The sequence below is a fragment of the Impatiens glandulifera genome, chromosome 7 (genome assembly GCF_907164915.1).
Source record: "Impatiens glandulifera chromosome 7, dImpGla2.1, whole genome shotgun sequence".
In the NCBI taxonomy this organism is placed as follows: domain Eukaryota; kingdom Viridiplantae; phylum Streptophyta; class Magnoliopsida; order Ericales; family Balsaminaceae; genus Impatiens; species Impatiens glandulifera.
The window spans coordinates 23216093-23288181 of NC_061868.1; the positions used below are offsets into that span (position 1 = coordinate 23216093).

A 72089-nucleotide genomic window follows, 5' to 3' on the forward strand; every position below is an offset into this window, starting at 1 on the left:
CGAGCAAAGATGAAAGTTTGAAAATTTAAACCGCCCACAGTTTTACCTCTCACAACTTTGCCGCCCACTGAATTCCCGCTTTACCGCCGAAAGTTACGGTAGTAACTTTTTGGAGGGAAAGTTGGCGCCAAAACATCAAATTGACGGTTCATCTTCAAAACCGCTTGGAACCGCCATCTATATAAGTTCAAATCAGCCCATTCGACACATGTGCTTTCTCTCTCTAAAAATTTCCAGAACTTCAAAGGCTCTCCTCTCTCCGATCATCATCGTTCTTCATCTTCTATCTTCAAAACTGTCATGGATCTAGACAAAGCTCCATTTCAATGGATGTTACAAGTAGATTTCGCAGATATTGATGAGCATGCTGACGATAAGAACAAGGTTGTTCTTCAACTTCTACGGGATTCTGGATTGGAAAAGTTCCTTTCTGGTCCGTTCATAATCCATCCGGCGGCGGTGACGGAATTCTTGGCGACGGCGACGTTGTCGAAGAGGAAGATCTCGGCGACTGTTAACGGGAGGGCCGTTCTCATCACCGAAGAGATTTTTGCGGAAGCCCTTGGTCTGCCCAACATAGGTTCGGACCTAAAGATTGACTTAACTGAGGCAGAATCAAATGCTGCCCGGTTGGTGGTATCTTTCTCAGGTCAGGATCTTGTGATCCACAACAGCCGGAGGATCAAGCTCAAACCGGAATATAGATGGTTGGTGACCGCCATAGCCAAATCGATTCAAGGAAGGGGAGGTAATTTCGACAACCTCACAAAATTTAAACTTAGAATGTTGTTGGCTATTGTCCGAGGTGACAAGGTGGACTGGGGGTACGTCATATACGAAGAGTTCTGCCAAATGGTGATAAAGAAAGATGGCCGGGTGCAGGCCTATGCTATGCAAATCGTAAAAATTCTTTAGTTCCTCAAAGTGGAACTAGGTGAAGGCATGCCGCTTTCGATCTCCAATATTATTGACTTAGAGTCAATGATCGAAAAACCGGAGAAGGCGATCAAACCTAAATCCTCAAAGACTAAATCATCCAAGGGAGCTAGTTCATCCGTTCCGGTTGAAGAAGAAACCAGAAAGAAGAAACCGTCAAGAAAGGCGGTTGAAGCAGAAGTTCCACCAGAACCGAAAAGGAGGAAGAAGGTAGTTGCGAAGAAGAGTTCAAAGAAACCGGCGGACTCCGAGAAAACGCTTTCCTCGGACAATCCACCGGAAAGAACCGCAGATGTTTTTCAGCCCATCCCACTCAACACTGTCATTCCCGTTCCCATTCCATCCCATTCTCCAAAGCAAACCGAATCTTCGGGGAGCAAGGAGAACAAGTCAGTTTCCAAGGAGGAAGCAGAGGTAAATGTTCACTCTGCAACCTCCAAATCACCTAGTAAACAAGCTGAAGAGGTTATAGCCACTGTGGGCTTAAATACCTCGGAAGCAATTCAGAATGTGGTCCAAGAGATCACAAGAGAAACCGAAGAGGACGATGTTTCAAGTCGTCGAAAGCCAGCTGATCAGGTTGAAATACCTGATCAGAATGAAGCACAACCGGTCGATGAGACGGCTAACACAACAGAAATTGAACCTCCGGTTCAGGAGGGAAATATTGAAGAACAGGAACCTTCCGGTTCCGCAGGAGGGAAGATGGTCTCAGAAAACCAACCAGCATCAACACCTGAAGGTTCTACTCAGGTAAACAAAGGCAAAGGCATTCTCATTGAAGAAACAACGGAAACCGGAACAGGCACGCTGCAAACCAATCCTCAACATGAAGCCATAACCGGGGACGAGATTCCATACACCATAGAGCAAGAAAATGAGATCTTCGAGGAGCTCATTCAAGACATGAACAAAGGTGCACGTGATGCGCTAGCGCCATACATCTTATGGATGAAGCTCAGATGCGAAACCAAGTTATCCGACATGGTTCCAGGTTTAAGTGGCAATAAACAGTGGGACAAGCTCATCGAACTGGAAGAAAGGGCACTTAACCTAGCTAACACCAACCTAATCCAACCGGCGTTCAACAAAGCTCCGGTAATCCTTGAAAATGCTCGGTTACAGGCTGTTGAAAATGCTTTTCAAGACACCCAAGGAAAGACGCTAAACCCGATCGAAATGAGGATGGCCGAACGATTTCTTGGGGTACGAGAACAGCTGGTGCGAAATCTTGATCGTCTTGACATGCAATGGTGGAAAAGTTGCCAACGTCAATTCAACAATGCAGAGTTATATCAAAGTAAGCCATTCTTTATAAGTGGTGAGACATCCGGAACCTCTAAAAACTTGGAACAAGAAGCCTCTCAACCGGTCAAAGCTCTAGACATAGATCAAATCAAGCAAGCGATGGCTGAAACAGTGGACTCATGAATTGGAAACTTTAAGGCCGTAACCGACGAAAGAATTGCAGTGGCTGAAGATAAACTGTCAAACTCTCTACAAACCATGATGGACACGACCATGCAGACAACAGTAAAAGCCATGATTGCCGAGTCCGTCAAAGTCGCAACCGCTCCATTACTGGACATGCTGCAGGTAATGGCTATTCAAATCGGGGAAATGTCCAAGGTTCAAGACACCACAACTCTGACGCAAATCGAAAAGGATGCTGAAACCGCAAAGAAACTGCAAGAGGAAGAGATAGAAAGGGAACGGTTACAGAAGGAAATTGAAGATAAAGACTATGCGCTTGCCCAACAATGCAACGAGGAAGAGCAGGCCAACGTCCAGGAACCCTCACTGGCTCAACCGTCCCACTCCATGAATACAAGGAACAAGAATAAGCGAAGTGCAGTTAAGAATGTGATGAAGAGGGCAGAACAGAAAACAGCCTTACTAGTCGTGATAAATGCACAACCGCTTGATGAAGAAGAAGAAGAATAAGATCCGGAGGAACTCAATCAACGAAAGAGAAGGACAACCGGAGAATCTACAGCAACTCCAAGCTTCAGACCTCCAAACGCTCCACCGCCTCCACCACCAAAGCCAGTTTGTGCCAACTTCAATCTCAAGAATAAGGGCACCGGTCATTCAAGTGTATGGGCCGGTGTGCTGATCGATGCCGAAAGACGTGCTAGAGAACACAGAGCAAGGCAAGAAGAAGAAAGAAGACGGTTGGAGAAGGAGCTGGAAAAGGAGCAACACAAGGGGGGATCATCCAAGCCCTAAACCTCTTTCTTTATTTACTTTGAACAATTATGTTTTATTACGTTTCAGAACTTGGTTACTTAGTTCTTTCTAATAGGTTCTAACATATTTTTCTCAAAACGATCAAACTCATTTTTTTTAACCGGCCATACATTACATATTTTGAATATTTATTCTAAATAATCAAAAAGGGAGAAATTGATAGAAAAATTAAGTAGATTAATTTTTCTAAACTGGCTACTAAGAAAACTTTTAAACCGGCCATATATTACATGTTTTGAATATTTATAATCAAAAAGGGAGAAATTGATAGAAAAATTAAGTAGATTAATTTTGGAACCGGCCATACATTACAATTTTTGAATATTTATTCTAAATAATCAAAAAGGGAGAAATTGATAGAAAAATTAAGTAGATTAATTTTGGAACCGGCCATATATTACAATTTTTGAATATTTATTCTAAATAATCAAAAAGGGAGAAATTGATAGAAAAATTAAGAAGATTAATTTTGGAACCGGCCAGACAAACTAAACAGAGGTTAATCTTCATGTGCAGGTACTTCTAAAACCGGTTGCTACTACTTCAAAGAAACCAGTCTCAAGTGATCAAGTTAAAGATCAGAGGAACCGGTTCTACTCTCTCAAGCGACCGGTTAACGAAGAAGAAAGATTATACTCTCCAACCGGATGATACAGCATAAGGCACAAAAATCGGATGGTTCAGAACAAAAGTCAGAAGATTCAAATTCAAGAGTGACGTACCATGACGGAAGAAACGTGTCTTGAAAGAATAAAAGAAGATCAGATCCGATCAGAAGCATGCAAGGAAAGCAATGATGCTTTGTTGATCCGATGCTGACAACCGGAAGCGGATGTTCAACACGTGTCTCAATCTGAAAACCGGCTATGTCATCCTATGCTCAGAGTCACCTGCATGAATGCCAGGTGTTGAGGAAGTTGAAGCGTGCAAGCAACCTTTCTGCAAACAGGCGTGATAATGATCGACCAATCCGCAAGAGAGAGAAGAAAGTAACCGATGGCTACTTTCAGCTATAAAAGGAAGTCGAAACGTCTTCATTCAATGCAGTTCGGCAGTTGTAGTTGTGAGCATCATAAATTCTGAAAGTCATAAAGCATTAAATTATAGAGAGATAAAGTCCTATATTCTAAAACCGGTGTGCTTAAAACCGGAAGCTTTCTGTGTGTGTTTGTGTTGAGTTGTTGTATTACATCAAAGTGTGAGTTTTGTGTAACCGGTGAGTAGCGAAGTTGGGCTTGACCAGAAGTGTTGTTGTAACTCTAAAGAGTTAGTGGAGATCCTTCTCATAACCTGAGAAGAAGGGGTGACGTAGGAGGGTTTGCTCCGAACATCCATAAACAAATCTCCTGTCTCGTGTTCTTTCCTTTGCTTTCATTTCTTGCTTACTTAACCTTAACCTCAAAAACAATCATACTCCTAAAACCGGTCACTCACATCCATCAAACCGACTCCTTCCAAAAACATCATCTAAAGTCGCATTCGTTGCTTCAACCTGAAACAGACATTTCCGCCCTTGAACCCGGTTCAAGAGTCTGTGACAGTTTGTGCAGTGCTGAGAAAGGTTATAGTCTCTAACCGGACTATCATCAAAAGAGTTGTGTGTGTTGTAAGAGGCCACCCTTCCTAGAAACCGGAAACACTCCGGTCCTCCAAGGGCGTCCCCGATCCTAACAATACTGATGGTCAAAATAGACATAAATACAAAGGAGGGTGCTCCTGAGATGAATGAGAAACCTTGATACGAGTGGATTTCTAAAGACTAGAGGAAGGTCAACCTCGATAACGTGGCCAAACAAAAGAAAACAAGCGGATGGTTGCCACTATGTTTGATGAAAGATTTAGCAACATAGTCATTGAACTCTCAACCCTAGGAAAGATATATAGCAATAGAGAAGTTGTTATCAAAGCTATGGGAGCTTTTTCCAGAGAATGGGATATCAAATGATGGTTATGCGGGAATCCAAGGACCTCAACAAGATCGAGTTGTATGATTTCTTTGTCGATCTGAAGGCCTACGAGTTTGAGATAAACTCAAGGAATGAGGAGGGTCCTTCCACTTCAATCATAACACAAGCACTGGTGACGACTGAATAGCGACATGCTTATTCGAGAACTACAATCTTTGGCTTTGGATTTGAACTATTTCCTTGTATCTGAGAAAAAATTCTAGATTAAAAGGAAGGAAGCTTAATCGGAATGAATCAGAACTTTTCTGCTATATTCGACAACTGCTAAGTTGGATGAACAGATCAGCGACGAGGCGATGTCATTATTTTGCAAATTCATGAGGAAGAATCATTTTAACTCTAATTCTAATAGAAATAATTATAACAATGCGTCTAATGCTAATTTAAGATGTTTTAATTATGACAAACCAGGTCACTTCAAGGCTAAGTATAGAAAACCAAGAAGGGTTGACAAGAAGCCATTCGAGAGGAGGAACAAGAAGGAACATAAAGCTCTATTGGATGAGTAAAGCAAGAGCAAATGGGAGATAAAAGCGATTCAAATGAGAGCTCCTCAAGTAAAAGTGAGGAAGAAATTATCAAATGTTTCATAGAAGACGACAATGCGGTATTTGACTTCACCCTTAACGAATTCATAAGAGATGATCTAACTACAGCACTCAATGATATGGTCATTGAGTAAAAGAAACTATCAAATCTTCTTAACGAAACAAATTTTAAAAACAAATCTGACAGTATAAGTCTTTTAACTGAAAATAATGAACCAGAAGTTTTGAAAAATAAAATAAATGAGCTATCAACTGAGAATGAGAAGTTCAAAGAAACAGTTCAGACTTTTTCTGCTGATAATCGAAGATTAATCTATGTGGTTAGTTCTTGGATGAAGTTTGGAAATGCTCTCAAGCATTTGCATGAGTAACAAAGACTTTCCAGATGCAAATCCGATCTAGGATATGTTGAGAGCAATCCAACTGAGTCTAGCAACAAGTTGAACCCACTAAAAGGTAAACTTAATTCCATAAGTTTCATCAATGAAAATTCAACTTCTATTCGAACTAATCAAAGCTGTGATAACTTGACTTTGAAAGATGAAATTAAATATGTTAAGCCAATTGACCAAAAGTCAAGTTGGCTTAAGCCCAAAAACAGGGCAGCCAACTAGTCTGGTAAGCAAAACCTGAGAGAAATCTAGGAATGTTTATATCAAAAATCATCTTCTAAAGTCAAGGGATCATTAACAGGCAATAAGACATCTGCCAAGTTTAATACATACACACTATTGACAACGCAAAATGGGAGATGCATAAAAATAACTCAAATATGGATCCTTAAGGGACTGATTAACCACGGACACAAATGAATACGGGTTCCGAAGTTGTCAATGTATATATGTGTAGGTAAAACATGATAGCTGCCTGGAAGACTCAGTATGGTATCTCGACAGCGATTTCTCCCGGCATATAAAAGGCAACATTTGACTGCTGACGGACATATCAAAGTGCATTGGACCAAAAATCACTTTCGGTGATAACTCGAAAAGTAGAACCGTCGGTAAGGGTAAGATTGTCCACGGTAACTTTAATGTTAAAAACGTGCTATTGGTAGAAAATTTATGTTACACCCTAATTAGCATAAGTCAAATGTGTGATAATGTATGGGTACAAAGTAGAATTTCAAAAGCATACATGTCTTGTTAGAGATCAGTAGGGGAACACCCTACTAACAAGAAGTAAAGTAGGAAACTCCTATAAAATGAACTGGAAGAATAAATTATCCGATCATGTATGCATGATTTCCAAAAATGATCAAAATTGGTTATGGTATAAAATACTTAATCACCTAAACTTTAAAATAATTAATAACATTTGTTCAAAAGATCTTATAACTGGAATTCCTAAACTGAAATTTAATAAAGATAAGTCCTGACCCGCTTATCAAATTGGCGTACAAGTCAGATCAACTTTTAAAAACAAAGGGAATATCCAATCTGATAGGTGTTTAAAATTACTTCACATGGACCTGTTTGGTCCAATTCCAGTAACTAGTTTAGGGAGAACAAGATATACTTTGGTCATAATTGATGATTACTCAAGGTTTACTTGGGTAGTATTTTTAGTTTCTAAGGATCAAACTAGTGTTAACTTTATTAAAATTCTTAGAAGACTACAAAATTAAAAATCTTTAATTATTATAATAATTAGAAGTGATAAAGGAACTGCATTCACAAACAAGAATTTTTTATCTTTACTTGAAGAATCTGGTATTATATACAATTTGTCTAGTTCCAGAACTCCACAGAAAAATGGTGTTGCTAAAAGAAAAAATAAAACACTAAAAGAAGCAGCTAGATCAATGCTAGCTGATTTTGGTGTGTCTCAAAAACTTTGGGCATAAACTATCAATACAGCATGTTATACTCAAAACACCTTATGAAATTTTCTATGGAAAAGTTCATAAAATATCATACTTTCGGATATTCGGCTATAAGTGTTTTATTCACAACAATAGAAAAACTCATCTGATTGCTTTTGATGTCAAAACAAATGTTGACGACATCAGACTAGGTTATTCTTCAGTTAGCAAATCCTATAGAGTTTTCAATAAAAAAAACTCTAACTGTTGAAGAATCAACTCATGTTCTATTTGATGAATTTGTTGAAAATAACTATAATGAAATTAATGAAGTTTCTAACAAATTAAATGAAACTAATCTCCATTCTGATAGTGACGATGAAGATCAAGTCAACAGAAATAATTTGTCTGATCTGCTAGCTAAAACGGTTCATGTTCAACAAGACAGCTAGACTGAAAGTCAGTAGGAAGCTGACAATCTGAATGTTGTTGGAATAACTTATCAGACAATTGACCCTCTAGGACCAAACTTCAGATGGAACAGAAACAATCCACCATAATTAATCATAGGAAATCCATTTGCACCTTTTAGGACCAGAAACCAACTAATTGATGAATATGCAAACTATGCTTTTATTTCTCAAATCGAACCTAAGAAAGTAGATGAAACATTTCTTGATCTAGATTGGATCATTTCCATGCAAGAAGAATTAAACCAATTTAAAAGAAACAAAGTTTGACATCTAATTCCTAGAACAGATGATCAATCTATTATTAGAACTAGATAGGTATTTAGAAGCATACTAAATGAAGATAGAATAGTTATGAGAAATAAAGCTAGTATAGTAGCTCAAGTATATAAACAAGAAGAAGGAATTAACTTTGATGAATCATTTTCTCCAGTAGCTAGATTAAAAGTTATTAGAATCTTCTTAGTTTATGTTGCTTTCAAAAATTTTAAAGTTTATCAAATGGACATTAAGAGTTATTTTCTTAATGACATACTTAATGAATATGTTTATTTTGAATAACCTCATGTTTTCAAAATCATATTTTTCCTAATCATGTTTTGAAATTAGATAAAGAATTATATGAACTTAAACAAGCTCCTAGAGCTTGGTATGACACACTGTCAAAATTCCAATTTGATCATGATTTTGTTATTGGCACACTAGATGAAACACTCTTTAAATGTACCAAAGACTCACATATCTTGTACAAGTTTATGTGGATGACATCATCTTTGGGTCAACTAACCCTAAACTATGTGAAAAATTTCATAATATGATGTAGGACAAATTTGAGATGAGCATGATGGGTGAGTTGACATTCTTCCTTGGACTTTAAGTTAAATACAGCTAAATACACCAAGGAATTTTTCCTTGAAACTGGAATTTTCATAAATAAAGCTAAATACACCAAGGAATTATTAAAGAAATTCGGTATGAAGAACTGCTCAACTGCCTTAACTCCCATGAACTCATCGAGCAAACTGGACAAATATGAAGGCGGTTAAGATATTGATATCACATCTTATCGAGGGATCATTGGCTCCCTGCTCTATCTGACAACCAGCCGACCATGCATCATGTTTGTTGTCGGTGTGTGTAGAAGATTTTATGTTAATCCTAAACATCTCATTATATTGCTGTTAAACGTATATTGAAATATCTTAAAGGAACTCAATGTGTTGGACTGTGGTATCCAAAGGATTCCAGTTTCAACTTAATTAGTTTTTCAGATGCAGACTATACAAGTTGTAATATTGAGAAGAAAAACACTAGTAGAATGTGTCAGATCCTTGGTGATCGTGTGATTTCATGGTTCAGCAAGATGCAGACATCTATTGTCACTTCAATAGCAGAAGTAGAGTACCTTATTGTTGGCAGTTGTTGTGCTTAGTTGTTGTGGATTCAACAACAGCTGAGGGACATTCACATTAGGGAAAATGAGTCACCAATATTCTTTGACAACACTAGTGCCATAGAGATCACATATTATCCGGTGTTTCACTCAAGGACGAAGCATATCGACATCCGACACCACTTCATCCAAGACCATTTAGCACAGAAGCACGTTTAGTTGGAATTCGTGCCTACCAATCAATAAATGGTTGACATCTTCAGAAGACCAATCCCCGAAACTATGTTTTCTTACTTTAGAAATATTTTAGGTCTTTTAAATTTAAATTAATTATGCATAGTCAGCTGATAAGCCAGACATGTTGAAACAACTGTCTCTAACTCAACTGAAAGAAGAATCAACTAATGAAACTGTACATTAGACGAGGTTGTGCATAAGCAACTTGTAATTTCAGAAGAGTAATGACACTCAACTAAAATACAAGTCATGCGGGCAACACAGTTAGTCAGTTGTCTTAATGAGTATCACACGACTACTCTTCAAATGAGTGGTACATCTTTTCGATCTTATCCATACGCTATAGTTTCATCTCCCTTTGGATAATGAATAGTCACATTTTTTAATTAAATTTTTGAAAATAAATAACATGAAGACACGTGATAGTCATGTTATATATATGTGACCAACATTTCTAAATACCTCATCGTCTCAAATCGATTCATATTTTTCTCTCTTGAAATCTCTAGTGATTTCAGGCAATCTAAATCCTAACCCTAACTTTCTTCTTCTTTTCTCTGAAATCTCAAGCATTTGTAAGGGCGTCTTTCTCTCAAAACATTTTGCAGGTAGACTTCGAGTCTGTTTACACTATTGGAATTCCTATGATAGTGGAGATTTTCCCAACCCTAGAAGCGTCCGGTCTAAAGATGTTCCTTGGTGGACCCAACAATGTACACGAACTTGAAGTACGCCAGTTCTTTTCAACAACGATGATCGTCGGGATAACATCCAATGCTGGGTGAAAGCTAATGAGATCATTATTTCCAAAGAGATGTTTGCCGAATATTTTGAGCTTCCGATAGAAGGGCTCACAATATTCGACCAGATTTTGTCAGACATGATCGGAGATGCAAACGGTCTTCTCAAATGTCTCTCATCCTATTCGTACTAATGGAAAGAAGAGGCTGGTGAAGCCATAATACTGTCTGCTCAACGAAATTTTTGTGAAATCCCTTCGCGCTAAGATGGGTCCTTCGATGCGTACACACATGACCGTTTTAAAATAATGGTGGCCATCACCAAAAGAATGGCCATCAATTGGTCATTGATTTTATTTACAACCCTAGTGGCGATGTTGACGCTCCCGAAGAAGCATCATACTGGATTTACTGTACAGATAAGTAGAGTGCTTGAGCACATCAAGGTGAACGCAGGGAAGGGAGTGATCGTCCATCCATCCAGGATTCTAACCATTAGAACGGTCAGTGCCTACCTTATCAGGTTAAAAGGGGTACATGACTCTAGTCTTGAACATTCGTATAACAGTCGAGCAGACAGTCAAAAACCCTCTCCAAGTGATCAACAAAAGAAAGGGGAAGGAGGTTAATCCTTGAAGAATCTGTTGAAAGCTCAAACAGCGGAACCTTCAACTCAACAGAAGAGTATGCCGAGACGGCTTCTAAGGAAAAGAAGGCAAGAAACTCTAATGTAGTGATGGAAGTAAATCCCACCACAGTCATGTCTCAATTCCTGAGGTAACCCCTACAATAGAGGAAATTCCTGAGGTAACCCCTATAACAGAGTAAATTCCTAAGGTAACTCCGGAATTGGTACTAGCCTAAGCACCAACTGTATTCTTTACTAAAGCACCAGCTGTAGAGTCATCTGATAAGCGTGCTGAAAGACCAACAACAACTCCAATAACAGTTGCTTCTTTAACAAATGCTTCACCAGTAACTACCATAACAAGAGCTCCAGCTGCTAAAGGTATTGAAATAAGGGAAACAGTCCCAACTATTGTACGACCTGTCGAAGTTGCAGATGAAGGAAAAGAACTAGCAGTTCTTGAACACTATGCTCCCTCCCTAGAGCAACTCACCATTGATCTGATTATGGAGGAGGTCGAGCAGAAAGCAATGGAGAGGCTGGAACACTTCAAAAACTAGAGCAATCAGAGGCTTCTCGGTAAGTTCTCTGAATTCCTACAATGTGTCGATCCTAACATGAAGATTAAAGCGTTAATAGTTCAAGAGAAATCTATCTTGAAGTGGACCTGCATTAACAACATACAGGAGGCTCTCAAAAGGAGAGAGTTAGTCGCAGTCAGTGCTAAGGAGGTACTTTGTACACAATCTGTCACTAGAGAATGGAAAATTACAGGTCACAGGACAAAACTACATGGATGAATTCCAGAGTTAGTGAAAAGCTATGAGAGATCATGAATTCAGTAAGCTTGAAAGCATTGTCAATCATACATGGTACTGAGTCTTTCAGGGATGCTGAGTTACAATGGGCACCAGTAAATTCATCTAGTGCCAGTCCTCTGACCTCTCGCTCGCAAGAAGTGTCTTATTAAACTTCTCCCCTTGAGTCCACACTAGTAAATGCAATGCCGATCAGCACAGCTACTAAGTATCAAACCTCCCCTACTATTGAGCAACTACCCTCCCCAACATAGCAGCACACTTCCCCGGCTATATCGAATCACTTAGAGAACAATGGGAAACCTCTCGACTCTTGAATTTCTCGGTCATTAAGCGTTATTCGTTCAAGTTCTTTACAAGTTTCTACGTTAAGCACACACGAGACTATATACATTGAAAGATAATCTTTTTGTATCATTCGTTAGTGATTTCATTATTGTAAGTTGAACAGAACATTGTTTGTTCAACAAGATAGTGTGAGAGCTAGGAGTTTAGACATGCAATTGTTTTTTTGAGAAATGGCTTACGCAATTAATTAAAAAGACCTGAAAAGGTAAAAAGAGTACAAGAACTGAAATTTAGCTTACAAAAATTTTGCTCAAAGTCAACACACAATGGCCATGAGGAATCCATAGTTGGCCTAAGAAATGCACACGGACAAAAAATGGGACAATAGATTAAGTATATAGCCCGCAAACACACTTAATCATTTAACTAGGCGCAGAACTTGCCGTCTGACGGGCTCGAACTCAGGACCTTATTGTGAGAATATTCACCTCTTGTTGCCACTAGACTTGAAGATGGGATTAAAACAAGTACAACCCTTTAACAAACTAGGCCATAACATTGTTAAGACATGTGATCTGAGTGGTTTTGTGTACAGGCTATACAAATCAAAGTCTTCTAATAGAATCCTTCTAGAAATAGAAGAAGAGGTGATGTATGAGTTTATCTCCGAACATCCATAAAATCTTGTGTTGTCTTTTCATTGCTTCATTCAGTCTTATATCTGTCACTTCAAATACTACAAGTATATTCGAGACTTGAAACCGTTCAAGAGCTTGCTACGATTTATTTAAGAATAGAAACAGATTTTCAATCTCTAATAGGATTAAAATCGCATTTAAGTGAAAAATAGAAAAACAATATTCAACCCCCTTCTACTGTTGTATTCGATCATAGCATTTAACTTTTTTTAATTTAATATTATATTTTTATTAATATTTTACAGATTTCTTCGAGTTGTACACTATCGTAAAGAATATCTGATCAATTTTGCTTTTAGGATTTAGTGGATTTTGCGGTTTCTCTCAAATATAGAGATAAAGGAAAATTGGAGTTTTTTTAACATCCACCAAATCACAATTAATGGATTTTAATAATTATCAACATTGGTACATTTATTAAATCTGTTTGAGACGTGCCTTGAGGTTAATACTTATACTCCAAGATTATGAAATTCAATCAAGTCTTCTTCATACACCTCTAAAAGTTATAAAGATGAATGTTAAAAATGTGGAGGTTGAAAATGCTGAAGAAGAATACTATGAAGAAGATATTGAAGATTTCCCAATTCAATGCAATCTTAAGGATAAATGTGACGTTGTAAGTGAGTTTTTAGTTGAAGATGAGGATGGAGAAGATGACCTTAATTATAAAGAGGATGTTGAAGTTGAGTGAAATTATACTAGTTATATAGATGATGAAAAAGATGAAGATTAAGTTTTTGAATAGTTTTATAAAAGTGACCCCATGAGTTGTTTATGGAGTGGTAGTGAAGAAAGTGATTATGAGGGGCTTGATGATGATGTAATATCTCATTGAGTAAAGAGACAACAATATTCTCATTTAAATTCAACCCTTCTGTTCAGGGTGCATGGAGGTTCATTGTAGGCATGATGTTTAAATCAAAACATATAATAAAAGATGCTATAAGAGATTATTCATGTGATTGCAGAGTTAGTTTAAAATGAATTAAACAAGAATCTTACACAATAAGGGTGAAATGCAACAAAGAAGGATGTTCTTAGTATTGTTTGGTAAATAAGGACAAAATAGAAAGAAAAATAATGTGGATAGTAAAGAGTTATTGTCCTGAGCACCGTTGTTATTCTGATAACAAGAACATGTTGGTCTTTGTAAAGTAAGTTAAGATGAAATTTCGTAATAAAATTATAACTCAAAAAGACATTTCCACAAAAACTCTTCAACAACTTTATAGTGAGGACTTAAATTGTGATGTGAGTTGTTCTTTGATGAATAAAACCAAAAGAGTAGTTTTGAACAAAGTTGAATGTTACAACAATAAAGACATCAGTGAGTTATGGAACTATTTGGTAGATCTATAATCAATGAATAATGGTACTTTTATTCTTAAAACCATATAAGATGAAACCACGGGTGAAACAAACTTTTATAGAATGTATGTGTGTTTTGAGGCATGTAAGAGTGGTTTGATAAACGGTTGTAGATCAATAATTGGGGTTGATGGATTCTTTTTACAGACTACATTTAAAGGAGAACTACTACTTACTATTGGTCGAGATGTAAATGAACACATATTCCCGTTAACATGGGATGAGGTGGAAGGAGAGAGTCGAACAAGTTGGAATGGTTTTTTGAAACTTCTAATTAAGGATTTAAATTTAGAAGAAGGAGATAACATTAGCATTATATCAGACATGCAAAAGGTATATTTTTAAATTAAAATTTGATTTCAATGTACAATTTGATATGTAAATTTGATCACAATGTTTTTAAGAACAGTTTATGAATTATTTGATTTCATTTTTTAGGGATTAATAAGAGCAATTGCTGAATTATTACCAAATGTAGAGCATAGATTTTGTTGTCACCATTAGTATACAAATTTGGCTAGAGGAGGAAATATGGGTGAAGACATGAAATTATTGTTTTGGAGGTGTGCTTGATCCAACTATTAAGAACAATATGATGTCAATTCAAGAGTACTCGAACAAACCAAACAAGTAGCCAGTACTTCTGTGATCTGAATTACTGATAGAAGATGGTCAAAGGCAAACATCAAAAAGTATCCAAAGTGTGACATGGTAGATAAGAATATGTGTGAAACATTTAATTCATAGATATTACTAAGAAGATAAATGTCTATCATTAACATATTGGAGCACATCTGATTAATGATGATGAGAAAGGTTTCTCGCCTAAGAAAAGAAATGGATATGAATTGGATTGGATTGGATTGTATTGTATTGGATTAGAGACGTTTCTCCTATAGCAATGTAGAGACTCGAACTTGCAAAAGTAATTTATCATATGTGCACATTGGACTTTAACGAAGAATTCAAGTAAGAGATCATTGAAGAAATACATATGCATGTTATAGATATTAGAGAAAGAAGTTACACATGTGGACTATGGGAACTCACATGCATACCTTGTGGATTATATCTCGAATATGTATAACATAATAGTGATCAATAAGGCATAGGAAAATGTCATTAAATAATTAAGTGGAAGTGAATTTTGGAAACCCTAGTGTGATTGATTGTCTTTGATTTTACCTTCTAATGTTCAAAAGTGAAGGGATAGAAAAAATTAAGAAATATATTTTTGAATTTTTTGTTCATGTATAAATAAACATTTTAAATTATAGAAAGACATAATGATGATCATATATTTTATTAGGACTATATATCATATATTTATATTTTTTTCATATAAATATTAATATATGTATTTTGTTTTCTCTTTTTTTAATAAAATAGTGAATAAAAGTATAGATATATAAATTATGAACATTTAAAAAAATGAAAAATATGGTTAGTTGACATTACACACGCCTTTAAGTTCACACTTATCCATGCCTTCCAAGTTCAATTACTCAAGTTGCACAATTTATATCTCCCTCGTAGGCCATCTCATAGGCTATTTGTTTTTTTGGGAATTAAAGGAGAACTAGCATGACACCTCATATTTATGGTCCCCGCTTTAACTCAAAGCGCTTCCAGATGAGATTTAACCCGTGACCTTTAGGTGACTTAAGCCGACTCTTACTCATAGGCCATTTGTATTTAATTTTATGAATATATATGTTATTAATTATATATTTTATATGATTATGTATATAATAACAGTTTATTATCTCATACATATATATATATATATATATTGATTTTTTAATTTATTTTTTAATGATATTTTAGGAGAAATAACAAAATAAAATTGAATATAAAACACAAACGAAGCTTTAAACGACTTTGACGGTGATGGATCTACGATGATACCAGCTTGGAGACATTTCAGTCACATGTCATCTCCAACTTAATCCAAAAAAATATACATAAATAGAAAAAGCAAAGAAAAAAGATGTCCAAATGAAATAGATATTGGTTAACAACTAAATAGTAATGTTTTTAGTTATTAATAGATCGAAAAATGTAAAGGTAATGAAGATAACTATTACCTAACTTTAGCAATTCATCGTATCACTAGTGAAATAATCGAAAATAAATATGAAAACATGGTTGCTTACTCTATATCATTGTTTGTGAGTGTGTCATCTGAAAAAGCGAAGAGACCACGCATATATAATTCATTATCAACGTCCTTTGTCTGAAGGTAAATAAGGCACCTCTACGGTTAAATCTAGAACAAGTGAATGTGAGGCGGTTGGCTAGCCATGGAGGAGAGAGAGCGCCTCATCCAGATCCTTCTCTTCTATTCTCTTTTTCTCCTCCTATTTTATCCACAAATCTGGTACAAATTTTTTTTTCATGATCGAGAGAATATAAGATCAATCTAAAAAGGAAAGCAAGTCTTGCGCATGGATGAAGTCCTAGGCTCCATTTATACATGTAATTATAAAATAAATATAAATTTTAAGTTTGTTTGATTTATTATATTTTATTTAATAATTCCAAATTTTAATTATAAATTGGGGGTAAAACTACGGTCTCTACAATATTACAAAAGAGTGAATTGAAAATATAAAAACTAATAATTAAATAAAAAACAAATTATCTTTTATAACACATACACAAAATAGAAAAATAATTGTGATTTCTTGACCATGATACAGTTTATATCAAAAATGCAATTTATAAAAATAATATATCACAACTTAACACTTAAATATATCAGTTTTTTTTATATATTATATTATCAAAATCTAATTTTAGTAATGTAACATATTAAGAATAATAAAAAATGAATTATTAAGAAATAAAAATTATGAATATATTGGAATCATACTCACACCACACAATATATATATAATCAAAATAAAATTTATGTTATTATATATATTAATCTTATTATAATAATGATTTAAATTTGAATTATATAAATAAATTTCATTATATTATAAAATAAAGTCAAATAATATTTTTGTCCAAATAAAAAAAACATAAATATGTGACCAATAAAAGTTGTGTGTGCCTACTTAAAATAATGCATAATTGTTTTTATTTTTTTTTTATAAATTTAATAAATTTCAACTTAACATTTAACAATGAAGGGGAGAATTCAGGACAATGAATAATGAATTGTTAATGAAATTTGTAATTATATTTTGTAATTAATTAACAAAATAAAAATAGCAATAATAGAAACATTAATTTGATGTTTTAAGTTAAAATATATTAATAATTTATTAGATTTATTATTAATTAATGACATTAAATATAGTAATAAAATTAAAATTAATTTCATAAAAAAAAATTCCATAAATATTAAAGACTAATTAAAGTTGTAAATAGTTGTTTGGGAGTTGTTTCTTTACATTTTCTTATTATCCTTGAGAGTCATTTCTTAATATAAATTTCCTAACATTTTAAACAAAATTTTAAACTAATCTTTTTAAAATTTTAAAAAAAAATTATTTTAGTTTTGATTAAGATAATTTACATTTATTGTAATTTTAAATATTAAAAAGATAGTTTAATTTCATTACAAGTAAGTAAGAATAATGAGACATATACATAAACATATTAAAAATAATAATAAATAATTTATATAAGAAAAAAGTCATAGACATAGAGAAAGAGATTTTGATGACATGTTTAATAACCTCGACACTAGAAGAGGAATATATGATGTAGATATGTTGAATAACCTTAACGTCTTCGCCCAATAATCAATTATATGTGTGAAAGGACACTATGTAAATTATATGATAATTATTTTTACAAATTAAACAAAAAATAATATCTATTTTATAAAAAAATTTAAAATAATCTTTATTAAAATCCGAAATTTTAAATTTTTTTTTATGTATCATAGTATAATTTATAATTAAGCATCTAATAAGACACAATATCACTTTGTGTTATTGACACATTTATAATCAGACACAACGTGTTTATTTTAGACCAACACAACCACTTTTCAAGCATTTTTTTAGTAAAATTTTATAATTTACATAAAATATTTTAAATGAAAATTCTTAATCTTTATTTTTATCAAAAAAATTCTTCTAAATTTCAAAACATATTAAACCCTAAAATTTTGTTTAAAAAATTATGAAATTGTGCTAGTGATTCAATAAAGTTATTTATATATTTTTTTTGTTTTAAATTTATTAATGAGTAATAATTAATATAACTATATTTAATCATTTTCTCCATGTACAACAGTAATAGATCAGTAATAGATCAGGTCGGACTAAAAATAATTTTAATTCGAAATAAAACAATAAGTCAAATAACTGGTAATTTAAAGTTAATTCTTATTTGTATTTTGGTTAGACATATTCAAATTACTATATTAATTTTAATAGATAAACACATTTAATTTATTTGATTGTACTTTCAATATTTAATTTTTTTTACTATATGAGCTACATTTTAGTAAGATTTAGCACATTTTAAAAATATAACTAATCTATATTCAAAGTAATTCTATTTTGTTTGTTCAATTATAAGAATTAAAATTGAATTAAAATTTTCTATAATTTTAAATATAGAAATTGAATTATAAATATATTTTATTTAGGTTGAAATTGACATTAAAATTCTAATTATAATGTCGCCTATAATTCAAACACATCCTAAATGATTTTTTCGAAAAAATATTTAGATCCTTAAATTCTAAATAAATAAGAAAATTGAATTAAGAAAATATAAATATTAAGGTACAAGATTTTCATGATAAAATGTCCGTCATTAATCTTATATAGTAACAATATTTAAAAGATAAGAGTCACCGATCTTTTTAAACACGACGACTTTCTCGTGAATTTTCAATAATCCTATAGATTTTCCATTATTTCGGGCCACTTGCATACCTTATTCTTCACTTCCATAAATAAAATCAAAATTGAAAATAAAATCAAATATAACCCAAAACCTATACATAAATCAAATTTTCTTTAAATTATAAGCATTCACGAGCCAACATTTGGGGCTCAAACTTTAATTTTAGCCATTTGGGGCTCGAACTATCAAAGTTTTGGTTATTTGGGAGTTTTTATTAAACGTATGTTAGGTCCATCTATGTTTATACACGTAGCAATAAAATGTAATAATTTAATTTCTATATGTCAAACACGTCATCATTTTTCAACAGGTTCTCTGTTTTCTAAGACATCTTTTTCTTCTTCAATTCCTTTCATTGATCCATCTCCAAGAAATTCTTTATCAGGCCATCAACGATTCAGGTATTTAGATTTTTTTTAGAATGGTTTGATCTAAGTTTAAATTCTTCGTTTGTTAATGTTGTTTGGTTTGATTTAGGTTTAGATTGAGATATGTTGGATTTAGGGTTTAGATCAGGGTTTTTATATTTGTTCCTTTTTATATTATTTTGAAATCTACAACATTCTCATCATTTAGAAGCTCACAAGTAATCTTGACACTTTATTTTGTTCTCTATTAAGAGTCATTTCTGTTAAAATTATAATCTTTGTTTGAGTGTATATGCAACTCCATTGAATTCTTTTTGATTGTGTTCATCTAGTAAATAATATACATAAAGTTTAGATAATGATTTTCATATGTATGGATTAGTATATGTGTTTTCCCTTAGAATATCATTATCCTTTCATATTATAGTCATTTTATTAAATGTTTATATATCATGTCCTATAATACTAATTTTAATGTATAATGATTATTACAATAAGTTGTTTTTGCATATCTTATGGACATAATGACTTTTATTTTATCTAGTTTTAATCAAAATAATAACCTTATTACTAATAGATATTATAGTAAGTTCTTTCAGATTCATGTATATTATTTAGTGCATATTAGACTATCCACAACAGGGTGTCAAATAAGGTATCAAATGGGTGTTAAAATAATATCAAATGGTGCAGCAGAGTATCAAAATTAAGTGTTAAAATATGGGTATCAAATTTTGATACGGGACCAAATTTGATTTGCCCAATTACAGCGTGCCAAGTGGCAGCGCTGGTGGTTACTTTTTGTTTTTGTTTTCTTTTTTAAATACACTTTTGCATAATAATTGATCAAATATATATATATATATCATTATTTTTTATTTTTCGAGATCTATAAATAGAGACTTGGTTTGTGTCATTTGGACACTAAAATATTTCTGAAATTTTCCAGCATATTATCATCCTTGTTTGTATCACCTTTCTTTTAAAATCTTCAAACTCTTTCATGGATCCTTCACAAAACTACAACTTCTTTCCAAATTAATTCCCAAATCAAGCTTAAAACTCAAATATACAACATTCGAACCAAAACATAATGATGCGGAAGTGAGAGAAAGTGAAAAAGTAATTTTGATACCTTGAATAACACTATTCTGTAGGATATTCTAAAAAGTGAGTGTTAAAATAGGTGTTAAGCTGACGTGGCAGGGTATTAAATGAAAAAATTTGATACCCTGTTGTGGATAGTCTTATTGATGAACATAAAATAGTTATGTCTTATTTATTGCCTGAATTAGATTAGGTCTTATTTCATTGTCTAAATTGTTCATCAAGATAATCTTTTGCATCATGTTTCCAATAATGACAATCCAAATAGGAGAGAGTTTGGGCATTTTGAATAGAATAACAAAAGAAAAAGATTTTCAAATATCCACTAAAATATTATTCTATTTTCTGGAAAATTAAACAAAAACTAACTTTGATAATGAATATTTAATCCACATAAACTAACTTTGATAATAAATATTTATTTATAAGTATGATTATGCATATTTTGAAAAACTTACATATGGAAATACGACATATTAGGAAAAATAAAGATTTTTTTAGATAAAAGTTCTAAAGGCCGTCATGGTAAGAACACAATCATTACTCTGAAGAAACTCACTCAAATTTCAGATCGGTAATATATATTCTTAAAATTCATTTGCATTAATACTTGTAACTTTTGTTAGCTTAATATTACATTTTTTTATTAATGTTTGGTAGATTTTTTCGAATTGTACACTATGTAAAGACCAACTCATGCCTTTAAGTGGAAGAAAATTTTGAAAACCGCAGTGTGACGAATTGCCTTTGATTCACCTCCTAATGTTCCATAGAGAAGGGGTCGAAAAAATTAAGAAATATATTTTTCTATTTTTTATTTATACATAAAAAAACATTTCAAATTATTGAAAGGCATAATGATGATTATATTTTTATATTAGGACTATTTTAACTTATATATCACATATTTATATATATATATATATAAATATATATATATTAATATCTGTAATTTGTTTTCTTTGTTTTTATTAAAAAAAGTTGAATAAAAGTATATAAATAAAAGTTATGAACATTTAAAAAAAATGAAATAAATGGTAAGTTAATATTACCCACGCTTGTCATCACACTTACCCACACCTACCAGAAGTTCACTTACCTAAGTTTCATAGTTGTTATTAATTATATATTATATATTATTGTAGGTATATAATAGTAGTTTATTATCTCATACATATTTATATAAATATATATATATATATATATTGATTTTTTTTGTTCTTATTTATTTAAATTTTAGGGAAAATAACAAAATAAAATTGAATATAAAGCACAAACGAATCTTAAAACGGTATTGGCGGTGATGGATCTACGATTGAGACTAGCTTGGTTGGAGATATTTCAGTCACAGGTCGTCTCCAACTTAATCCCTAAAAATATAAATGAAGAAAGAGAGTAAAGCAATAAGAAGATCAAATGAAATAGATATTCGTAAACAATATCAACTATTTTTTACTTGGTTTCACAAATAATAGTCATACATAAATCAAGTAAACAATAAGGTTTATAGTTATTAATGGATCTCTTATAATTATAAAAATAGGTTTCGAATCACTGAAAAATGTAAGGGTAAGGGAAAATATAATCGATTATGTGTGCCTACTTAGAATAATGAATAGTTTTTTTATTTTTTTTAAAAATTTCATAAATTTTAACTTAAAAATGAATTGGAGAAATGATCCAAGGCTACATAAACAATAAAATCCCAAAACAACATAACTCTATATATCCTGCCTGGTTTGATCAACCCAAAAGTCTCGTGATTTCTGCACCAACATTGATGACAGAATATCGGAAATGGGTAATGAAATATAGTATGCATAACTTACACAACTATACACATAACTATCACCAATTACGCATTCATATAACACTTTTATATATAAGTATTATATAAAGATCTAGTAGTGTTAGTATCAATAATAACCGAGGCCTTCAGATGATAGGTTAGAACTTTCACTACATTGGTGATCGGGGAGCACGGGGTCTGACTAGTGTTTTTGATGGACTTACCCTACATGCCCATAAAAAAATTGTGTCAAAAGACTTAAAACTGATATTTTCTTATCATAATCCATAAAAATAAATAAAATAATTAAATAAATAAATAAACCTTATGGGCAATGATCCAAGAACAGCTCCACTACAACTTTCAGCCTGCAATTCATTGAGAAGCCATAAAAATCTGACATTTGTTCTAGTTCCCTATTAATGAGTAAAGAATGGTGGTTTTATTAGGCATATGTTATTGTTACCATGATAAACTCGACAAATGCAATGCGAGTTCGATGTTGATAATCTCCCAATAACCTCAATCGAAGAACCTGAAGATGAATACAAGATTTTCGAATGAAACAAACAAACATGATGATCGATCTGATTAATTTAAGCCAAACCTCTCCACATAGAGTCTCGAAAAAGATCTTCACATATCCTTGAGTAACCTGGAAAAGCAACATGTAATAGTCATGATTTTACAACATCCATAAAAGGATTATTTGGATTTTTACATCGAACAAAACCCTAACCTTCTTGTCAATGTTTGTACAATAAACGGTCCTTGCACACATTTCCCTTTCATCTTCAAACTCAAAATGTCAAATGAGTGAAGCTCAGAGAAGGTGAATGTAAAATTCTGACCTAATTATAAAATTGAGAACTAATGATAGGATCGGGATCGCCGATAGAGGACTGGGGTCTAGCTAAATGAGAATGCTTACACACTCACAACGGTTGGTACTAATCCGGTTAGGGATTAATACCGGTCTCAACACCACACAAACTGTGACAAACTCTTGAACCGAGTTCAAGTGCGGAAATGTTTGTTTCAGTTTGAAACAACAAACACAATTCGGACAACAATAAGAATGGAGAAGGATATGATCGAAATAGAGAGAAGTCGGTTCGGATAATGAAATGACCGGAAATGAGGAAAGAACACAACACAAGGATTTTATGGATATTCGGAGATAAAGCTCCTATGTCACCTCTTCTTCTCAAACGTTGAGAAGGATGTTCACTAAAAATATTCAATACACTTTACAATGCTTTTGTCTAAGACTAGAGACTAATTTAGTGCTCGTTCTTGACATCTCAATAAAAGCACTCTATTGAACAGAAAACTTCTGTCAACTTACAGAATCTCACTAATCACATTGAATCAATGATATGATTATACACTTTGATATTCTTGAACAGATTGTAAGAACATTAGAATTGATAGGTTTTTGTAATCTTGCAACTGTTCAAAACTTGTGATTCCGTAACTATGTAACTATTTTCGTAACTGTTGCTTTTGATCTTCAGCTTTACTTTTATAGTGGAAATATTGTTGGGCCTTATGGGTCCAGCCCAATTAGGCAATATAAAACCAAATAAACCCTAATTTTGTTTCTCTCTCTACCACAATTTTCAGAGAGAGTTCTGTGAAGAGATCAAGAGAAACAGAGTGAAGAAAATACAGAGGAAGAAGAAGGGAAGAAGATATAGAGGAAGAAGAAGAGAAGGAGAACAGAGTATCACCTTCTTTGTCTTGATTACCCTCAGGTTCATTTCTCTCTTACTTGTAAAGGGAATTTCATGTTTTCTCAAACCTAGATTTGTTTGGGTTTGAATGAAATTAGTTTCTCTGTATGTATACCTCAACTTTAGGTTTAAAGTTGAGAGGAACAATTGTATCGGTTTCTTACTGATTAGTGAAATCTGTTGGTTTTGCCCCGTGGTTTTTTACCCTCCGTGTTGAGAGGGTTTTCCACGTAAATCTGGTGTTCTTTATTACTTTGCTGATCTGCTAGTATGATTTGGTTGACTTGTGAAATTAATCAGATCAATTGATTTCAATAGGAAGTATTATTCAACTTGAAATTCCTAACAAGTGGTATCAGAACTGTTAGGTTTACTTTCTATTGAAGAGTGTTTTTCCCTCAGGTTCAGATGGAAGGCAGTAGCACTATGATCAGGCTGACAAACAATAACTGGCAGATTTGGAAATCCAAAATGGAGGACATCCTTTATTGTAAGGATCTGTATGAGCCAGTTGAAGGAGATAGTGCAAAGCCAAAAGAGATGGCTGAAGCTGATTGGATAAAACTGAACCGGAAAGCAGTCGGCACAATCAGACAATGGCTTGATGATAGTGTTTATCACCATGTAGCAAGTGAGAAAAGTGCTCATGAGCTATGGAAGAAGCTAGAGTCATTGTATGAGCAGAAGACGGCAGGTAACAAAGCGTTTCTGATCCGAAAGTTGGTAAATCTGAAATTTAGAGAAGGCACAGGTGTTGCTGAGCATTTAAACGAGTTCCAGAGCTTGATTAATCAATTATCAGTGATGGAGATGACCTTAGAAGATGAGCTACAAGCCTTATTGCTATTGGGATCATTGCCTGACAGTTGGGAGACATTGGTTGTGACTGTTAGTAATGCAGCTCCGAATGGTGTGCTTACTATGAGTATAGTTACTAGCAGCTTGTTCAATGAGGAGACAAGAAGGAAGTCAACTAATACAAATAGTGCACAGGCCCTAGTCACAGAGAACAGGGGAAGAGCTGAACACCGACAACAATCAAGAGGCCATAGCAAGTCAAGAGGCAGATCAAAATCTAAGGGGAGAGAATGTTATCACTGTGGTAAAGAAGGTCACATGAAGAAAAATTGTAGAGCCTGGAAAAGACTACAGAATGAAGGCAAAAATCAGAAGAAAGATGATGAAAACAGAAATACCACAGCCACAGTAACTGCAGAGGATGTAGTTATTCTTTCTTGTGAAAAGGAACAATATCTACATGTAGAAGATCACCAAGGAGTTGAGTGGATAGTTGATACAGGTGCTTGCTATCATGCTACACCGAATAAAGAGTTTTTCACCACGTACAAGGCTGGAGATCTTGGTACAGTGAAGATGGGTAATACTAGTCACTCAAGCATTGTGGGTATTGGTGACATTTATTTGCAGACAGAACAGGGGCATCGGTTAACACTGAAAGATGTGCGGCATATTCCTGATTTACGTCTAAATTTGATATCAGGTGATGCATTGGACAAAGATGGATTCAAGCATTATCTTGGTGGTGGTGAATGGAAACTCAGCAAAGGATCAATGATTGTAGCAAAAGGGAAGTCGTGGCATTCATTGTACAGAACACATGTGAAGGTACTCAAAGATGATCTGAATGCAGTACAAGCTGAAAGCTCTCTAAATCTGTGGCATCAACGCCTTGGCCACATGAGTGAGAAAGGGCTGCGAATTCTGGTGAGGAAGCTGCACATCCCCTCAACCAAAGATGAGGTTCTGGATCTATGCGACTACTGCCCATTTGGTAAGCAACATCGAGTCTCTTTTAGTCAGACATCAGAAAGAAAACATAATGTGTTAGACTTGATTTATTCTGATGTGTGTGGTCCTTTTGAAGTGGAGTCATTGGGTGGCAATCGATATTTTTTAACATTTATTGATGATGCGTCTAGAAAGGTGTGGGTTTATTTTATGAGAACAAAAGACCAGGTATTCAATTACTTTCAAGAGTTCCATGTCATGGTAGAAAGAGAGACAGACAGTAAGCTGAAATGTCTTCGCTCTGATAACGGGGGAGAGTATACCTCCAAGGAATTTAAAACATATTGTACCAAATATGGTATTCGACATGAGAAGACAGTGCCTGGAACTCCGCAGCACAATGGTGTGGCTGAGAGAATGAATCGCACCATTGTAGAAAAGGTGAGATGCATGCTGAAGATGGCAAAGTTGCCAAAACAGTTTTGGGGAGAAGCAGTTCGCACAGCCTGCTATCTCATAAACAGGTCGCCATCTGTTCCTTTGAAATTCGAGATACCAGAAACAGTATGGTCTAAGAAGAATGTTTCATACTCACATCTAAGGGTGTTTGGATACAAAGCATATGTGCATATTCCAAAGGAACAAAGATCCAAGTTGGATGATAAAGCAACTCCATGTATTTTCCTTGGATATGGAAATGAAGAATTTGGGTACAGGTTATGGGACTCAGAAAAGAAGAGAATTGTCAGGTGCAGAGATGTTGTGTTCTTTGAAGGTCAGACAGGGATAAGTCCAGAAATAATTGAGAAGTCAGAGAGGGTTGATGAGTCCATAGAACTCATACCAATTCCTTCACATGTACAGTCAACAGTAACGGATGAAGATGAACAAAATGAAGAAGCCACTGAGGAAACCTCTGACATGAATGGTAGTAATGATGATGAGAGTGTTTATGGTGTTCCTGAGCAGGGGGAGCAACATCGTCAAGAGGAGCCAGAAGAGCCCCCATTAAGAAGGTCTGAGAGAGAGCACCAACCTTCTAAAAGATACCCTTCTTCAGAGTATATCCTGTTGACAGAAGAAGGAGAGCCAGAAAGTTTTCAGGAGGCACAAGCTCATAAAGACAAAGTTAAGTGGCATGATGCAATGAAAGACGAGATGAAGTCATTGCAAGAAAATGACACATATGAGCTTGTGGAGCTTCCTAAGGGCAGAAAGGCCTTGAGAAATAAATGGGTGTTCAAGCTAAAGAGAGATGAAAATGGAGAACTTATGAAGTACAAAGCCCGACTGGTCGTAAAGGGTTTTGGACAGAAACAGGGCATCGACTTTGGGGAAATTTTCTCACCAGTGGTAAAGATGACTTCCATTCGTGCAGTGTTAGGTCTAGTATCTGGCCTAGATCTTGAACTTGAACAACTTGATGTAAAAACTGCATTCCTTCATGGTAACCTTGAAGAAGAGATCTATATGGTGCAACCAGAGGGATTTGAAGTGAAAGAAAAAGAAAACATGGTTTGCAAATTGAAGAAGAGTCTATATGGTTTGAAACAAGCCCCGAGACAGTGGTACAAGAAATTTGACTCCTTTATGATGAGTCATGGGTACCAGAAAACCAAGGCAGATCCATGTGTTTTCTTCAAAAGATTTCCTAATGGAAAATTTATAATCCTTTTACTTTATGTTGATGATATGTTGATTGCAGGACAGGATGCTCTGTTTATAGCTATGTTGAAGAAAGAGATGTCCAAGACATTTGAAATGAAAGACATGGGTCAAGCACGCCAGATATTGGGCATGAAGATTACTCGTGACAGAAAGGCTAAGAGACTTTGGTTGTCACAAGAGAAGTACATTGAAAGGGTGCTTGAAAGATTCAACATGCAAGGAGCAAAGAAAGTAAGTTGTCCACTTCCTAGCCATTTGAAATTGAGCAAGAAGTTGTGTCCATCAACAGAAAAAGAAAAGGATGAAATGTCAAGTGTGCCATACTCCTCAGCTGTAGGGAGTTTGATGTATGCAATGGTTTGCACTAGGCCAGATATAGCTTATGCAGTCGGTGTGGTAAGCAGATTCCTTTCTAATCCAGGAAAACAACATTGGGAAGCAGTGAAATGGATTCTTAGATATCTAAGAGGCACTTCCAATTTGTGTTTGAGTTTTGGAAATGGTGAACATGTGCTAGAAGGTTACACTGATTCTGATATGGCTGGAGATCTGGATCACAGAAAATCCACTTCAGGTTATGTGTTTACTTTTGCAGGGGGAGCCGTGTCATGGCAATCCAAACTGCAGAAATGTGTGGCTTTGTCAACCACAGAAGCAGAATACATTGCAGCCACTGAAGCTGGTAAAGAGCTATTGTGGTTGATTAGATTTCTCTTGGAGCTTGGTATGCAACAAGAAGATGCAGTTGTTTTCTGTGATAGCCAGAGTGCTATAGATTTGAGCAAGAATGCTACATATCATTCCAGAACTAAGCATATTGATGTGAGATTTCATTGGTTAAGAGATGCAATAGAAAGCCAGCAGATGAAGCTGAAGAAAATTCACACTGATAAGAATCCATCAGACATGTTTACGAAGATAGTTCCAAAAGACAAGTTTGAGCTTTGTTGTCGGTTTGTCGGCGTGAATACCAAGTGATGACTTGAAGATCGGTGTGCCTCTCTCCGTGGGCTGGAGGGGGAGATTGTTGGGCCTTATGGGTCCAGCCCAATTAGGCAATATAAAACCAAATAAACCCTAATTTTGTTTCTCTCTCTACCACAATTTTCAGAGAGAGTTCTGTGAAGAGATCAAGAGAAACAGAGTGAAGAAAATACAGAGGAAGAAGAAGGGAAGAAGATATAGAGGAAGAAGAAGAGAAGGAGAACAGAGTATCACCTTCTTTGTCTTGATTACCCTCAGGTTCATTTCTCTCTTACTTGTAAAGGGAATTTCATGTTTTCTCAAACCTAGATTTGTTTGGGTTTGAATGAAATTAGTTTCTCTGTATGTATACCTCAACTTTAGGTTTAAAGTTGAGAGGAACAATTGTATCGGTTTCTTACTGATTAGTGAAATCTGTTGGTTTTGCCCCGTGGTTTTTTACCCTCCGTGTTGAGAGGGTTTTCCACGTAAATCTGGTGTTCTTTATTACTTTGCTGATCTGCTAGTATGATTTGGTTGACTTGTGAAATTAATCAGATCAATTGATTTCAATAGGAAGTATTATTCAACTTGAAATTCCTAACAAATATGACAACGGTCATATTTCTCTTTCAACGGATACATGCATGGTAATCCTTGAATCTGATTGCTTGGTCAAAAGGAGTTGTATTGCATTAAATGTGGTTGATGCTTCCCAAGAAAAGAATAAGCCGGCCAGCTTTGTCTTTACTTGACTTTATCATATGTCGGTTTTGGAAGTTACTTGCTCCTTGGGAGCTGCTTTTGGACTTATACCAAAATGGGTAACTATTAATTTGACAGTCTTCTGTTGCATACAATCTGTTGAACAGACTTGTATTAAAATGGAAATTGCACAGTCTGAACCTTTGAAATCTTCCTTCTGCACATTCTCAAAGAAATCTGATTGCACCAAAATGACAACTTGCAGTAGTTCCGTATCTTTGATTTTGGTTTTGATTATCTACCCGTTGGAGTTGTACAATGGCTTAAAATTTTCAGGCATTTGAATCAATCGAACATCATCGATTGACCGGTCCTACCGAAAAGTAGCGACCGATCAAGGGAAGGAGTTCACCGATCCCGGAGTTGAGCCTGACCGGTCTTCAGAGAAGATAGATCAATTAAGTGAGTTTTGGTTTGTACTGCTTCAGAGATATAGGTTTGACCGGCCAAAGAATGTGACCGCTCTCAGCTTTTCCTGCACCAAAGGTTGAAATTTAATTAAGTTCTTTTAGATAGTTCATTACTTATAAATTAACTATCTAATTTATCTAACAACTAACTCAGGGCAAATAAGCATGATTAATATGAGCCATTCCAGTTTTGGATGGAAGAACCCTAACAGGGTAATATCCAAGCATAGTTCCTGCCAAACTCAAAGAATTCCTAGCCCATTCTGCAATCATTTAACAAAATTGAGATATTTTCACAAATCATTCAGTAAAACCAACAAGAACTCGTAATACCTTCATCAGTAAACTCAACAAATGTAAACTTTAAAATAGAATTAGGATCACCTCAAACTCGACAGTCCACAACCTTCATCAACCAAATTCACAAATTCAATTTAGGGATTTTAACAAAAACAGTCATTACAAGTAGTCATCACTTACCTATTCACAGGTTTAAAAAAGTGTAGCAAGATATTCTTCAATAACCTGATAATCAATATTAGATGTATATAGTCTTTCTAATAACTTCTTCTCTTTGAGCAACACTGGTGCAACTATTCATCCTTCGTTTTCCATTAGCATAGTTATTATTCTTCTGAGTATGAAAAGCCAGATTCAGAAACTAATCAAGTGAATCAAATGAACATAAAAAGGTATGAGAAGATGAATATAATACCCGACCAATATTATTTCCATCAGGAACAGGTTGAATTAGGAAATTATTAACTAGCGAGTTGGAGATTGCCGCTTAAGAACTTATGGCCTTCGACAGTCAACAACGTTGAATCCATTCACCGTTGTGGAATGCCCTTGCAACCATTGATGTATAGATTAACGAGGGTCGCTCGATTCTTATCGAATGTCGACAAACGCCCTTGCAACCACATCTGGATCCATTCGCCGTTGTGGAACGCCTTTCATCTCTTCTTGCATCCCTCTCTCTTAGCTTAGAGCTAACGCTTGTTATTTTACGCTGACTGATTGAAATGGAGGGAGAAGACTTGAAAATAATTATGGATTCGTCTTCTACAGGCGGTGGCAGAATCATGGTCATTGTGTAGGTTTAATATATTTTTAATAGAAAATAGCGATTGATGTGGGTACCAATCGCTACTATCACTAGTAATACGTATTGGTTCAAGTGTCAATCGCAAGTAACTCTTGAAAAATGCGCCAAAACATTGAGCCTTTTTTCCCGGGTTCTAATTAGGTTTTTAGCGATTGGTTTGTAACCAATCGCCGTTATGTGAAGATAGTAGTGATTGGTCTAAAAGACAATCTCTATTATAAAGGTAGTGGCAATTGGATTTTAAACCAATCGCTACTACCTCGATAATAGCGATTGGCTTTTAGACCAATCGCTAGCGATTGCTCGCTATTAAGCCTTTTTTTACTAGTGATATTAGCTTGTATATCACATAATTATATATATATATATATATATATATATTAATATGTATTTTGTTTTCTTTGTTTTTATTAAAAAAAAGTGAATAAAAGTATAGATATATAAAATAGGAACATTAAAAAAATGAAAGAAATGGTAAGGTTATATTACCCACGCCTGTCAAGTTCACACTTCACCATACCTACCAAGTTGTTTTATCCAAGTGGGTTAGTTGCATAGTTTATACCTCCCTCATAGGCTAATTGTATTCATTATATATACATAATATATATATAAATATATATATATATATATATATATTATAGTTGTTATTACTTATATATTATATATGATTATAGGTATATAATAGTGGTTTATTATCTTATATGTTATATATAATATATATATATTGATTTTTTTGTTTTTATTTATTTATATTTTAGGGGTAAATAACAAAATAAAATTGAATATAAAGCACAAACGAAGATATTAGTCACATGTAATCTCCAACTTATTGAATAAAATTTATTAAAATTGAATAAAATTAACGATAATGAATCTAAGTTGAGACCAGCTTGGTTGGAGATATTTTAGTCACATGTAATCTCCAACTTATTCCAAAAAAAATATATTTAAATAGACAGAGTAAATAAATAAGAATACAAAATGAAATAGATATTAGTAAACAACTCTCAACTCTTTTTTTTACTTGTATTGACAAATAATAGTCATATATAAATCAAATAAACAGTCATGTTTCTAGTTATTAATGGGTCGATTATAATCAAAGATCTAGGTTCTGAATCATAAAAAATATAAATGAAATTAAGAGAACTAGTATTTAACTTTATCAATTCATTGTATCACTTTTGAAACAATAGAAAATAAATATGAAAGAAACATGATAGCTCACTCTTTATCATTGTTTGTGAGTGTGCGAAAAGACCACTCATATGTTATTCATTGTCCCTATACTTCAAGTCTGGACTCCAGAGACACAAGGGAATGTGAGAAGTATGGCTAACGATAGAGGAGAGAGAACTTCATCCAGATCTCTTCTCTTCTCTTCTCTTCTCTTCTCTTCTCTTCTCTTCTCTTCTCTTCTCTTCTCTTCTCTTCTCTTCTCTTCTCTTCTCTTCTCTTCTCTTCTCTTCTCTTCTCTTCTCTTCTCTTCTCCTCTCCTCTCCTCTCCTCTCCTCTCCTCTCCTCTCCTCTCCTCTCCTCAAATTTGGTCTAAAAAAAATTTAGCTCTAAAGAGGGAGTATCAAACATTAGCCAAAAGAAAAACACGCTACATTACGCATGGCTGAAGTCCAAGGTCCCCATTTGAACTTGTGATTTCTTTTTTTTTCTACAAAATGAAAAAACACAAACATGATATATTATAAAATAAATATTTATTTTAAGATGATTTGATTCATACAATTTTTATTTAATAAGTCAATATTCTGATTATAATTAAGGGTTAAAATAGGGTGTCTACACTATTACAAAAAGTAAACTGAAAATATAAAAAAATAATAATTAAATAAAAAATATACTATCTTTTATAACACAGACACAAGACAGACAAACTCTGATGTTGTGTTGACCATGATACAAATTATATCAAGAAAGAATTTTATAAAAATAATATATCACAACTTAATACAACACTTAAATATATTAATCTAAATATATATATTTTAAATTTATTTATAATAAAATTATCAAAAATCTAAAAATATATTAACAATAATAATAAAATAATTATAAAAAATGAAAATTATGAATAGATCGGAATCATACTCACACCACACAATATATATATTTATATATATATTTAAATAAAATTTATGTTATTATATATATTAATCTTATTAAAATAATTATTTAAATATTACTTATATAAATAAATTTCATTATATTATAAAATAAAGTCCAATAATATTTTTGTCTATATTGAGAAAAACATAGATATGTTTCCAATAAAAGTTGTGTGTGCCTACATAAAATAATGGATAACTTTTTTTATTTTTTTTCTTTTTAAAATTTAATAAATTTTAACTTAACAATGTATTGGAGAATTCAGGACAATGAAAAATAAATTGTGAATGAAAATATTTTAATTTTATTTTGTAATTAATTAACAAAATAAAAATAAAAAGTAACAGTAATTGTGATGATTTAAGTTAAAAAATATAAATAATTTATTCAATTTATTCTTAATTAATGACATTAAATATACTAATAAAATAATAATAATCTGATAAAAAAAATGTTTCATAAATATTAGTGACTAATTAAAGTTGTAAATAATTGTTTAGGAAGTTATTTCTTTATATTTTATTATTATCTTTAATAGTAATTTCTTAATTCTAAGATTTGAAACAAAAATGTCAAACTTATCTTTCGATATCTAAAAAATATTATTTTGGTTTGGATTAAGATAATTTACATTTATTCTAATTTGTAACATTGTAATGATAATTTAATTTCATGTAAGAATAATGAGACATATACATAAACAAATTACAAATAATAAAAATGATTTAGATAAAAAATAATATCATAAGAGAGATATTGTTGAAATGTTTAATAACCTCAAAACTAGAAAATAAATAGATGATGCAAAAATGAAATAACTTTACGTCTTTGCCGATAATCGATTATATATGTGAAATGACACAATTTAAATTATATGATATTTTTTTTAAAAAGTAAATAAATAAATAATATCAATTTAAATATTTTTATATGCATTAGAGTAATATTTTATAATTAATCATTTAATAAGAAACAATATCACCATATTGACACATTTATAATTAGAACCGCATGCTCATTTTAGACAAACACAACCTTTTCATGCATGTTTTTATTAAAAATGTTAAGATTTACATAAAATATTTTAAATGAAAATTCTTAACATGTTTTTTATCAATTTTTTCTTCTAAATTTTAAAACATATAAAACACTATATTTTGCTTGAAAAATAATAAAATTTTTGATTAAAAATAATAAGTAGTTACGACAAATAATTTTATTTCGAAGTAAAAGAATAAATAGTTACAACAATAATAGATCAGGTTGGGGTCAAAATAATTTTAATTCGGAGTAAAAGAATAAGTCAAATATTTGGTAATATGGAATTAATTTTTATATTTAATTTGGTTAGACATATTAAAATTACTATGTTAATTTCAATATATAAACAAATTTAATTTATTTAATTTTACTTTTCATATTTAATTTATTTTTATCTATTTCAACTACCTTTTAGTAAGCGTATTTTAAAAATATAACAATTCTATATTCAAATTCATTTAGTTTTTTGTTTAAATATATAATTAAAATTGAATTACAAATTTTTATATTTTTTTAAATATAGAAATTGAAATATAAATAATATTTAATTATGATGATACTGAAATTAAAATTCTAATTATAATGTCATATATAATTCAAACACATCCTAAATGATTTTCGGAAAAAAAATAGATACCTAAGTTCTAAATAATTACGAAAATACAGTTAAGAAAGTATAAATATTAAGGTACAAGATTTTCATGATAAAATGTAGGTCATTAATCTTGTATAGAAATAATCTTTAAGAGAGACGAGACACTGATTTTTGCAAACACAACGACTTTATTTTATATTTCAATAATCCTATCGATTTGACATGATCTAGGGCAACTTTCATACAAAATTCTTCACTCCACAAATAAAATCAAAATTGAAAAAAATCAAATATAACCCAAAACTTATAACATAAATAAATTTTTCTACAAATTCTAAACATTCAAAACAAGAGCCAATTACCATTTGAGGCTCAAACTTTAAATTGAGCTATATGGAGCGCGAACTATCACACGTTTGGCCATTTAAGACTTTTTACTAAATAGACGTTAGATCCGTTTATTTTAAAATTCATTTGCATTAACACTTGTAACTTTTGTTAGCTTAATATTACATTTTTAATAATATTTTGAAGATTTCTTCGAGTTGTACATTATGGTAAAGAACACCTCATGCCCATTACAGACCTTGATCGATTTTGCTTCTAGTATTTACTGAACTTTGTGGTTTCTCTGTATATAAGGATAATTTTTTAAATATAAAAATTGAATTATAAATCTATTTTAATTAGGATAAAACTGAAATTAAAATTTTAATTATAATATCGTCTATAATTCAAATACATCCTAAATGATTTTCGAAAGATTAAGAAACAAATTAGATCCCTAAATTCTAAATAAGTAAGAAAATTGAATTAAGAAAATATAAGTATTAAGGTACAAGATTTTCATGATAAAATGTAGGTCATTAATCTTTTATAGTAACAATCTTTAAAAGAGACAAGTCATCGATATTTTCAAACACGACAACTTTATCATGTATCAATAATCCTATTGATTATTCATGATCTATGGCCATTTTCATACCTGATTTTTAACTTCCATAAATAAAATAAAAATTAAAAAGAAAATCAAATACAACCCAAAACTTACCCATGTCTGCCAAGTTCACTTACCCAAATTACACAGTCTATACCTCCCTCATAGGTTATCTGTATTCATTTTACATACGTATAATAATATTTATATATATATATATATTTAAAATTGTTATTAATCATATATTATGCCATTTGTAATCATTTTATATACAACTTAGATCATCTCCAACCCACTTATAAACCCATCTCCATAATAGGTTTTAACCCTCCAACCCACCTACAAACTCAACTGCATTTTGAGTTTTTCTGCAAATTCTCTCTCCTTCATACCCAAATTTGCAGGGACACTGTTCACATACTCAAAACTTTTCAAAACTTTCATTTTTGTCCTTTTAGTTTGTTTTTAATTAATTTACATAACTTATTTATATTATAATTTGTTTACCTATTTTATTTATTTATATTTTAATTAATTTATATTTTACTTTATTTATATATTTAATTCATGATAATTTTAATTTGTTTATATGATTAATTTATATTTAAATTTATTTATATTTATATTTTATATTTTTAAGTATTATAAATTTATAATAATAAACAATATTGAATAAATAATTGATTTATAATTAGAATTTAAAAGTAATTAATAAGTTGTTGTAAAGTTATGGGTTCAATTTGTAATTTTAGATAAATATATAGATAATATTGAAAAAATTAAAAATTATTATAAAAATGAATCTTTTGAGAATATTCTTTTGAGTTTGAGTTTTTGGGTTGGAGATGAATTACTGATTGATGTGATGTTTACTGCATTTTGGGTTTGAGAATAGGTATTTGGGTTAAAGATGACCTTAATCTCCAAAACTCAACATGAATAGAGAGAGTAAAGTGACAAGATGATCAAATAAAATAAATATTAATGAACAAATATTAGCTGTTTTTACTTGGATTCACAAATAATATTCATAGATAAATCAAATAAAAAATTAAGTTTATATTTATTAATGGATCTCTTATAACGATGGATTTAGTTTCTGAATCATCGAAAAATGTAAAAGAAACAAAGAGAAAAAGTACATAACTTTAGAAATTCATCTTATCAATTGTGAAATAATTAAAAATAAATCTAAAAGAAACATGATTGCACACTCTTTATCATTGTCTGTGAGTTTGTCATCCAAAAAAGCAAAGAGACCACTCATATATATTCCTTATCCCCGTGTTTCATTCGAAGGTGAATAAGGTACCTCATTGCTTTCAAGTCCAGAGCCATAAGTGAATGTGAGGTGTATGGCTAGCGATGGAGGATAGAGATTTATCCAGATTCCTTATCTTCTCTTATCTTCTCCTTTTTTATCTACAAATTTGGCCTCAAAAAAACTTTTGAGTTCTGGAATAAGAGAATCAAATATTAGCCAAAAAGGAAAACACGTATTATGCATGACTGAAGTACTCGGCCCCATTTGGAAAAGTGGTCTCTTTTTTTTCTGAAAAAAAATACAAAGTACCATAAATTAAAAAATAAGTTTTCATTTTAAGTTTATTTGATTTATAATATTTTTATTTAATAAGTTCAAATTTTACTATTAAATAAGGTGTAAAATTAGGGTATCTACTATATAACAAAAGAGTAAAGTAAAAATATAGATAATAATGATTAAATAAAAAAACATACTATCCTTTATAATATACACACAAGATAGACAAAAAATGACAGTGTCTTGACCATGATATAAATTATATCAAAGATACAATTTTTAAAAATAACATATCACAACTTAACATAACACTTAAATATATCAATTTTTTATATTTATTTTATAATTTTAAAAAAATTACTATATATATGTATTTTAGATTTATTTATAATTAAATTGTTAAAATCTAATTTTAGTAACAGTAAATTATTAGGGACTTGAGGATGTAATATCTCATCAATCAAAGAGTAAACAATCTTCTCATTTATAATTAAACCTTTCTGTTTAGAGTGTAGGGAGGTTTTGTAGGCATGGTTTTTGAATAATAAAAATTTTTATAAAAGATGCTATAATAAATATTCATGTGATTGCAGAATTAGTTTAAAATTGATTAAATAAGACTCTTATAGAATGAGGGTGAAATGCATAAAAGAATGATGTTCTTGGTATTTGTTTGCAAAAATGGACCAAATAGAAAAAAATGGATAGTAAAGAATTATGGTCCGAGCACTGTTGTTATTCTAATAATAATAATAACATGTTGGCCTTTTTAAATTATGCTGAAATGAAATTTTGCAAAAGAATTTTAACTCAAAGAGACATTTCCACAAAAAAACTCTTCAACAACCTTGTTGGGAGGATTGAAATTTTGATGTGAGTTTTTCTTTGATGAATAAAGCTAAAAGAATAGTTTTGGCCGAAGTTAAATGAGACTTCAAAAAAGATTTCCATAAGTTATGGAACTATTTGGCAGAACTACAATCAATGAATAATGATATTTTTATTCTTAAAACCATCAAAGATGAAACCATAGGTGAAATAAAATTTTATAGGATGTATGTGTGTTTTGAGACATATAAAAGTGGTTAGATAAACGGTGTAGACCAATAATTGGGTTTAATGGATTTTTTGAAGACTGAATGTAAATGAGAACTACGTTCTACTATTGGTCGAGATGCAAATGATCACATGTTCTCGATAGCATGTTTTGTGGTAGAAGGAGAGAGTCTAACAAGTTGGGAATGATTTTTCAAACTTCTAATTGAGGATCTACAATTAAAAGATGGAGATAACATTAACATCATTTTTGACATGCAAAATATATGTTTTCAATTTATAATTTGATTTTAATTTAAAATTTGATATGTAAATTTGATCACACAGTTTTTAAAAATAGTTATTGATCTATTTGATTTCATTTTGTTAAAGATTAATAAGAGCAGTCGCTGAATTATTACAAAATACATAGCATATATTTTTTGCCGCCATTGATATACAAATTTGGCTAGATGAGGAAATATGCGTAAAGACATAGCATATAATTTGAAATTATTGTTTTGAAGGTGTGCTCGATCCACATATCCAAAACAATTTGATTCCAATTTAAGAGTACTCGAACAAACCAAACAAGGAGTCGGTACTTCTTCGATCTGAATTACTAAGAATATAGTCAAAGGCATATCTCAAAGAGTATCTAAAATATTACATGGTAGACAACAATATTTTGAAACATTTAGTTCATGTATATTACCAAGTAAATCAATGTCTATCATTAACGTGTTGGAGCATATCCGATTGATGATAATAAGAAAGATTTTTCGCTTCATAAAAGAAATGAATATGAATTAGATTGTAGACGTTTCTCCCGTAACAATCTAGATACTCAACTTGTAAAAGCTAATATGTATTATAGATGCACATTAGACCTTAACGAAGAATGTAGGTATGAGATCATTAAGGGAATACATAGACATGCCATAGAAATTAGAGAATGAAGAAGCACATGTAGACTATGGAAACTCACATGAATATCTTGTGCACACGTTATTTGTGATATATACAATTATGGTGGAAATTTAGAAGATTATATTTCGAATTTGTATAAGAGAATAGCGTTAAAGAAGACGTATGGAAATCTCATTAAATAATTAAGTAGAAATTTTTTTTAGAAACACTAGTGCGACGAATTACCTTTTATTTTACATCCTAATTTTCAAAATAGAAGGGGTAGAAGAAATTTAGATATTTATTTTTGTATTTTTTATATATGAATAAATATTTTAAATTATTGAAAGAAATATGATGATCATATATTTCATTAGAATTATTTTAGCTTTTATATCATATAATTAAATATATTAGTATATATATATATATTTCACCTGTTTTGTTTTTATTAGAAAAAATGAATAAAAGTATAGATATATAAATTAGGAACATTTAAAAAAATAAAAAAAATAAAAAATTAATATTACCCACGCCTGTCCAGTCATGTTCATTCTTATCACGCCTGCCAAGTTCACTTACCTTAGTTGCACCATCTATACCACCCTCATAGACCACCTATCCTCATAGACCACCTATGAGGCTATTTGTATTCATTTTATATACTTATAATATTTATATATATATTAAAATTAGATATTAATCATATATTATGCCATATGTATTCATTTATATACTTAATATATTTAAATATATATATATTATAGTTGTTATTATTCATTTTATATACAAATAATATATATATATATATATTAAAGTTGTTATTAATCAAATATTATACGATCTGTATTAATTTTATATACATATAATATAATATAATATAATATAATATATATATATATATTATAGTTTTTAAATTTTATATATTATAAATGATTATATGTGTATGATTTAAATATGTATATATATATTGTTTTTTTGTTTTTTTATATTTAAGGGGAAATAACAAAATAAAATTGAATATAAAGCACAAATGAAGCTTAAAACGACTTTGATGATGATGAATCTACGATGAGACAGCTTATTTGGAGATATTTCATTCACAGGTCATCTCCAACTTAACCCCAAATTATATGCATAAGTTCGGATCGCATGCACACTAACGGAAGCAGATAAAACCCGGGAGTTCAAGTTCTTTCTGCTGGACAGAGGAGAAAAAGATCTCTTTTTCTATACTTACGGGAATGAAAGCGTCGAAAGGTGAAAAACGGAAAACTGGGGCCCTTTACTAGAGAGTAAAGAAACAAAACAAATGAAAAAGATATTAGTAAACAACTCTATCAATTGTTTTTTACATGAATTCTCAAATAAGAGTCATAGATAATTAAGTAAACGATAATGTTTCTAGTTATTAATGGATCGCTTATAATGATAGATCTAGGTTATGAATCATTGAAAATGTAAAGGAAACGAAAAGAACTTGTACGTAACTTCAACAATTCATCTTATCATTAGTGAAATAATCGAAAATAGATCTAAAAGAAACACGACTTCTCATTCTTTATCATTGTCTGTGAGTGTATCGTCTGAAAAAAAGAAGAGACCACACATATAGTGTTCTTTGTCCCCGTGCTTCAAGTCTGGATCCAAAACTTTATGTGAGGTGTACGGCTAACGATGGAAGAAAGAAAGACTCATACAGATCTCTTCTATTTTCTTCTTCTCGTCATCTTTATCCACAAATTTGTTCTAAAAAAAACTTTTCTGCTCTGGAGCGGGAGAATCAAACATTAGCCAAAAAAGAAAGCATGCATTACGCATTGTTGAAGTACTAAGCCTTACTTGGACATGTGGTCTCTTGTTTTTTACAAAATAAAAAAACACAAAGCACGATAAATTATAAAATAGATATTCATTTTAAGTTTGTTTGATTTATACTATTTTTTTTAATAATTCTAAATTTTAATTATAAATATGGTATAAAATTACGGTGTCTACAATATTACAAAAGAGTGAACTAAAAATATAAAAAAATTATAATTTAATGAAAAACATAATATCTTTTATAACGTAGACACAAGATAGAAAAACAATGACGTTGTCTTAACCATGATACAAATTATATAAAGAATGCAATTTACAAAAATAACATATCACAACTTAACCCAACACTTAAATATATTAGTTTTTTTATATAGTTTATGTTTTTAAAAATAAAATATTATATCTATATATATTTTTCAATTTATTTATATTTAAATTATTAAAATATAATATTTGTAACGTAACATATTAAGAATAATAATAAATGAATTATAAAAAAATAAAAATTATGCACCCCATATATATATATATATTAAATAAAATTTATGTTATTATATATATTAATTTTATTATAATAATTATTGAAATTTGAATTATATAAATAACTTTCATTATATAATAAAATAAAGTTAAATAATATTTTTGTCCAAATAAATAAAAAACATAAATATGCGGCTAATAAAAGTTGTGTGTGCTTATTTAAAATAATATATAATTTTTTTTTTATTTTTTCTTCTTTTTTAAATTTAATAAATTGCAATTTTGAACAATGATTGGAGAATTTAGGACAATTAATAATGAATTATTGATGAAAATCTTTTAATTTTTTTATAATTAATTAATAAAATAAAAATGACAATAAAAGAAACAGTAATGTGATGATTTAAGTTTAAAAAAACATTCTTAATTTATTAGATTTATTCTTAATTAATGACATTAAATATAGTTATAAAATTAATATTAATTTGATAAAGAAAAATTGTTTTCATAAATATTAGAGATTGATTAAAATTGTAAATAGTTGTTTGAGAAGTTATTTCTTTATATTTTTTATTATCCTTGATAGTTATTTATTACCATAATTTTTCTTATAATTTAAACAAAAATTTCAAACTTATTTTTCTAAAATATTTACAAAAAGTAATTTGGTTTTGTTTTAGATAATTTACATTTATTCTAATTTTAAATATTAAAAAGATAATTTAATTTCAGTATAATTATAATTAAGGAAGAATAATGAGACATATACATAAACATATTAAAAATAATAAAAATGATTTATATAAGAAATAAACTCATACCATAAGAAGAAGAGATGTTGCCGGTATGTTTTATAACCTCAAAACCAAAGGAAGAGATGATGCAGACATATTTAATAACCTTGACGTCTTTGCCCAATAATCGATTATATATGTGTAAAGACAATATGTAAATTATATGATAATTTTTTAAAATTAAATATAAAAAATAATATCGAATTTATACCAAAGTTAAATAAATTTTATTTATAATTCAAAATTTAAATATTTTATATGCATCATATTAATCTTTTATAATTAATCATCAAATAAGACATAATATCACCTACAATCACATAGTAAGTTATTGACACATCTGCACAATGTACTTATTGTACACCAACACAACCAGTTTTTAAGAATATTTTTATTAAAAATGTTATAATTGACCTAAAATATTTTAAATAAAAATTCTTAACCTTTTTTTATTAAAAAAATCTTCTAAATTTCAAAACATATAAAACCCTAAATTATGTTTCAAAATTCATGGAGTTGTGCTAGTGATGCAATGTCATCGTTGTTATTCTGATAACAAGAACATGTTGGTCTCTAAAAAGTATGTTGACATGAAATTTTACAATAGAATTTTAACCCAAAGATACATTTCCACAAAAACTCTTCAATAACTTTATAGGGAGGATTTAAATTGTGATATGAGTTGTTCTTCGATGAATAAAGACAAAAGAATAGTGTTGGCCGAAGATGAATGTAACATCGAGAAAGACTTCAATGAGTTATGGAACTATTTGGAAGAACTACAATCAAATAATAATTGTACTTTTATTCTTAAACCCATCAAAGATGAAACCACGGGTGAAACAAAATTCCATATAATGTATGTGTGTTTTGAGGCATGTAAGAGTGGATAGATAAACGGTTGTAGAAAATAAATGAGGTTGATGGATTTCTTTTGAAGACTGCATGTAAAGGTGGACTACTTTCTGTTATTGGTCAAGATGCAAATGATCACATATTCCTGATAGCATGGGTTGTGGTGGAAGGAGGGAGTCGAACACGTTGTGAATGATTTTTCAAACTTATAATTGAGGATCTACATTTAGAAGTAGGAGATAAAATTAGCATCATTTAAGACATGCAAAATGTATATTTTAAATTTTTTTTATTTCAATGTACAATTTGATATGTAAATTTGATCACACGATTTTTAAGATAATTTTCTGAATTATTTGATTTCATTTTGTTAGGGATTAATAAGAGATGTTGCTGAATTATTACCAAATGCGGAGCATAGATTTTGTTTCCGCCATTGGTATATAAATTGGGCTAGAGAAGAAAATATGGGTGAAGACTTGAAATTATTGTTTTGGAAGTGTGCTCGAACCACCTATCCAGAATAATTTGATGCAAATTTAAGAGTACTCGAACAAGCCAAATAAGGAGTCGGCTCTTCTGTGATCCGAAATATTGAGAGAAAGATGGTCAATGTCATTATAAGCAAGGAAGAATAATAATGAGCCATATAAATAAACATATTAAAAATAATAAAAATGATTTATATAAGAGGAAAAAATGTTGCCGATATGCTTAATAACCTCGATACTAGAAGAGAAAGAGATGATGCAGACATGTTTAATAATCTTGACATATTTGCCCGATAATCGATTAATCTTTAATAATCTTGACATCTTCGCCCGATAATCGATTAATCTGTAAGGACATTACGTAAATTAAATGAATATTTGTTTAAAAAAATTATATAAATAAATAATAACGATTTTATACCAAAGTTTAAAATAACTTTGATTTATAATTCAAAATTTTAAATATTTTTATATGTATCAAAGTAATATTTTATAATTAAGCATATAATAAAACACAATAACACTCACAATCACATAATAGGTTATTGACACAATTATAATCTGGCACATAGTGCTTATTTTAGACCAATACTACCACTTTTTAAGAATACTTGTATTGAAATTGTTACAATTTACTTAAAATATTTCAAATAAAAATTCTTAACCTTTGTTTTTATCAACTTCTTTTTTTCAAAATTTCAAAACATATAAAACCCTAAATTTTGTTTGAAAATTCATAAAATTGTGCTAGTGATTCAATAATGTTTTTTAATATGTTTTTTTTACATTTATTATATATTGTTCAGTAATAATTAAGATAACTATATCTATTTAATTTCTCCATGTACGTTATTACAATAATAATAGATCGGTTGGGTTCAAAATAATTTTAATTCGAAGTAAAAGAATAAGTTAAATATTTGGTAATCTGGAGTTAATTCTTATTTGTATTTTGGTTAGACATATTAAAATTATTACGTTAATTTCAATAGATAAAAAAATTATTTTATTTTATTTTACTTACAATATTTAATTTGAAACTATTTAAGTTAACTTTTTTTTAAGTATTAGTGTAATTTAAAAATATAACCAATCTATATTCAAATTAATTTTTTTTATGTTGGTTCAAATATAAGAATTAAAATTGAATTACAATTTTCTATAATTTTTTAAATATAGAAATTGAATTATAAATCTATTTTAATTAGGATGAACTGAAATTAAAATTCTAATTATAATTTCGTCTATAAATAAAACACATCCTAAATGATTTTCATAAATTCATTTAATCCCTAAAAAGTAAGAAACAAATTAGATCACCATAAATTAAGAAACAAATTAAATCCATAAATTCTAAATAAGTATGAAAATTGAATTAAGAAAATATAAGTATTAAGGTACAAGATTTTCATGATAAGATGTAGGTCATTAATCTTGTATAGTAACAATCTTTAAAAGAGACGAGTCACCGATTTTTGCAAATACGACCACTTTATCATGTATGAATAATCCTATTGATTTTCCATGATCTAGGGCCACTGTCATACCTGATTCTTGAATTCCACAAATAAATAAAAATTGAAAAGAAAATCAAATATAACCCAAAACTTACTCATGCCTGCCAAGTTCACTTATCCAAGTTGCACATTCTATACCTCCCTCATAGGTCATCTATATTCATTTATATACATATACTAATATTTAAAATTGGTATTAATCATATATTATGCCATTTGTATTTATTTTATATACAACTTAATCCCTAAAAATCTACATGAATAGAGAGAGTAAAGTAACAAAATGACCAAATAAAATAAAAATTAATGAACAAATACTAGCTATTTTTACTTGGATTCACAAATAATAGTCATAGATAAATCAAGTAAACAATAAGATTTATAGTTATTAACGGATCTCTTATAATGATAGATCAAGTTTCTGAATCATCGAAAAATGTAAAAGAAACGAAGAGAAATAGTACATAACTTTAATAATTCATCTTATCACTTGTGAAACAATCAAAAATAGATCTGAAATAAACATGATTTCGCACTCTTTATCATTGTCTGTGAGTGTGTTGTCCGAAAACGCAAAGAGACCACTCATATATTATTCCTTGTCCCCGTATTTTATCCAAAGGTGAATAAGGCACCTCATTGATTTAAAGTCTGGATCCACTAGTGATGGAGGAGAGAGATTTATCTAGATCTCTTCTCTTATCTTCTCCTTTTCTATCCACAAATTTAGTCTCAAAAAAACTTTTTAGTTCTGGAGCAAGAGAATCAAATATTAGCCAACAAGGAAAACAAGCATTACGCATGGCTTGAAGTCCCCCCATTTGGAAATGTGGTCTTTTTCTGCAAAATAAAAACAACATAAAGCACGATAAATTAAAAAATAAGTTTTCATTTTAAGTTTGTTTGATTTATAATATTTTTATTTAATAAGTTCAAATTTTACTTTTAAATAAGGTGTAAAATTAGGGTTTTTACTACATAACAAAATGAGTGAGTGAACTGAAAATATAGATAATAATGATTAAATAAAAAACATATTATCTTTTATAACATAGACACAAGAAAAATAAACAATGACGGTGTCTTGACCATGATAAAAATTATATCAAAAATGCAATTTTTAAAAATAATATATCACAACATAAATAACACTTAAATATAACAGTTTTTTATATTTATTTTATAATTTTAAAAAAATTACGATATATGTATATATTTTAAATTTATTTATAATTAAATTGCCAAAATCTAATTTTAGTAACGTAATATAATAATAATGAAAATTATGAATAGATTAGAATATACTCACACCACACAATATAAATATATATTATATAAATTTTATGTTATTATATATATTAATTTTATTATAATAATTATAAAAATTTTAATTATATAAATAAATTTCATTATATTATAAAATAAAGTCAAATAATATTTTTGTCCATATTAAGAAAAACATATATATGTGGCTAATAAAAGTTTTGTGTGCCTACTTACAATAATGGATAATTTTATTATTTACTCTTTTTTTTTGAATTTAATAATTTACAACTTAATGGACTTAATAATGAATTGAAAATTTTATGACAATGAATAATGAATTGTTAATGAAAATATTTTAATTTTCTTTTATAATTAATTAATAAATTAAAAATGACAGTAATAGTAACTGTAATTTTGTAATTTGATGATTTAAGTTAAAAATTATTAATAATTTAATCGATATATTCTTAATTAATGACATTAAATATTGTATTAAAATAATAATAATCTGATAAAAAAAATTATTTTCATAAATATTAGTGAATTATTAAAGTTGTAAATAAATGTTTGGGATGTAATTTCTTAACTTTTTCTTTTATTATTCTGGATAGTCATTTCTTACTATAAATATTCCAACATTTTAAATAAAAATTTTAAACTTTATATTTCTAAAATCTTAACAAATTTTATTTTGGTTATGGTTAAGATAATTTATATTTATTCTGATATTAAATATGTTGGGTCAAATTATTTTGACTAAGTGTCAAAGTAGTTTCATTATTGGAATTTTGAGAATTTGAGGTATATAAAACTCAATCTAAGCCGTCTAATTGTTTTTGGTGCAGGTGTATTGAAAACAGGTTATATTAGACTTAGTCTTAATGAGGTTCATTAGACTGATTGGGCATTAGATGCATTGAGTTAGACGTGCAGTCTAACAGACGTAGCTAGACGTGCAGTCTAACAAACGTAGTTAGACGTGCAGTCTAACAAACGTAGTTAGACATGCAGTTTAATGGATCAGAGTTAGACGTGTAGTCTAACAGATGAGAGTTAGACGTGCAATCTAACGGATGAGAGTTAAACGTGCAGTCTAACAGACGTAGTTAGACGTGCAGTCTAACAGACGTAGTTAGACGTGCAGTCCAACAGACGTAGTTAGACGTGCAGTCTAACGGACGAGAGTTAGACGTGTAGTCTAACTCCTTCAGATTAGTCTGAAGGGATGTATAGTTAGACGTGCATTCTAACTAATGAAAGTTAAACATGCAGTCTAACTCCTTAAGATTAGTCTGAAGGGAACCGTAATTAGACGTGTCGTCTAATCCCATTAGACCAGGTGGTCTAATGGATCCTGTTATTAGACGTGGGCGTCTAATTTCATTAGACGAGGTCGTCTAAGTGAAATACGTCTAATGCCAAGCTTAAAGAAGTTGCTTAAAGTTAGCACACGTCTACCCACGATCAACTAGTTGTACGCTACTCCTGCTCCACTTTCCAGTTAAGATCAGTACGACAGCCAGTTGCAACCAATTGATTAATGGAACGTAAGAAAATATTCTTCCCACTACTTGTTTTTGCAGGAATATCCTTGAAAAATATTTGGCGCACTACCAGATATGTACGGCCACGATCCTGGTGCTCAGAGTCTACTATATACTATGGAGGCGTTCCAATGGAAGCTCGCCATGTGTCATTATGGAATATTCGACCGTTGTTACCTGCTCCTTATTTAAAGATCCTCAAGGACAACGAAAGAACTGCTGGAATTACAGATTAATCATTCTACGCATACAAACTAATATACGAAAGAGATGCTTTCTTGTTTTACTGTGTGTTTATTAAGAGAGAGTTAAAATCAAAGCATTGTTTTAGCTGAGTGATATATTTTATCATATTGTAAGTTGAACAAAGTATGTTCTGTTCAACAGTGAGCTATTCGTGCAACTGTATTTGATTCTCAGAAACTTATAGTGAATCCTTCATGTGGTTGGAAGAAGGGGTGATGTATGAGAGTTTGCTCCGAACATCCATTAACAAATTGCTGTGTCTTTTCATTCTGTCATCTTCTCATTCTTGGTTCTTAGCTTCAAACCTAAGCAAACATTTCCGCACTTGAATCGTTCAAGAGTTTGCAAGGGTTTGTGCAGAATAGAAAGTGATTTAAATCCTTAACAGGATTTCTATCAAATCGTTTGTCTGAAGTCGTCATCAATAGTCAGACCCCCGTCTCTATCGATTACACCGATCCTATCAAAATATTTAAAAGATAATTTAATTTCATTATAAGTAAGGAAAAATAATGAGACATATACATAGACATATTAAAAATGATTTAGATAAAAATAAAGTCATGGCCATAGGAGGAAGAGATGTTGCCGATATGTTTAATAACCTCGACACCAGGAGAGGAAGAGAAGATGCTTTGCCCGATAATAGATAATATATATATGAAAAGACACTATGTAAATTATATGATAATATTTCGAAAAAATAATTATAAATTTAATATCGATTTTATACTAAAATTTACAATAACTTTCAATTATAATTCGAAATTATAAATATTTATATATGCATCATAGTAATATTTTATAATTAAACATCTAATAAGACACAATATCACCATAGAATGATTATTTTAGACCAACACAACCACTTTTTAAGCATATTTTTATTAAAAAAATTACAATTTACTTAAAATATTATTTAAAAAAAAATTCTTTTCATCAACCTTTTTTCTTCAAAATTTCAAAACATATAAAACCCTAAATTTTGTATTAAAAATTATGATATTTGGCTAGTGATTCAATAAAGTTTTTTTTTATATATTTTCTTTTTAATTTATTTTATAATGTTCAGTAATAATTAATAGAACTATATCTCATTATTTCCTATATGTACGTAGTTACGACAGTAATAATAGATCATGTTGACCTCAAAGTAATTTTAATTCTAAGTAAAAGAATAAGTCAAATATTTGGTAATTTGGAGTTAATTTTTATTTGCATTTTGGTTAGACATATTAAAATTACTGTCTTAATTTCAATAGATAAACAAATTTAATTTATTTGATTCTTCTTTTAATATTTAATTTTTTGCTATTTAAGCTACCTTTTAGTAAATTTTAGAGTATTTTAAAAATATATCTAATCTATATTCAAATTAATTTTATTTCGTTTGTTCAAATATAATAATTATAATTGAATTTAAATTTTCTATAATTTTTAAATATTGAAATTTAATTATAAATAAAATTTAATTAGTATGAAACTGAAATTAAAATTCTAATTATAATATTTTCTATAATTCAAACACATCCTAAATGATTTTCGAAAGAATAAGAAATAAATTAGATACTTAAATTCTAAATAAGTACAAAAATTCAATTAAGAAAAAATAAGTATTAAGGTATAAATTTTCATGATAAAATGTAGGTCATTAATCTTGTATAGTAACAAATCTTTAAGAGAGACGAGTCGTCGATATTTTCAAGCACGACGACTTTATCATGACTTTTTAATAATCATATCGATTTTCCATGATTTAGGGCCACTTTAATACATGATTCTTCACTTACACTAATAAAATAAAATTTGAAAATAATATCAAATATAACACAAAACTTATAACCTAAACTATTTTTTTTTATAAATTCTAAACATTCAAAACAAGAGCCAATTACCATTTTGGGCTCGAGTTATATGGAGCTCGAACTATCAAAGTTTTGGTCATTTATGGATTTTACTAAACGAACGTTAGGTTCGTGTATTTTAATTGATGTTTCAATAAAAAATTTAATTTAAATTTTACATGTCAAACACGTCATTATTTTTTAACAGGTTCTCTCTTCTCCAAGTCATCTTCTTCTTCATTTCATTTTTTCTTCATTTGTCTGTATCTTTGATCCATCTCCAAGAAATTATTCATGATCAACAATTAAGGTATTTAAATTTTGGTTTGATTTAGTTTTAGATTAGTTTGATTTAGGTTTAAATTCTACGTTCGTTAATGTCGTTTAGTTTGATTTAGGTTTAGATTAAGATATGTTGGATTTAGGGTTTAGATTAGGGTTTTTCAAATGGTACCTTTTTAGATTGGTTTGAAATCTAGAAGCTCATAAGTAATTTTGATACTATATTTTTTTATATGATTTAGACAATTTTTTCTGCTGAAATTATATTCTTTGTTTGAGTATATACGAAACTCCACTAAATTCTATTTGTTTAGAAATAATTAATATAAATATATATCATTTTTTCCTCTATGTGCGTAGTTATAGTAATAATATTTCAGGTTGGACTAAATATAACTTTAATTCGAAGTAGAATAATAGGTTGTTACGACTGATAATTTTAATTCCAAGTAAAATAATAAGTAAATACAACATGAATAGATCAGGTTGGGCTCAAAATAAGTTTAATTCGAAATAAAAGAATTATTCAAATATTTGGTAATCTGAAGTTAATTTTTTTTTGTTTAGACATATTAACATTACTATGTTAATTTCAATAGATAAACAAATTTAATTTATTTGATTGTACTTTCAATATTTAATTTTTTACTATTAAACTACCTTTTAGTAAGTTTTAGCGTATTTTAAAAATATAACTAATCAATATTCAAATTAATTTTATGTTATTTATTCAAATATAAGAATTAAAATTGAATTAAATATTTCTATAATTTTTTAAATTTAGAATTTTAATTATAAATCAATTTTAATTAGGATGAAACTAAAATTAAAATTATAATTATAATGTCGTCTATAATTCAAACACATCCTAAATGATTTTCGAAAAAATAAGAAGCAATTTAGATCCCTAAATTCTAAATATGTACGGAAATTTAATTAAGAAAATATAAGTATTAAGGTACAAGATTTTCATGATAAAATGTAGGTCACTAATCTTATATTGTAACAATCTTTAAGAGAGATGAGTCGCCGATTTTTTCAAACATGACGACTTTATCATGTAATTTCAATAATCCTATCGATTTTCCATGATCTAGGGCTACTTTAATACCTGATTCTTCACTTCTAAAAATAAAATTGAAATTGAAAAGAAAATCAAATCTAACTTAAAACTTATAATATAAATTATTTTTTCTCTAAATTTTAAACATTCAACCCAAGAGCCAAATTACCAGTTGAGGCTCAAATATTGATTTGAGCCAGATAGGGCTAGAACTATCAAATGTTTTGTTCATTTAGTCTTTTTACTAGTGGACGTTAGGTTTGTCAATTTTAATTGACGTAGAAATAAAATGTTTTAATTTAATTTCTACATGTCAAAAACTTCATTATTAATCTAAATATATGTCAAACTCTGACGGTGTGTTGACCATGTTACAAATTATATCAAGAATTTTTTTTATAAAAATAATATATCACAACTTAACACAACACTTATATATATAAATGTTTTATTAAGTTTATATTTATAAAAAAATATTAATCTAAATATATATATTTTAAATTTATTTATAATAAAATTATCAAAAATCTAAAAATATATTAACAATAATAATAAATGAATTATAAAAAATGAAAATTATGAATAGATCGGAATGATACTTACACCACACAATATATATTTAAATAAAATTTATGTTATTATATATATTAATATTATTAAAATAATTATTTAAATATTAATTATATAAATAAATTTCATTATATTATAAGTTAAAGTCAAATAGTATTTTTTTTTGTCTTAATTGAGAATAACATAGATATGTGTCCAATAAAAGTTGTGCGTGCCTAGGCACATAAAATAATGGATAACTTTTTTTTATTTTTTTTCTTTTAAAATTTAATAAATTTTAACTTAACATTGGAGAATTCAGGACAATGAAAAATAAATTGTTAATGAAAATATTTTAATTTTATTTTGTAATTAATTAACAAAATAAAAATGACAAGTAACAGTAATTGTGATGATTTAAGTTAAATAAATCAATAATTTATTCAATTTATTCTTAATTAATGACATTAAATATACTAATAAAATAATATTAATCTGATAAAAATGTTTTCATAAATATTAGTGACTAATTAAAGTTGTAAATTGTTGTTTAGGAAGTTATTTCTTTATATTTTTCTTATTATCTTTGATAGTAATTTCTTAATTCTAACATTTGAAACAAAAATGTCAAACTTATCTTTCGATATCTAAAACATATTATTTTGGTTTGGATTAAGATAATTTACATTTTTCTAATTTGTAACATTGTAATGATAATTTAATTTCATTATAAGTAAGAAAAAATAATGAGACATATACATAATATATTACAAATAATAAAAATAATTTAGATAAAAATAGAATGTCATAAGAGGAAGAGATATTGTTGAAATGTTTAATAACCTCAAAACTAGAGAAGAAGTAGATGATGCAGACATGAAATAACTTGACGTCTTTATCCGATAATTGATTATATATGTGAAATGACACAATTTAAATTATATGATATTTTTTTTAAAAGTAAATAAATAAATAATATCAATTTAAATATTTTTATATTTATCATAATAATATTTTATAATTAATCATCTAATAAGAAACAATATCACCTACAATCACATAGTAAATATTGACACATTTATAATCAGAACCACATACTTATGTTAGACCAACACAACCACTTTTCAAGCATGTTTTTATTAAAATGTTATAATTTACATAAATATTTTAAATAAAAATTCTTCACCTTTATTTTTATCAAATTTTTTTTTGAAATTTCAACACATATAAAACATAAATTTTGTTTGAAAACTCACTTAATTGTTCTAGTGATTCAAAAAAGTTATATATATATTTTTCATTTAATTTTATAATATAAAGTTAGAACTATATCTCATTATGTTTTCAATGTACGTTGTTACAACAATAATAGATCGGTTGAACTCAAAATAATTTTAATTCAAAGTAAAAGAATAATTCAAATAGTAATATGAAGTTAGTTCTTATTTATAATTTAGTTAGACATATTAAAATTATTATGTTCATTTCAATATATTAACATATTTAATTTATTTGATTGTACTTTCAATATTTAATTATTAACTATTTAAACTAACTTTTAATAAATTTTAGTGTATTTTAAAAATATAACTAATCTATATTCAAAATCATTTTATTATGTTTGTTGAATTAAAATTGAATTAAAATTTTAATAATTTTTTAAATATAGAAATTTAATTATAAATAAATTTTAATTAGGATGATTGAAATTAAAATTCTAAATATAATGACGTCTATAATTCAAACACATCATGATTTTTGGAAGAATAAGAAATAAATTAGATCCCTAAATTTTAAATAAGAATGAAAATTGAATTAAGAAAATATAAGTATTAAGGTATAAGATTTTCACGATAAACGTAATTCATTATTCTTGTATAGTAACAATCTTTAAGAGCGATGAGTTACCGATCTTTTCAAACACGACGAATTTATCGTGTATTCAATAATTTTGTTGATTTTCCATGATCTATGGCTACTTTTATACATGATTCTTAACTTCCACGAATAAAATTAATTTTTAAAAGAAAATCAAACATAAACCAAAATTATAACATAAATAAAAAATTTCATTATTTGTGTATATTTTTTTTTCTATATTCACTCCTACTCATTCCTTATATGAAAATAAATAAAAATAACTAAAATATTACAAATAAATTATGATAAATTTTTTTAATTTTATAGATGAGATTTTTGAATATTTTTTTTGTTATAATAAGAAATATACTCAAACATTTGCTGCAATAATATAATATAATAAAATCTATACAATTTAATAAAGTATGCAAATATATACAAAATAATATTCATACCTACACTAATAAGTCTTATACCCTAAATCTTAAACCTATATTATATAGCCTAAACTATTCATATAAAAACATAATAAACCTTACCCCTATATTAATTATATATATATATATATATATATATAAAATATTTTATAAATTAGTAATATTATTATTTGAAAATTTTAATAATTATAAATACCCTAAATCATAAACTAATTATATAAATATAAATTTAAATAAAAAACTATAAATCTAAGCCTTATCCCATCAACTTTATACCATAAAGTGATTATATAAATATATATTTATATAAAACAATTAATAATATTATTATTTGAAAATATTAATAATTAAATATACCTAGATACTAAATTATAATCCCTAAACTTTATATTTAAATCCTAAATTATATATCCTAAACTAATTATTAATAAATATATTGATATATCAAAATAAATATTAATAAAAAATATTTTAAAAAATTAAAAAAATATTTTTTTAAAAAAATATTGTTCAAAATGGTTATAAATTAAAAAAAATATTTTAAAAAATAAATATCAAAATGGTTGATATTGTTCAATATCAACGATTTTTAAAATGTTTAATATTGACCCATTTTGTTTGGAAACGGTTAAAACCATTTCATTAAAATCCCAAAAGTGGGAGGATCAAAAATCAAAGCTAGACAAGTCTTAGCTATGATTATACGATGACAATCAAATGACCCTAAAGAACCTGATTAGTAGCAATAAAACATATAAGAAATAGAGATTACAAACAAAGATTACAAACTATATCAAATCCTAATTATCTCAATCATGATTTTTATTTTCATACCAACCTGATGTTTCAACATATTATATTCCTCTTCCCCTTGTCCTTCCTCTTCCCCTTCCCCTTCCTCTTGCAATGAACGGGGGATGAACTGAAGAGGTTGATGAATACTACATATTCTCATCTTGATTTCTTTCTTTATATGAACTTGTTCTTATTTGATAGAAAGAATTATTCTTAAGAATTTCTGAGCTCTTCACCTTGTTGTTCTCAACTTAAATTTCGAGATCATTGTATTTAATTCCTTCAACTTCATCTTTAGAATCATCAACAACTTTAGATACCTCTATATCAACATTGGCATTCTCTTCTTCCTCTTGATTAACCTGAGTATCTTCCTCTCTGTTTTCATCAGCAACCACTTCAACTTGATTTGATTGAGAATCATCAACTATCTCTTCAACGTGATTAGGTTGAGGATTCACCTCCTTCTTCGTATTGCTTTCTTCTTGTACATAATTTTCTTTATCTTCTATTTCCTGTTTTTTAACCATACTCTGCTCTTTAAAAATAGACACATTTGTATCGTTTTCCTACATCTTTACTTTCTGATCATTATGTATTTTTCTGATCTTCTTCCTTCGCCAAATCACATTTTGGGCTTATACAGTTTTCCTCTACTTTAATTGCAGAAAGAGTATTTATATGGCCCTACTCATAAGTGATTTCCAAGACAATAGGTTTTCCTTTTCTGTCTACTACTGTCATACTTTTCGGTAGTGTGCTTCTAGGATGCACCTCAATGCTAATTCTAGCAAATGTTAGGCCCTCTCCTCCTTTAGTAATTGGATCCATGTATAATGGTCTACCCAATAAACCTGCAAAATGACTAAGGGCTTCATAATTGTACATATGTGCATGTATATTTCAGAGCTTGAACCATATCTGTACAGTTTTCTTTGGCTTACTCAATAGGTTCAAGTCTACGGATCATTTTTCTAACTTCATACAATTGGATCCTATATATGTATGCCCATTTTCTATAATTTCCTCTATATTAGATCATTTCTTGAATTTAAGGAAATATAAATCATGGACATTTGCTGAAATCTTCTCCAGCCCTTTTCCTTCCCATTGCTTCAACAGTGCATCTTTAGTAATTGGGAAGGATACTCTGTTTTTTCCTATGTAGTTTCCCACAACTACATTTCCCATTCCTTTATACAGTTTTCCTCTACTTCAATAGGCAATTTAAATTCAAATGGAGAATTTAGTACCTCCACTTTTGTTTTTGTATTGCCCAAGTAGATTTTCCCTTTATAAGAATGATTTTCTGACTTTTTGCATTGTTGTTCTTCGAGACTTCATTAGTTTTATATGTCGAGTTTCTCTTGATAGTATATGACTTAGATTTGGGAGCCTTCAATAGTTCCTTCATTGTAGCAACTTACCATTGAACAATTTCATCATATTCTTCTTTTTTCAACAGATTACAGTCTTGAAGATAGTAGGTGTTGAGTTGAATTGTAATATGTTGTGCTTTCTCCTTATTGATAACGATTTCTCCCCTTTTGACATAAATAAGGAGCTTTGTAATCTGATTCTTGAGTTCAAACAAATTAGCTCTTTCATTATAGTGTATCTTCCAAACTCCTTCATTATCCCATTGTTTTCATGCATTATTTTCAATAGAATTTTCCCAGCAGTAGTTGGAGCAGATCGCTTAATTATGTTGGTATCCTACTGTTCTTTGATAACTTTTTCTGAAATTCTTTCAAATTCTTTGACTGTTGATTCCTTAATTCCTTCCAGCACAAAATCCTTAACTTCTTTTTATTTATTACTTTTGTTCTTTCCCTTCTCCATAATGGCAGAGATAGAGTAATAGAACAAATTAATTGCAGAAACTCTAAGAGATGATTAAAAGTAAACCGCAATCGAGGGAAAAATCTAACGGTGCTTATAAATGTACAAGAAACCCTAGACTAGCAACACTTAATGAACAGCGCAAGACAATACCAGGATACCCGTGTCGATCGTCCTGTGCCGCCTGTGCCTATTGTCAGTATTGTATCGCTTGTGTCGATCGTGTCGTGCTGCTTGTGCCGATGACGCTTCCTTTGATTAATGGTAATTCTGATGTCGATTTTATGACTTACGGTGCAGGACAATATCTTGTCGTCCGTGCCTTTTTGCATGTGTCTATCGTGCCGATGTACCAATCGTGTCGTCTGTGCCGATCGTGTCCCCCGTGTCGATCATTCCGCTTGCAAGAACATTATATTGACCCATTTTATATCAACCGTTTTATATCAACCGTTTCAAAATGTGTTGATACCAATCCGTTTGATCTCAACCGTTTTAAAAACTATTGATATTGACCCATTCTATATCAACCGTTTTTAAAGCAATTGATATTGTCCCCCTCTATATCAACGATTTTTAAAGCGGTTGATATAGAGGGGTCAATATCAATGATTTTTAAAATTGTTAATATAGAGTGGAACAATATCATAAACTTTAAAATCCATTAATATAGATGGGTTAATATCAACCGTTTTAAAAATGGTTGATATTAACACCTTAATATCAATGATTTTTAAAACTGTTGGTATTACTCTATTAATATCAATCGCGGAACTAACAGTTATTATTTTGTGTTACCATTAATGGTTTTTTACTAGTAGTCTACACCTCCTTCATAGGTCATCTATATTCATTTTATATACATATAATAATATGTATATATATATATATAAATATATTTATAGTTGTTATTAATCATATATTATGGCAAACCGAACTACCCAATTGTCATCCCTACTTACATCCTTGTTTAGTAATAGGAAATCAATACTTATCACGATCGGAATGGGAAGCAAAATATTGTCCTATACCATAAGTCACCAAATCGTCGCCAAAATCACCATTAATCAAATGGAGCACGATCGGCACAAGCAACACAATACGATTCGCACGAGCGGCACGATAAGCTAGGAGGCACGACACGATCGACACGGGAAACACGGTATAATCTTGTGTTATTCAATAAGTTTCTCTAGTCTAGGGTTTCTTATGCATTTGTAAGCGCCACTGGAATTTTTCCCTTGATTGCGGTTTAACTATGATCATCTCTTAGGGTTTCTTCAATTACTTTGTTTCTATCAATATGGGGAAGAGGAAGAACAAAGGTAATAAATCTAAAGAAGTTAAGGATTTTATGCTGAAATGAATTAAGGAAGTAGTAATCAAAGAAATTGAAAGAATTGTTGAAGAAGTTATCAAAGAACATCAGGATACCAACACAAGTAAGCAATCTTCTACGACTATTGCTGAGAAAATTCATGTTGAAAATAATGCAGGAAAACATGGGGATAATGAAGGAGCTTAGAAGATACGATATAATGAAAGAGCTAATCTGTTTGGGCTCAAGAATCAGATTATAAAGCTCTTTATGCATGCCAAAATGGGACAAATTGTCATAAATAAGGTGAAAACATAATAAATTATAATTTAAATAAACATACACTATCTTCAAGATTAGAATCTATTGAAAAAAATAAGAATATGAAGAAATTGTTCAATGGTTAGTTGCTAAAATGAAGGAGCTGATTAAGGCTCCTAAATCTAAGTCATATACTATCAAGAGCAACTCGACATAGAAACTAATGAATTCTTGAAGATCAACAATGTAAAAAAGTCAGAAGATCATGCCTATAAAGGGAAAATCTATTGGGCCAATACAAAGACAAAAGTGGAGGTACTTAATTCTTCATTTGTATTTAAATTGCCTACTGATGTAGTTGTGGGAAAATGCCTACTTTTCCAATTACTAAAGATGTACTATTGAAGCAATGGGAAGGAAAATGGTTGGAGAAGATTAAAGAAAATGTTCATGATTTATATTTCCTTAAATTTAAGAAGGGATCTGATAGGATCGGCTATTGATAACAACTTATGATTAACGATTCGATTTTAACTTTGTTAGAAGTTAAAATTTGTTTTTATTCTTCACAAATCATTCAATATCTTGAAACGATTTCAAGGGCGGAAGTGTTTGCCGGATTTGAAGCTTTGAACCAATGAAAGATAAATGACAAAAGGTAAAGAACACAGAGAGTTGTTTATGGATGTTCGGAGAAAACTCTCCTACGTCACCCCTTCTTCCACAACGGGAATGATTCACTAAACTCTTTGAATCAAATACAGTTTACTGATCTAGCTAACACTCTGTTGAACAGAACAACCTCTGTTCAACTTACAATGTTAAGAACAATATTCTCTCAGCTAGACAGTTTTTGATTCTTTTTCTCTTGAACTTAGAAGATTATAAGATTGTAAAAGTGAGAAAAGTAACTTGTGATTCTAGTAGAAGGAAACCAATGGTCGAATCTTCTTCATGGACATGTGGCAAGCATCTATTGAAAGGTTTCCCAAAGGACAAGCATACAGAAGACTCTGAGCAAATGGATCATGGCCGTACCGAACTGGTAGTGTGCCAAATATCCACTCTGATATTGTCTTGTACTGGACAAACCATTGGAAGGACATTTGCGTATGTGGAGTTCGTTCATTGGATGCAATTAATTGACTTGTCAGACTACACAGGAGTGAGAGGAGCAGAGTAGCAGACAATTAATTGATCGTGGGTAGACGTATGTTAATTTCAGACGACTGTTGAAGCGAGGCATTAAACGTAGTTCATTAGACTGTCCAGTCTAAGGGACTTAGACGTCAACGTCTAATAGTGTATTCCATTAAACCACACGTCTAATGGAGTTAGACTACAATGTCTAACTACGCATCCCTTTAGACTTGTCTGAAGGAGTTACACGCCAACGTCTAACTACGTTACCCATTAGACTACCATATCTAATGGATTTAGACTGCAACGTCTAACTACATATCTGTTAGACTGAACGTCTTTTTGTGAACTACTTTGATTTCAATCGCATTTGATTGGTGTTTACATTGCTTTATTAATACTGCATGGTTTTTAACATCATCAAAAAGGGAAATTTTTGGGATTAAATAAACTCATCTGATTTTGATAATTTAGCTTAAATAATCAAAAAGCGGAAAATTGTTGGGAAAAAAACTAAGAGTTAATTAACTTAGAAGAAATTGTTGGGAAAAACTAAGTAAAGAGTTTATTAATAGAAAATACGAAACATTAAACAACTAAGTTTTGATGATGTTTAAATATGAATAAAGATAAATTGTCTAAGTACTTCTGTGCAGGTGCATCAGACTTTTCTAACTTAGATGTGGTCTAAGAAGACTAATTAGACGTGTAACGTAGTTAGACGTTGGCGTGTAACGTAGTTAGATGTTGGCGTCTAACTCTTTTAGACAAGTCTGAAGTGATACGTAGTTTGACGTTCACTCTATTAGATACGTAGTTAGACGTTCAGTTTAACAGATACGTAGTTAGACGTTGCAGTCTAACAGATACGTAGTTAGACGTTGCAGTTTAACAGATACGTAGTTAGACGTTCAGTCTAACAGATACGTAGTTACACGTTGCAGTCTAACACATACGTTATGTTTTAAAATATGAAAAGCAAAGAAAGAGATTTATGGTCCTTCCCTTTTCACGTTTGGATCAGCTTCTTCTCTTGGAAGGATGTTGCCCGTTAGAAGGTCCTCAAAACGAGTGATAGCACCTCGACCGCCTCCACTTCTACCACCTCCGTCGCCTCCATGACCTGAGCCTTTCTTTTATGGTCTGCAACCCTCTTCGTTCTCTTCTATAGTTTTGCATTTTGATCGGGTACCTCTAGCGACTCTACCTCTTGATCTACCACCTTTAGAGCTACCTTCCCCCCTTTTAACATTATCAATATCAATATTAATAAGAGCTCTTTCTTTAGTAGTAGAAGCCTCGGATTCTTCAACAACTTGAATAGACCTTGCAAAAGAGTCAGCTTGCTCCATTCGCTCGGCTTCAACAATATTCATAACATTGGACACTTCCATCATTTGTGCTTGCGTGAGATTTATTGCTGACATAACATTTTGATGAAGCTCCAAGGTGAGATATTTGGATTCTACAAATAACTCTGATTGTCTATTAAATAGATTCTTCTTAAAATTTGTGTATGTAGTGTTGACAATGTTGACTTCATAAGTATTTCTCTTCATTTTCTATTCCAATTCCTTCTAAGAAGCAAGAAAAGAATAAATCTCTTCCTTGATTGAAATCGATCCTTTCTCAAGATTAACCAGTCTGTAATGTATATCCAACATATTCTGTTGTAGGGAGTGCATCATTTCAACCATGGAGTTATAGAGTTTTGGCCCTCTATGAGAAGCTTCTTCTGAGGAATGGGCAGCTGATGACACATCTTGAGAGTAGGCTAGAGTAGTGCGAATAGGGCTCACATGCGTATTAACTTGTAAATAACGCTTCGGTTCTTTATCTTTGGAAGGAGGAGAAGGATCCTTGGACACATCCTTGGACTGCTTTTTTTTATTGAGAATATCTGCACATACTTGATGAATCTGTTCTTAAATACCTTCAAAATGAAGAGGTAAATCAACAACTTTATCAATGATGTCTATTGGTTTTATGATCGGGGTTGAAGGGGAAGATGGAATTTGACTTTCCTCCGAAGATGAGGATGAGGAAGACTCCTCTTTTTCAGCTTGTTCCCCCTCAGTAGAGGGAATCTTCTCAGAAACAGCCTCCGTTAAGGGTTTCCCCTTAGCTTCTGAATCTAAAGACTGATCATTAATCTTTGTTTATTCTTCTTCCAAATCTGGAATTTCTTCTCGTGTTTCAATAATAGGAGGAGTCACTTCAGAAGACTCCTTTTGTTGAATGGGCGATTGATAACCTCTACAATAACCTCCTCTTCTTCCTAATTTACTTCAGGTTGACCTAGGACTGGGGTCTGTTCAACACTCTACTGCACCAATAGCCTTTTCTCTTCCACTGATATGTTGACCAACTCAATAAGATGGGAAGCAACTTGCGCATCTTCTTCTGAAACGGATTGGTTAACATCAAATATCTTTATTGGTTCATCTTCACTAGACAAGTCATGGAACAGACTTAACCTGGAAGAGTCTTTTCCGTGGACCTATTGAAGGATTGTTGAACAATAGCCATTCATAATAAAATCCAACCTCTATAATGCGTTCTGCTTTGCAGGAGCATCCCTATCGAGCGAATTGAAGTTGGCCTTCCTATGCTCAATCATAGGAAATATGAGACTTCCCATGATGTTAGCAACCACCATATCTTGTCTTTTGAGGGCTTCAGAGACCTCATCAGTTTTAGCCCATTGCAGGACTCTCTTTTCCGTCTTTATTAGATTCCTCCATTTCTTCACAATTTCTTTCTTCGAGATCGTCTCTTCAAACTGAGTGGTAATCTGTAGTTTACACAGGTGTCGAATATGTTAATCTTTTCAGCAGACTTCATTTACACTTCTTCCATCACAAGATTGACAATACAACTTGATTCAGAAATCTTCTCTGGTGATTCTGTAGCAAATTCCTTTCCTTTTCCAGGAATCACAGCTGGTTTATGTTTTGGATTAAGTAGGTGTTCACAGGTAATTCTAGTAGCTCCCCTTGTTGATCTCATAATTTCGAAAGGGGAGAAAGTCCTTGTAAAGACCCCTTCCGAGAGTTTAAACACAACACCCTTTCCCGCAAAATTGGGTTTGACAATAATTGACTCAGCATTCTGATGAGGGGAAGCCTATTCAGATGATGGAACAACCGTAGGAATTTGAGCAATAACCTGCTCTATTTCAGGAGAAATCATAGCGTTAACAGTAGCCTCAACCGCTACTGATTTTTCGGGGAGGGAAGACGATACAACTCTGTCAATATTTTCAATATTCGGACCAACTGGCTCAACAGTTGGCCCTTCAGCTTGTTCCATCATAGGAATATCAATAATAGGCATTGAGGCCAAAGGAGAAGAAGAAGTTACCTTAATAGACTTCTTAGACGGCTTAGACGCCTTAGGCGCCTTAGATGCTTTAGATGCTTTAGATGCCTTAAACGGATCAGCATCAGGACCAGCAGACTCAGTCGGTTTCTTCAACGGGCTATGGGATGGAGAAAGAGACTAGAGGGGAATAGCCACAAGAGGAGGAAGACATGGTCTTGTCTTGGAGTCAATTACTCCAGAATCCTTCTTTTGAGAGCTCTTTTGGCTATTCGTGCTAGCCACAGACTCCATCACCGATTTAGTTCTTTTCGCCTTCGTAGACTGAACGGAAGCATCCTGTCTCTTAGATCGAGCGACCGATTGACCACCTATTTGTTGGCTGGATGAGCTAGAAGCCGTATCCTTCGAGAAATTCATTCTCGTAAGAGTACTCTTCACAAAAAAACTGGTGAATATGCGACTCGAGTTAATAGAATCACCCTCGCCCATAGACACATCCAAATTTTCATAAACCAACCGAGTTGGGATGAGAAATCCACACTCTCCTTATTTCTTAAGTAAACCAACTGGCATAAATTAGAATATAATGTAGATGCGCAGTTGATTTGCATACATTTACTAATGGCCACCATGTAATTGAAGAAGTCTTGGCTGTACAGGTCGAACGAACCTACTTTTCCTTGAAGAGCCTTCGCCACTATATTGTTTAAGAGACTAAAATGCAGTTTTAGGACCTTCTTCTTCCCGTTTATCTGATTGATGAACCATCATTAGAGAAAACAATCTTCATCTCCAAGATGGTTTCCGCTGGAAGAGGTAGATTGAAGGTATGACCCTCCGATGGAAGTTCTAGAAACTCAGCATAGGCGGCTTCATTGAAAGAGATAGATGTTTCGTTGACAGTCGCCGTAATGGAATCTCCGACCATGTTCACTGTCTTGAAAAACTCTATGACTTTCTTATCGTAGAATATGAACGGTCCGCCAAGGTACTTTCGAACATCAAAATACTTCAGAGACCGGAACATATCGACAATATCTTGTTGATCAATAGTGTAGACGGATGCAAAATCCACCTGCAAAGTGTTGTGAGTAAGAGTAATTGGTTTCTTTTTGGTCATTTTGTGAAAAGATGAAGAAGATGAACAAGATTTCTTAGAGAGAAGTTAGAGAAAAACTAGGGTTCTTAAGAAATTTGTGAGCGTAAAAACTTCAAACACATGCACGATGTCCTTAAATAGAATTCGAAAGGACATTGTGTCGCTGCAGAACAAACGTCTTTTCTTCGGTGGCAACTAGTCACTCCTCGATAGTCACCAAAGCTTTGTTTATGATGACAGATGTGGGGTGCTCCTCTTCATTCTTAGAGTTCAACTCGAACTTATAAGCTTTCAGATCGGTAAGCAAGTCGAAGAGCTCCATCTTATTGAGGTCTTTTTGACTCCCTCATCGCCATAGTCTTGATGTCCCATTCCCTTGGAAAAGCTCTCATGACCTTTATAGCAATCTCTCTGTTGCTGTAGGTCTTGCCGAGAATAGATAGGGTGATAACAATCTGACTGAATCTTGCATCAAACTCAGTCATCGTCTCTCCAGGACGATGGGTGGCAACCGTAATATTTTTCTTTAGTTTGTGCATTGCCTTCACAGAGTTGAGTGAGTCTGTCCCAAATTCTCTAACAGACTCGCAAGATATGATGTAGTTGAACATGCTATCGTCAAGTGATCTGTACAAGATGTCCATGGCCAAGTTTTTGAGGTTGTTCTTCCTCTTATCTTCACTTGTCCATTCAGATTTGTCTTTCTCAATCTTGAGAGGTCCTTCAGTGAAAACACTCCACATGTCATCGTGCAAGGAAGCAAGATGGGAACGAACTCTCTTCTTCCATACCATGTAGTTTTCTTTCAAAAACATGGGGATCTTGGAGGAACTAACATCTTGGAGGGCTTGAGAATAGAAAATGAGGCTCTGATACCAATTGATAGGATTAGTGTAACCAATAGAAACTAGGGTCTGTCTATTGATATCAACTTATGATTAACGATTCGATTTTAACCATGTTAGAAGTTAAAATTTGTTTCTATTCTTCACAAATCTTTCGAACTCTTGAAACGGTTTCAAGGGCAGAAGTGTTCGTCGGATTTGAAACTTTGAACCAATGAAAGATGAATGACAGAAAGAAAAGAACACATAGAATTGTTTATTGATATTCAGAGCAAACTCTCCTACGTCACCCTTCTTCCTCAACCGGAAGGATTCACAAACTCTTTAAATCAAACACTCTATTGAACAAAACAACCTCTGTTCAACTTATAATATTAAGAACAATATTCTCTCAGCTAGACAGTTTTTTATTCTTTCTCTCTTTAACTTAGAAGGCAAGAGTAAGCTTGTAAGATTGTAAAAGTGAGCAAAGTAACTGGTGATTCGATCGTTGTCCTTGAGCATCTATTTGTAGTATAAGGAAACCTACGGTCGAAACTTCTTCATGGACACGTGGCAAGCGTCCAATGGAAGGCGACCCAAAGAACAAGAGTATAGCAGACTCTGAGCAAATGGATCATGGCCGTACTGAACTGGTAGTGCGCCGAATATCCTATCTAATATTGTCTTGTACTAGATAAATAAATCGTTGGAAGGACATTTGCGTACGTGGCGTTCGTTCATTGGATGCAATTAGCAAGCTTGTCAGACTACACAGGAGTGAATGGAGCAAAGTAGCAGCTAGCTAGTTGATCGTGGATAGACGTATGCTAACTTCAGATGGGCATTAAACTGCTCCATTAGACTGCCTAGATTAAGGGAGTTAAACGACAACGTATAATAGCATGTTCCATTAGACCACACGTCTAATTGAGTTAGACTACAACCTCTAACTACGCATCCCTTTAGACTTGTCTGAAGGAGTTAGACGCCAATGTCTAACTACGTGACCTAGTAGACTACCACGTCTAATGGAGTTAGACTGCACCGTATAACTACATATCTGTTAGACTAAAGGTCTAACTATGTTTCTATTAGATTGAACGTCTAACTACGTATCTGTTAGACTACAACATTTAACTACGTATTTGTTAGACTGGACGTCTAACTACGTATCTGTTAGACTGCAACGTCTATCTACGTATCTGTTAGAAAGAACGTCTAACTACGTATCTGTTAGACTGAACGTCTAACTACATATCTGTTAGACTGAACGTCTAACTATGTATCACTTCAAACTTGTATGAAGGAGTTAGACGCCAATGTCTAACTATGTTACACGTCTAATTAGCCTGCTTAGACCACGTCTATGTTAGTAAACTCTGATGCACCTTCATAGAAGCAATTATACAACTTAGCTTCATTCATATTTAAACATCATCAAAACTTAGTTGTTTAATATATCTTATTTTCTATTTATTAACTATTTACTTACTTTATTCCAACACTTTCTTGTAAGTTAATTAACTCTTCACTTAGTTTTTTTCAACAGGATCTAACCTGGAGGAAATTCTAGAAAATGAGCATACATATATAGGATCTAACTGTATGAAGTTGGAAAAATGGTCCGAAGTCTTGAACCTATTTTGTATGTAAAAAAAACTGCACAGATATGGTTCAAGCTCTAGAATATATTTACAAATATGTACAATTCTGAAGCCCTTAATCATTTTGTAAGTTTATTGGGTATACCATTATACATGGATCCAATTACTGAAGGAGGAGAGCACATATCATTGTCTAGAATTAGCATTGAGGTGAATCTTATAAGCACACGACCGAAAAGTATGATAGTAATAGACATAAAAGGAAATCCTACTATCATGGAAATTACTTATGAGTGGAGGCCAGACAAATATTATTTCTGCAACACATTCCAACATACAAACCCAAAATATGATTTGGCTAAGGAAGAAGATTAGAAAATTCATAAAGGTCATAAAGTAAAGATCCAGGATAAAGAAATAGAGGTGCCTATTTTCAAAGAAAAAAATGTGGTTAAGATAATGAAACATAAGTAAAGAAAATTTAGTACAAAAAAAGAAGTACGAAGAAGGAGGTGGAACCTTAACCTAATCATTTTGAAGAGATAGTTGAGAATTCTCAATCAAATCAAGTTGAAGTGGTTGCTGATGAAAACAAAGAGAAGATATTTAGGTTAATCAAGAGAAAGAAGATAATTCCAATGTTGATATATAAGAATCCAATGTTACCGAGGATTCTACGTTGAATCTGAAGGAAATAAAGACAATGATCTCGAAATTCAAATTGAGAACAACAAGGTGAAGAACCCAGAAATACTAAAGAATAATTCTTTCTATAAAATCAGAACGAGTTCATATAAAGAAAGATATCAAACTGAGAATAGAAAGTATTCATCAACATCTTCAATTCATCCCCTTTTCATTGCAAGAAGAAGGGGAAGGGGAAGAGGAAGGACAAAGAAAAGAGGAAGACAACATGTTGAAACATCAAGTTGATATGGAAATAAAATTCCCGATTAGAATAATTAGGATTTGATACAGTTTGAAATATTTTTTTGTAATCTTTATTTCTTGTATGTTTAATTTCCATTAATCAGGTTCTTTAAGGTTGTTTTATTGTTATCTTTTAATCATAGCTAAGATTTGTCTAGCTTTGATTCTTGACCCTCCCACTTTTAGGATTTTAATGAAATGATTTTAACCATTTTCTCAAAAAAATAAAATCATATATAATTCCATTTGTATTCATTTTATATACAACTTCCCAAATATCTACATGAATAAAGAGAGTAAAGTAACAAAAATACCAAATAAAATAAATATTAATGAACAAATATTACCTGTATTTTACTTGGACTCAAACATAATAGTTATAGATAAATCAAGTAAACAATAAGGTTTCTAGTTATTAATAGATTATTTATAACGGTAGATCTAGTTTCTGAATCATAGAAAAATATAAAGGAAACGAAGAGAATTAATACATAATTTCAGAAATTCATTGTATCACTTGTGAAACAATCAAAATAGATCCGAAAAAAACATGACTACTCACTCTTTATCATTGTCTATGAGTGTGTCGTTCGAAAAGTAAAAAGACCACTCATATGTTATTTCTTGTCCCGTGTTTCATCTGAAGGTGAATAAGGCACCTATCTACTATCAAGTCTAGAGTCACAAGTGAATGTGAGGCGTATGGCTAGTGATGGAGGAGAGAGATTCATCCAGATTTGATCCACAAGTTTCCTTTTTTCCTTCCACTTTTAAAGAGATTCACCTATCTTTTCTTCTATTTTCCTTTTTTATCCTTAAATCTGATCTCAAAAAAACTTTGCAGCTCTAGATCGGGAAAATCAAATATTAGCCAAAAAGGTGATAGGATCGACTTTATCAATAGAGATAGGGGTCTGGCGATTGATGAAGACTTATGAAAAACGGTTTGAAAGAAATCTTGTTAGGGATTTGATTCACTTTCTATTATACGCAAACCCTTGTAAACACTTGAAACAGAATCAAGTGCAGAAATGTTTACTTAGGTTTAAAGCTTATGATCAAGAATGAAAAGATGACAGAAATGAACAACACAGCAGTTTGTTTATGGATGTTCGGAGCAAACTCTCCTACGTCACCCCTTCTTCCAACCACCAGAATGATTCACTATGATATGATTTGAAGAATATCACTCAGCTAAAGGATGCTTTTGATTCTAACTCTTTCTTGATCAACACAAATTATACTCAGGAAAGCAGCTAACGATTTCAAAGTTCAAAAGATTAATTTCACTCTCTTGATTCAAGCTTGTTCGCTCTAAGTTCTCGCTGTTCTTCCGTTGTCCTTAAGAATCTTTAAATATGAACAGGTGCCAACGGTCGAATCTTCATAATGATACGTGGCACTCTTCCATTGGAACGCCTCTATAGTACACAACAGACTCTGAATACAAGGATCGTGGCCGTACATAACAGGGAGTGCACCGAATATTCTTCAGAGATATACCTGCAAAACAAGTAGTGGGAAGGATATTCACTTACGTGTCATTAGTTAATTGGTTGCATCTGGCTGTCGTACTAATCTTCACTAGAAAGTGGAGCAGGAGTAGCGTACAACTATAGCACGTGGGTAGGCGGGTGTTAGCTTCAAGCAATCTTCTTAAGCATGGCATTAGACGTATTTCAATTAGACGACCTCGTCTAATGAAATCAAACGTCCCCGTCTAATAACATAATCCATTAGACCACCTGGTCTAATGGGATTAGACTTACGTCTAATTACTACCACTTCTGACTAATCTGAAGGAGTTAGACTGCACGTCTAACTTTCACCAATTAGACTACACGTCTAACTTTCTCTTTCTATTAGACTACATGTCTATATCCATGAGTTAGACTGCACGTCTAATTAACATTCTACTTCAGACTAGTCTAAAAGAGTTAGATTGCATATCTAACTTTCACAATCCATTAGACTGCACGTCTAACTCCACGAGTTAGACTACACGTCTAATTCCGAGTCCATTAGATTGCACGTCTAACTCCACGAGTTAGACTACACGTCTAACTCCGAGTCCATTAGACTACACGTCTAACTCCACGAGTTAGACTATGTTAGGATCTAGATCGCGGATGACGGACCGGGGTCTGACCGGTTTACACTTTCTGACAACACTCAACGGTTGGTGTTTAATCCGGTTATAGATTAACACCGGGTTTCAATACTACATAGGCTGTCACAAATCCTTGAACCGAGTTCAAGTGCGGAAGTGGTTTGTTTCAGACTGAAGCAAGACACACAAGATGAATAGAGATAGGTTTTGGAGAATATCGATTTGGAGATTAGGAGGTCGGTTTGAGGTTTAGTGAATCGGTTAGAATGATGTAATTCGGTTATAACAGTGTGAGTCAGTTAGAAAGCAGAACCGATAGAAAGTAATGAACAAGACAGGTTTTTATGGATGTTCGGAGATAAAACTCCTACATCGCCCCTTCTTCTCGAAACCGCGAGAAGGATATTCACTAAGGAATACACAAACAAAATACACGATCGAGGCTTATTTACTACTCGATAAACACTCTTACAATTCTCACAGAAATTGTAATCACACTTCAAATGCACACTTAAGCTTTTTAATCTTAGAGAGATAAACACAACTTGTAACTTGTAACTTGGGTTGTTAGCTCTGAATTATCGTGACTACTTTTACTCCTCTTTGGCTCCTTCTTTTATAGGTGAAATGTGCTAACGGTCACATTTCTTCAACGGATACCTTCAGGGTAATCCTTGAATCTGATTGTTTAGCAGAAGTTCAACATTGCATTAATTGCAGTTTAAGCTTTCAATGCATGGAGCAGACTGGATTCATTTGTCTTTTACTTAATATGGCAACTGCCGATTGGCCAGTTACCTACATCTGGAGAACTACACCTTTGACTTGTACCAAAATGGTAACTGTCTCTTCAGGAAATCTTCTGCAGCCTTCAGAGTATCATCAGACTTGTATGAATATGGCAATGTCACAGTCTGTTCCTTTGGTATCATCTTCCACAGATACTCAAAGTGTTCGTTTGCACCAATTTGTAGATTGTACTTTGTTTGATAATCTTGACTTCTTTCTTTAAGTAGTCTCTTCGTCGGTTTTCGGTTGAATACTGCATTTCGGTTTAGGATGTCTTCCGATTGTTCATAGCTTCAGGTTAACCGGATGACATCGGTTTTGGATACATCCTTTGCTTCTTCTTCTAACCGGTTTGATTACTTGATCTGTTGGATTCTTGACCGGTCAGATTCTTGAACGTTCAAGGTTCTTAACCGTTCCTACATAGGAAATTTGTTTTTGTTAAGTTCTTATTTTAACCGGTCTAATTTATCTAACAGACTGCACGTCTAATTCCGAGTCCATTAGACTACACGTCTAACTCCACGAGTTAGACTGCACGTCTAATTCCGAGTCCATTAGACTGCACGTCTAACTCCATGAGTTAGACTGCACGTCTACCTCCACGAGTTAGACTGCACGTTTAATTACTCTAGTTAGACTACACGTCTAACACCACTTAGTCAGACTACACGTCTAATTTTGATAGTTAGACTGCACGTTTATCACCGTGCGCCTAATACCAAATCGGTCTAATGAAACTCATTAGAACCAAGTCTAATGAAATTTGATTTCAATACACCTGTATTAAAAACAATTAGACGCATATATAATCCATTCATCATTTCATCATCAAAATTCCAATAGTCAAACTATTTCAACACTTAGTTAAAATAATTTGACCCAATAAAAGGAAAGCACGCATTATGCATGACTAAAGTCATAGGCCCCATTTGAAAATATGATCTCTTTTTTTTGTAAAATAAAAAAAACAAAAAACAAAATAAATAAAAACATAAATTTGTTATTTTAAGTTTGTTTGATTTATAATATTTTTATTTAATAAATTCAAATTTTACTTATAAATAGGATATAAAAGTAAGGTGTTTACTATATTGAAATGAAAATATAAATAATAATAATAATTATATAAAAAACATATTATCTTTTATAACACAGATACAAGACAGAAAAATAATGACGGTGTTTTGACCATCATACAAATTATATCAAGAATGCAATTTATAAAAATAACATATCACAACTTAACACAACACTTAAAATATAACAGTTTTTTTATTTACTATATAATTTTAAAAAAATATTTTTATTATATATATATATATTAATTTATTTATTATTAAAATTTTAAAATCTAATTTTAGTAGTGTAACATATTAAGAATAATAATAAATGACTTATAATAAAAATGAAAATTATGAATATATTGAAATCATACGCACACCACACAGTATATAAATAACTATTAAGTAAAACTTATGTTATTATATATATTAATCTTATTATAAAAATTAATAAAATTTTAATTATATAAATAAATTTTATTATATTATAAAATAAAGTCAAATAATATTTTTGCATAATAAAAAAAATATAAATATGTGGAAATAAAAGTTGTGTGTGACTACTTAAAATAATGGAATATAAATTGTTAATTAAAGTATTTTAATTTTGTTTTGTAATTAATTAATAAATTAAAAACAAAAGTAATAGTAACAATAATTTGATGATTTAAGTTAAAAAAAAAATTATAATAATTAATTCAATTTATTCTTAATTATTTACATTAAATATAGTACTAAAATAATATTAATCTAATAAAAAATTGTTTTAATAAATATTAGTGACGGATTAAAGAGGTAAATTAATGTTTGGAAAGTTATTTCTTAACATTTTCTTTTCTTATCCTTGATAGTTATTTCATATAATACACTTTTTAACATTTTAAATAAAAAATTTTAATTTATCTTTCTAAAATCTTAAAAATTTTATTTTTGTTTTGGTTAAGATAATTTACATTTATTTAATATTAAATACTGAAATGATAATTTAATTTTATCATAAGTAAAAAGAATAATGAGACATTTAAATAAACATATTAAAAAATAATAAAAATTATTTAGAT

At 30.9% G+C, this 72089-nt stretch overlaps 1 pseudogene; it reads right to left on the reverse strand.

Annotated features, from left to right (window-relative positions):
• Nucleotides 1-22460: 22460 nt before the first annotated feature.
• On the reverse strand, nucleotides 22461-30212 carry LOC124910286 (annotated as a pseudogene).
• Between the last annotated feature and the right edge of the window lie 41877 nt (nucleotides 30213-72089).